Source organism: Erigeron canadensis, chromosome 1, assembly GCF_010389155.1.
Source record: "Erigeron canadensis isolate Cc75 chromosome 1, C_canadensis_v1, whole genome shotgun sequence".
In the NCBI taxonomy this organism is placed as follows: domain Eukaryota; kingdom Viridiplantae; phylum Streptophyta; class Magnoliopsida; order Asterales; family Asteraceae; genus Erigeron; species Erigeron canadensis.
The window spans coordinates 43,870,901-43,942,989 of NC_057761.1; the positions used below are offsets into that span (position 1 = coordinate 43,870,901).

At 33.4% G+C, this 72,089-nt stretch overlaps 5 protein-coding genes and 1 pseudogene across 5 annotated transcripts; 3 read left to right on the forward strand and 3 right to left on the reverse strand.

The window, feature by feature from the left end:
* The first annotated feature begins 13,023 nt into the window (after positions 1-13,023).
* On the forward strand, positions 13,024-14,220 carry LOC122593085 (glutathione S-transferase T3-like). Its single transcript, XM_043765437.1, has 2 exons — positions 13,024-13,326; positions 13,429-14,220. Exons 1-2 carry the CDS (start codon positions 13,024-13,026, stop codon positions 14,218-14,220), a joined length of 1,095 nt encoding a protein of 364 aa, XP_043621372.1.
* Positions 14,221-18,054: 3,834 nt separating this feature from the next.
* Positions 18,055-18,924, forward strand: LOC122585856. The gene is made up of 3 exons (XM_043757975.1): positions 18,055-18,199; positions 18,308-18,396; positions 18,489-18,924. Exons 1-3 carry the CDS (start codon positions 18,170-18,172, stop codon positions 18,658-18,660), a joined length of 291 nt encoding a protein of 96 aa, XP_043613910.1. The 5' UTR covers positions 18,055-18,169; the 3' UTR covers positions 18,661-18,924.
* Positions 18,925-27,212: 8,288 nt separating this feature from the next.
* LOC122582382 lies at positions 27,213-32,922 on the forward strand. The gene is made up of 3 exons (XM_043754769.1): positions 27,213-27,606; positions 30,419-31,461; positions 31,544-32,922. Exons 2-3 carry the CDS (start codon positions 30,419-30,421, stop codon positions 32,715-32,717), a joined length of 2,217 nt encoding a protein of 738 aa, XP_043610704.1. The 5' UTR covers positions 27,213-27,606; the 3' UTR covers positions 32,718-32,922.
* Positions 32,923-33,603: 681 nt separating this feature from the next.
* On the reverse strand, positions 33,604-37,566 carry LOC122593093 (annotated as a pseudogene).
* A 7,172-nt stretch (positions 37,567-44,738) lies between these two features.
* Positions 44,739-46,322, reverse strand: LOC122593118 (probable ubiquitin-conjugating enzyme E2 25; the record flags this gene model as incomplete). The annotated part of the gene is made up of 3 exons (XM_043765479.1): positions 44,739-45,105; positions 45,188-45,496; positions 46,122-46,322. Coding segments are annotated over 3 exons (699 nt in total), but the record flags the coding sequence as incomplete, so codon positions are not given.
* A 376-nt stretch (positions 46,323-46,698) lies between these two features.
* Positions 46,699-48,749, reverse strand: LOC122593128 (putative ubiquitin-conjugating enzyme E2 38). Its single transcript, XM_043765490.1, has 7 exons — positions 48,615-48,749; positions 48,228-48,533; positions 47,923-48,159; positions 47,669-47,716; positions 46,922-47,080; positions 46,765-46,826; positions 46,699-46,720 (listed from the first exon to the last, which is right to left on the reverse strand). The coding sequence occupies exons 1-7, from the start codon at positions 48,747-48,749 to the stop codon at positions 46,699-46,701; spliced, it is 969 nt and encodes a 322-aa protein (XP_043621425.1).
* Between the last annotated feature and the right edge of the window lie 23,340 nt (positions 48,750-72,089).

Genomic DNA, 72,089 nt, shown 5'->3' on the forward strand with positions numbered 1-72,089 from the left:
AAAGTTTGCTCAGGCCGTTGGTTAGTTGAAACTCTCATCGCATTAATCATTAGTGGCAATATTTAAAGTTTATAAGTTTTTTTATCACCACTAAATTATATTCATCTTATATGAGTTTAGAGCTTTGTATAATATCATAACTTTCTGAAAGAGTTATGTTAATTCTTTCGTTCATATCACTATGAAAATTATGTACAATTTTTGGTTTAATTCTTTTATTTTTTTTGAATTTTATGATAATGGTCTATATAATCTATTTTTTCTTTTGTTTTTTAACATTACATTTTTTTCCATTGTGATGATGAGAAAAATATTATGATGGTAGACGAAGAGTTAGTTCAAAACAAGTGTATATAACAATTAGTTTAATGATTGGATAATGAATACATTATTACTAATTTAATTAAGTGAAACTAAATAGATTGTTAGTCCATATGTTTTTTTACGATCATTATTGATCAATTCCATTAACTCATTTGTTCATATATTAAGCGTTTCATTAAATGTTTTTTTAAGCAAGTTTAACTCAAATCTCACTTTATTGAGCACCTTTTTAAAGCAGCCGCACATCGTGCGGGTAAAAAAATCCTAGTATATAATAAAACAAGATTGTTTTTTATAGGTACTATTAGAAAGATTTTGATGTGGCAAATCCATATTTCACTTAAAAATTCTTTTTATTTAATTATGATGTCAAATATATATAATAGAAATACTTCTTTACATGTTTAATTAAAATATCAATCATTTATTTAAAGAATAAAAAATCTCTCTTATATAACATTATTACAAATAAAATGTATTTTTTTTATTTAGTTGATTTATTAACTATATAATTATTGTTTTAATTGAACTATTAGATTTATATCAAGTTATAATGTTTTAAAAACAAATATTACAAAAAGTTTTAATTTATTTTATATTTTAAAACTTTAATTAACATGTTCGGGTTAAACTCGGGTTGATTAACTAGTTATCACAATAGGAATGAATGATTGGTTGACACCTGCCAATATAAACGAGCCTTTTTAATACAAGAAACTAAAACGATTGTACGACTTTGACCCACAATTCCGCTTAAGTCCAATCGATGAAATCAAAAAACTTAAGTTAATCTAAAAATAATTATAAAAGGTAAATTGGCTTATAAAAGTCCAACGAGCAAAAAAAAATGAAATTGCATCTAATATTTTGATGAAGTGATATTCAGACCATCATTTTTGATTAATGTACCACAATATACAAATTGTACAATCGATTATACAAGCTAATAATGCACAATTATAATACATTAATAAAAAAAAAAATACGAATATCACTTTACCAATATTTTGTGATCATCGTTGAAGTGAATTCCATTTTACAGGTGGGCTTTTCTTGTTTTCTAGGGGGGCCCAAGAGCTTGAAATCATCATCATGATGCAAAGAATAAAGGTTCACATAATTGATATCTTTCTTGTGGCCGGTTCCACGTCTTTGTTCCATTTTGAAATTTGTTCACTACTAAAAAGAAAGGAAAAAAATATCTTCGGTGATAAAATCACAACCTCACACATACTATACTATATTAAATGGAAAATGATAAATCTCTCTAACCAATCTTTCTAAAAATTCTCTTAATATATCCACTTGTTAATACATGTATTCCACTAATTCTCTTTCTTAATCTCACCCCTGATTTTCCACATGTCACGATCCTATTAATTAAGAGGATTTTTATGCTAAACAATTAAGAAGATTGATCATTACCTAAATTAAATTGTATAAATTAATGACTCATTAAATAATGAGTCATGGGTAACAAACTTTCTCCCACACATATATTATTAAATAAATTAATGACTTATAAAATAATGAGTCATGGTACTAAACTTTTTCCTATTCATGAAAAAAGACATGTATTCGATCGCTATGATTAACTAGTACTAATACTCGTATAATATACAATAATTATATAAATTGTATCATAAAAAATTCAAATATGCTTTATACAAGATTCGTGAGTATGAAATAAGTTGTGGTTAAAGTAAAATCGACATAGCTAAATTATAATAAAAATTAATGATAAATAAAATATATGTTTAGTTATAGTTTTGAATTTACCTTAAATTTTTAGAACCAAATCAAAATTGGAAGTTATAAGCATAATGGATGATGACAAATAACCTTGTGATTTTGGATCATAAGCTCAAATTTTTGAAGTCTCCATATTTAATAACTTATTATAATTAATATAAACAATATGAGTTGAAGAATTGCAAAAAAAAAAGACAAATTATTAATGAGAAAACGATCAATCAAATAATGTTATAATGTCTTTTGTATCAATTAGCCAAAAGTTATAGTTTAATTCTAAGTCTAATAAGAAATTGAACTTATATACAACTAAAAAAACTAATTTAAAAAAATAAATTAATTAAAAACACACGTATCGACCAAGGATTATGACACGTGTCGTTTTTTAAAAACATGTTAATTTTGTTTTAGTTTATTAGTAGATAACTGACATATAAAGTTATCTAATACTAGCAGTTTTATCGGAGAATTTTTTATTATAGTTCTACACTAACGGATAACAATAACAATGCTCACTAAAGTGTTTATAAACTTGCGATTGCAACAACCGATACTAACATTTTTTAAGACTTTAGAACCACTTAACATTATAAAACTTTGAAAATTTTAACACACTAGTGTGTTGAAAACCTTTGTCACCTAATATACTATGTTAGTACGTTACTTAGTTTAAGTATCTCTATATCTCTTCTCTCTATATATAATATAATCTCCTCTATATATAATATAATAATAATAATATGTTTTTGCTCGCCACATTTCATCAACGGCCATGTGTATAACAGCTATGCTTTCAACTTAAAAAGGTTAAAAATTTCTTGAGCTTCCGGATTCGAACTCACATTCACAGTCGTATATCAAGAGCCCATTACCATTTAGTCTAGCCACATGGTTGTTAATAAATTCTTATCCCACAATATTTGAATTTGATAAAAGTTGGCAAAGGCTTTTCTTTTATTTATTTTTTCTAAACAAAAACATTTATGTTATTATTAGTTTAATGTTATAACTTTGCTACTGAATATAACTTTACTTTCTACTGGTCTAATTATAGTAGTTGAGTTATATTTTTAGAGTTATGTTGTAGATTTATTGAAATTGTACAAATTATTGATTTTATAGACTTTAGTAATTAATCAAATATTATCTACATATGAACTATTGTTATGGGCCATGTGGTATTAATTACAGAAGGTTTTTCACTATATTGATAGTTACAATATATATTTTATAGTTTATAATATTGTAAAAAACTGACAGATTATGATTGATGCAAATAATAAAATTATGATATTTATGAATATATGATATATTTCAAATATGTTAAAACACGACTAATTAAATATAATATTAAATTATATCAAATTTATATTACAAGTAATAATAATAATAACTAATAAAGAAAATAAAAAATAATAATATATTACATAAAGAAAATAAAAATAAAATAATAAGTGACAACTAAGTAAAAATATGACATATCAACTATATTATTTGACATTTATTTATTGTTAATTTAATAATGGGTATGATTAACGTGAGATGAATTAGAATATAATTAATGGGAAAATTAAGTGGGCAAAATATAAGGAGTTGACTCAGATGTAAAAAGTGTCAATATAAAATAATAGATACATAATTCATAATATATTTTCTCTTAATTATATAGATAGAAGCTTGCAACAAAAATAATTAAATTTCATATGGATCAACATTCATTAAGTTTTCCTATCATCACTTTTCTTTTAGCATATTATTTTTCACTTGACAGTAATGAAATAGTTGTAAACTTTCTTTTTACAATCAATCACAGGAGCTAAGTTTTAGTATTTTTTTCAACTCAGATTATATGCCCGTGACTAATATGCGGAGCTTATAACCAATTATTGTAGCTGTTAAATTACTATGGCTTAAAAGTTAGTTTACTATTTATATTATTTAAAATTTGATAAAAGTAAAGGAAGTACTTTTATCAAAGTTTAAATAAATATAAATAGTAAACTAACTTTTAAGCCATAGTAATAATATAAATAGTAATTATTTAAAATTTGATCTATATAATAAAACTTTCAATTTAGATTGAAATATTAATTTAAAAATATGTTCATTGAAGTTATTTGCTGTATGATTAGCAATATTTGCATATTGCAAAATCATAATATGTATTGAAGTTGTAGATTGTGACATACTTAAAGATATTTGAATATTAAAAAAATCCTAATAAAACACTTATCATTTTATTCATTTTATTGTTATACATAGTCACATAGGATATTACATTGTTATTAATGTTTGATTTTCTTTTCCTATATTCAAAGACATATTTGCAATGCTATAGGGTAAGCTTGCTCAAAATCAACAAAAAATTATTAATTAAATTATTTACTTATCTTTGTTGATTTGATCTAATTCAAATTAATAATTAATATCTTCATATCAAGTTTAATGTTTGAACATACTAGTTTATTTATTAGTCCAACCGGATAGTATTTGTTTGTTTAAATAACTATTCTAACTGTTTTTCCCTTTTTTTAATGTCATATCTCATTTTTTATGATCAAATGGTTAACTTAATATCTGACCCAGTGACATTGTAACGGAAATCTCCAATCCATGTGGACATATCCAAGATGAGTTTAAGTAGGTTTTTATATTTGAATCTAGGAGGGAGCAAAACCTGAATCAAAAACCTAAAAAACCATGAAAACCGAAAATTTAGAACAATAAAAACAAAAACCAAGAAAACCAATGGTTTTTGGTTTTGATTTTCTGAAAACTGAAATTATTGTTGTAGTGTTTTTGTTACTAATATCGTTTGAAAAAGTAACTTAAAATGTAGCGTAATCATATGCTAAACTTTAAACTTTTATAGCCTAAGTTGGCTCAAACCCACGAGTGGTTAAACACTAACTAAAACCGAAAAACCGAACAAATTTAGACCAAAACGAAATACAAAGATTTTAGTTTTCAAAAACAAAATTATATCGATTTGGTTTTCGATTTTACTAAAAACCGATTCAAACCAAACCTACTCACCTTGAACCCATATCAACATTTAGTTTATTAATATAATTATTTATCCCAACCTAGAAAGTTGTTTTTACTATGTATAGTTTATGAGGTTTCAATGACGTGCAACGCACGGGGTGTGGTCTATTATCAATATATGTAATGTAAATATGTAATGTAACAATATATGTAATGTAAATATGTAATGTAATGTACGTAATGTGTGTTGAGTAATAACCTAACCCTTTTGTTACATTGTGAATTTGTCACATCTTTTAGGTCAAGATAAAAATCTCGGGTTTTCTAATTCAATAAGATAAAAAGAAAGCTCTTTTCACATCGTATACCTATCTTTTCATCTAAAGAAATACAATAACTTAATTGATAACAACCCATCGACTCTCAAGTCTAACTTTCATATAACACAGTAGTATAAAAAACTTTTTCATATTTGAAACTCAAAAATAATAAAATTCTTTTTGGACAAATATACACATTAAAAGTCAAATGCTCACAAATCAAAGGCAAGTTTCGGGTTGTGGATGAGAATAAAAGAATATAAATAGTGGTTGAGATTGTTCCTATACAAACCAGCGTGAACGTTGACATCATTCGCAAGCAAATAATTTCGTTTAAATATGTAGTTTATAAAGCGGGTCATTAGCTACAATTAACACGGATTCCACTCAAAGACAAAATTTTAAATTTTGGGTAAACCAAGGGGATATGATGTTTTTAAGTCAATAAGACGATAACTCTTTTCTTAATTATTGAGTGATCACATCGATCACAAGACAAATGCGACTTTTTTAGTTTCGTGACATTACAAAATATTCGTGACATGATCTAATGAAAATTTTTAATGTGGATGCATGTATAAAATGTTTGTTTAATCTCCTACAGTTAAAAAAGAAGAAGGTTTTTAATTTAATACATATAAAATGTATGTATGATATGTAATATCTATATATCAGAAACATTAAACGGTTTAAAAGATTCTTTCTCTTTAACCAGTTTAAGTTTTTACTCAGGGACAACCAATTCGTTAATGATCATTCATCGACTGGTTCCGTGAACACAAGTTTTTTAATTATGTACTGTTAGAATATATGAATATAAACACATAACAAATCACGAATACGCAGTGGAAAAGAAACGTTTATACAATCATATTAATTAACAAAGTAATGAATAGAATATGTGTATCTTTGTGCAAAGCTTCCAATAAAGTTGATAATAATAATAATTATTATTATAGGGTCTAAACTAAAACCCCTCTACGATCGAACACTTGACACCCTTATATCGTATGCTAGTACCCGATCACGAACTCACAAACCCGTTGTGTTTTTCCCCTTGATGTCGAACCCCAAAACCCAAAACCCTTTGGGTTTTTGCCCACGGCCGAACGAGAGAGAGAGAGAAGAGAGGCGAGTGTTTAGGGTTTTCAAAACTAATTGTCTTGAATGAATGAATAAAACCCTTAACCCTTGATCTCTATTTAAAGGGATTAATTAGAAGGGTTTTCTAACTTGGTGAACAAGTTAGAATGGGATTAGGAAACTCCCTAAGAAATTTCGACCCCCCCCCCCCTTTTGTACAATTAGGAAACTTCTAATTTACAATTTAATCATTCTTCTTTAATTAATTAAGCACTATTAAACCTTTAACATAGTTTAATTAATAATTCAAGTGATCGTTTAATTAATATATTACTATAATATACTAATTAAATATAAAAAGTTAACGTGTCATTTTGTGTAACCCCGTAGGCTCAAATAAATACTGGACATGCGTTTATTATAACGTGATCATATTCCAACAGCTCCCACTTGAGCATGTTATTATAAAGGCAATAACATTGGTTAGCGTTTAGCAACACGCCAATGCTCCCGGAAATATTTAAGTATAGTTTCTTAAAGTATCATTTGAAATGATTTAGTCTTTAATATATCCCTTTGTTTCAGATACCCTTGTTAGTTATGGATATGGATCAATGTCATTCCAGAATGTAACGATTTTGTTTCTCATTTAGCAATTAACTTAAGATTACCAATTTCCGTCAAGACAACTTCTTGAGTTTATTTGGGTACGACTGTACAAACATCTTAATTAATCAATGAGGGCGCCAAATGGTATCATTCTTCAGTTGCAAATTGAAGGAACAAATCCTATATTGACTACAAGTGTCAAGTCATGCTACTTCTCAACATTTCTGAAATAGCCCTTTATTACTACCTTGTTCAGGATAGCGTAGAACTAAATCAAGAGAATGTGATCCATACATTCTTAACCTACTTGCATCTCAAGTCTAAGGATAACTAAAGCAACCATTTCACGAATTTCACATAATGACGCCGATCCATAAAATGATAATTCGTTAAGTGGGTTAAGTCCGATATGCACCTCTTTGGATATCATGTGAGTTTGGCAGGACCACCTTCATATATTCACCAGAATATTACCAATCTCTTATATATGTCTTAGTTTAACCATACTCCCATATAGTTAATCGACAATGGACATTTAGAATATTTAAAACATTCATGGATTTAAACATGCAAATATAGGACACATTTATTATAAAATGAAAGCACTCATTTATTGAAATAACAATTGTTTAACATCCCTTATCCAAATACCAATCACAGATTTACATGACACAACCTATCAACTTAAGACCAATGCCTTCAGCATGCTTATTAAACTTTCCTTTTGACAATGCCTTCGTAAAAGGATCTGCTAGGTTGCAATCCGTGTGAACTTTGAGTAGATTGATCTCACCCGATTCGATTTGCTCTCGAACATAGTGATATCTTCTCTGGTAATGTCTGGCACCTTTCTGAACACCAGGTTCATTGGCAATGACAATAGCTCCCGTATTGTCACAATACAGATCCATAGGTGAGTTATTTGAGGACATCACATCAAGTCCAGAAATAAACTTCTTGATCCAGACAGCTTTCATAGCGACCTCTGAAGCGGAAATGTACTCAGACTCTGTAGCAGACATAGCAACTGTGGTTTGCTTCTTGCTCTTCCAATCCACCGCGCCTCCATTTAAAATGAAGACGTATCCCGACTGAGACTTTGTATCGTCTTTATCAGTCTGAAACCCCGCATCACAGTATCCAGTCACTTTGAGTTCTGTGTCAAAATTTCCTCTATACACCAAAAATAAATCTTTAGTAGCTCGCATGTACTTAAGAATATTCTTTACAGCAGTCCAATGATCCTCTCCAGGATTTTGATGATAGCGGCTAACAATATTTTGCGCGAATGCAATGTCAGGTCTAGTGCATCTTACCGCATACATAATATATCCCACAGCCGAAGCATAAGGAACTCTTTGCATACGCTCCATCTCTTCAGGCGTTGAAGCACCGTTCTTGCTAGATAAATTAAGTTCTTCTTGCATGGGAACAAGACCGCGCTTAGAATTCTCCATCTTGAATCGCTTCAAGATTTTATCTATATAAGCACTTTAACTTAATCCGATCAACCTTTTGCTTCTATCTCTATAGATCTTGATTCCAAGAATAAATGCTGCTTCTCCAAAGTCTTTCATAGCAAAACACTTTCCAAGATAAGATTTAACGTCTTTCAACATTGGAATGTGATTTCCTATTATCAATATGTCATCTACATATAAGACAAGGAAAGTAACATTACTCCCAATAGCTTTGCGATATACACATGGCTCATCAAGATTTTGAGCAAAACCAAACTTCTTGATTTCCTCATCAAACCTTTTATTCCAACTTCTTGATGCTAGCTTCAATCCATAAATGGACCTTTGAAGTTTGCACACTTTGTTGGGATGATTTGGATCGACAAAACCTTCCGGTTGAACCATATAGACTTCCTCGTCTAGAAAACCGTTTAAGAAGGCGGTTTTGACATCCATTTGCCATATCTCAAAGTCATAGAATGCAGCTATGGCTAAGATGATCCTAATAGCTCTAATGTCCGCAACGGGAGAAAAGGTCTCTTCATAGTCAACTCCGTAAAGTTGAGTATAGCCTTTCGCCACAAGACGAGCTTTATAGGTGTGTACATTTCCATCCATGTCGGTCTTCTTCTTGAAGATCCATTTACACCCAACGGTTCTACCATTTGGTGGAAGATCAACCAAGCTCCAAACTTGATTATCTTTCATGGATTTCATTTCCACATTCGCAGCTTCAAGCCATTTGTCAGACTCCGGATCCGATAATGCAGCATTGAAATTAGGAGGTTCATTTAAGTCTCCTAATATGTGTTCTTCAGATTCAACCATAAGATTTAATCTTTCACGAGCACGTATTGTCCTTGAGGACCTACGAATTGGAATCGCATTATCATTATCTTCAACTTGATATTCATGAGATTCATCTCTTTGAACATTCCCCCCCCCAAGTTGATGATTGCTAGTCTTTTCAGAAGTTGACACATCTTGCTCTTGAACCTCATCAAGTTCTACAATCCTCCCACTGTCTTCTTGAGATATAAGCTTCTTTTCAAGAAACTCAGCATATCGGAAAACTTTGACAGTGTTTTCGGTAGGAAAGTAAAAATAGTAACCCATCGTTTCCTTTGGGTATCCTACAAAGATGCACTTAACGGATCTAGGTTCTAGTTTGTCAGGCGTATCTCTCTTCACAAGAGCCTCACATCCCCAAACCCGTAAGTAAGACAAATTGGGAACACTCCCATGCCACAGTTCATGCGGTGTCTTGTCAACCTTCTTGGTTGGAACCATATTGAGAATGCGTACAGCAGTCTCTAGGGCATAATCCCAAAACGAAAAAGGAAGAGTTGTAAGATTCATCATGGATCGAACCATTTCAAGCAATGTTCGATTCATCCTCTCCAATACACCATTATGCTGTGGAGTATATGGAGGAGTAAGCTGTTGAATGATTCCACAAGCTTTAAGATAATCTTTAAACTCTTGGCTTAAGTACTCACCACCTCGATCCGAACGAAGAATCTTGATGGTTTTACCGAGTTGATTTTCTACTTCACTTTTAAACATTTTGAATGTTTCGAAGACTTCATGTTTATGTTTCAGCAAGTAAACATAACCATAACGACTAAAATCATCCGTAAAAGTGACAAAGTAGCTAGCACCTCTCCTTGACACATGTCTAAATGGGCCACATACATCCGAATGTATTAGTCCAAGTAGCTCTTTAGCCCTCTCCGGTTTATTTGGAAAAGGTTTTCTTGTCATCTTGCCGAAAACACAAGATACGCATTTATCAAATGATTCATCACTTGATTCTAAAATCCCTTCACGTTGAAGTCTCTCAATGCATTTCTTGCCAACATGAGCAAGTCGACAATGCCAAAGATAAGTCGAGTCCAAATTGGGCTTGACTCGTTTGCTAACATTATACATTGAATTATTTGAATCACAACCACGCATATCAATTTCATAAATACCATCACAAGCAATAGCATCAAAATAATGGACATTATTTCTAGAAACTGAAATACCAATATCATTAAAAACATTAATGAATCCGTTGTCTTTCAATAAAGAAACTGAAATTACACCTCTAGTAATAGACGGTACATAGTGACAATTGTCTAAAACAATAACTAAACCAGAAGGTAAAACTAAATGATAGTCGCCTATTTCTTCTACAGCCGCCGGTAGACCATTGCCCACGAACAGTTGTAAAGATCCTGGCTTCAGTTTCTTTTTCCTTCTAAGCTCCTATAAAGAATTACAGATATGAGTACCGCACCCGGTGTCGTAAACCCATGAATAACGCTTAGAAAAGGAATATAATTCAATTGTGAAGATACCTGAAGTACTGGTTGAACCAGCTTGCTTCTTCTTCGCATTCAACTCGGCTAGGTATTTAGGACAATTCCTCTTCCAATGTCCCACTTCATCACGGTGAAAACAAGTTTGGTCCTTAGCCTGTTTATCCTTTTTCGCTGGAGGCATTTTCTTTGGTTTCGGGACTGAAGTACTTTGCTTTCCCTTGCCATCTTTCTTGCCCTTAGATCTTGGTTGCTTTGGTTTCTGGACTCTTCCTCCTTGATCGTGAGAACTTGGGGTGTAGGAGATTACTTTAGAAGCTTCTTTTCAAACTCATTAACCATAGCATGAAGTTCAGCAACGGTTTTACTCATGCTATGCATATTATAATTGCGCACAAACTCCTCAAAATCCTTAGATAAAGACTTAAGAATTATGCCAATCACAACAGCAGGAGGGTAAACATGATTCAACCTTTCCAATTGCTCAAAGTACGTTTTCATCTTTAGTACATGAGGCCCAACTGGTGTTCCTTGCTCGTGCCTTAAGTCATGGAGTACATCAATGAGATCGAATAACTCCACTCCGGCTTGTTTCTCGTACAAAGACTTGAGTTCTTTGATCATATCACATGGGAAATAGTTCTCAAATTGCTTTTGAAGTTCAGCATTCATGCTTCCAAGCATCAAACAAGCAACCTCATTATGTCTATCGTACTGAGCAGCATAATGAGCTAACTGCTCATTAGTAGCATTAGCTCCCGGAACAACGGGTCTCTCCTCTTCAAGGATTTCATATTTCCTTTCAGCTCTTAGAACTATTCTCAGCTGACGAAACCAATCATTGAAGTTTGGTCCAGAAAGTTTTTCTCTTTCTAGCATCGACCTAAAAGTCGATTGGTGTGTGTTTTGAGTAGGATTTGTTGTTGCCATCTACAAAACAGACAAAAGTTCAATTATCGGTATTTTCGATAATTAATCCTTAAGAAATGTAATTTACCCATGTTAAATACTTTTAACAATTAATTTCATTAAGGCTAGGATCCAATTTGACATACCATCACCGCATCAGTTGATCTGCTAGAGATGATGATACTCAAAATGGTAAGTAACGATTAGTAATTGCATATCTAATGCAACTCGTAGAGTTATGGAACTTACAACAACACTAAAGGGGTCTTTAAGTGTTTTGTAAACATGTTTTTGTTCCATCTTATGCCACGGGTCAAGGTCTCACCATCTTAACTCGTTTTAAGTCGTCCAATTAAGAACGTGTAAATAGTCCGCCGCTGGTCTCACAACGGGTCGGTAATCTACCCTCAAGAGATACCATCCGCCTACGGTCTCACGTAGGGTCAAATAGTAACCGGGAGGTGTTCTAAGCGAAGTGGGTGGCAATGACTTAACTTTGAATGGGTAATGCATTTGATGTGAATCAAAAGTTTATGTATGAAGACTCATGCAAATCTTCATAACATAATATTTAATAAAATCACTTGTATAGTCTTAACAACACAAGAGAGCTCGGTAGCTCCATTTGAACGCACAAAGAAGCGCAAGGGCAAAAGTTTGCGATTGACGCAATTAAAAACTCGCCCTTTTAGAAGGCTAGTGCACTTCGACTTATACCTCTCTTAGAGTTTGTTCAAATGGGTGAGCCGGTGTATCTCAAGGTTGCAAGACTCCAATTTTTATTTAAAAAAAAATCTTATTTCGATATTGCTTAGTCAAGTTTATATTTTCTTAAAATTATTTTGCATCACCATTTATACCTCAATAAATACGCAAAACAATAAACTTTACTAATCTATTAACTATTAAGCATGCAACGAGTTATGGTAGGCCACCTAAACATGTCACTATGGTTTCTATTAGGGTGGACGGAGTGGGTATAGGCACGGACCGGTACCGGGCCGGTACCGGATGGCACACCGCCCCGACCCCCCGGTACCGGTTGGGTGGGGAGCGGACTGGGCACCGTGGTGCCGGTTTGGGTGCCGGAGTATTTGACCGTTACAAAAAAAAAAAAAAACGTGGGCCCCCCTACTTTTTCTCTCTCTTTCTCTTCTCTTTCTCTTTTCTTCCTCATTTTTTTTCTTCTTTTCTTTCTGCCGAACTCCTTCCTCCATTCTTTCTTCTTTATTTTATTTTTTTCAAACAATTCATCCATCTAAACCCTCAAAAATGAATAGGGGGAAGAAACCAAAAGAACCCACTTACTCAAATCTACCCAAAAAACGTAGAAACACGCCGCCGCTAAACAATCGCGATATTATGCCACCTCCCCCTTCGCAAAAAAATACGGCTGAAGATGTGTATAGGCCACAACGTGTTGAAGTTTTCTTGAATAGTATGGATCCATTGTTTTTCGATTCTGTCCCGTCAAGTGTGCAACCGAATACCGGGTTTTCGGGTTTTGCGAATGAAACTCAAACCGGGTTTTCGGGTTTCGCGGGTGGTTCATCATCACACTTCGCGACTCAGCAGGTTCAAGAAGAAGAAGAAGAAGAAGAAGAAGAAAAAGAAGAAGAAGAAGACGTGGAGGAGGAAGAGGTGGAAGCAATACGCGAGACCCAAGTCTCGGTTAAGGTAAAGAGAGTGTCGAAATTGGGGGAGGATGAAGAGGCGTGTTTGGCAAAAGCTTGGTTAAACGTTTATGAGGATCCATACGTCGGAAACGCTCAAACGGCGGGTTCGTTTTGGAAGAAGGTGAAGTTTCAGTTGGACTCACACTTGAACCGTGAGTCGGGACGTACCCCTGAAATGTGTCGGTCGAAATGGAAGGATTTGAAGCATAAGGTGTCGGGTTTTTGTGGTATTTACAATGTGAAGAAAAGTAAGATGTCGAGTGGCCAAAGTGAAGAGGATGTGTTTAAGGAGGCCGTGGCATTGTATATGCGGAAATACAATAACAAGTCCGGGTTTCCGCATGTAGAGGCGTGGCAGGTTTTGAGGAGAGGACCGAAATGGTCGGAGGTTCTTACTTTGGAGGAGATTTGTGAGGAGTCGGGTAGCAAAAGGGCAAGAACGGAAGGGTCTGTCCATGTACGTTCATCAGGGGAGCCGTCGGTCCATATTGACTTGAATGACGACCACTTGGAGCAAGAAGAGGAGGGAGGGAATGACATGGATGATGCACTAGTACATCAGGCTAGACCTGTGCCACCCCGCCGTAAAGCTAAGGGTAAGCAGACCACTCCTTCCGCCTCTACTACATCTGAGGAGTTCTTGAAGATGGTCGCGGAGTTGAAATGCGACAATGAGGATAAAAAACGAGCTCGGGAGGAGAAGATGCAGATGCAGAAGGCGATGATGGATAGCTATATGGCGGCGGAGGAGGCTAGGAGGAAACGGGAGGAGGAGATGACACGGATGGTCTAGAGTCAGCAGCGACAGAATGATATGGACTTCGTGATCAGGCCACACGATCACCTCAGCGGGCCGATGTTGGAGATGGTTTTGGCGCAGAAACGCGCCCTTTGTGAGCAGTACGGATGGCCGACGCCTTAGTTGTATGTTTATGTTGATTAAGTTTTATGATTTACTTGTTTTCGTATGTTTGAATAAGATTATGTGTTTTATTTGTGTTTTTAAGTTGTATTAGTTTTAGTTTATTAAATAAAATGTTTTAGTTTTAAAAATAAATAGAAATGAAATTAAATAGAAAAGGGTGGGGAGGGGAGGGGAGAGGTGGTGAAGTGCTCTTAGGTTTCGGGGAGGGGAGGGGAGGAGAAGAAAAATCAGGGAGGGGAGGGGAGGAGTGGGGAAGCCCTCCCCCCACCCTTATGTCTAAGCCGGCTCCCCCTTCAAAGAAGAGGACCACATACATCAAGTTGCCTTGATTGCGTAAGCCTTAAACATATATAAAACAATCAAATATCACATAAGCACATAGTTGCTGACTGGAATTTTCCAGTAGCTTCACGACCTGTTTAGACCTGTTTCTGGTCCGATTCAGATTTCGAGCATATGTGTTGAGCATATACAGTTCAAAACACAGCCTCTAACTCATTACAGATTAAAAGATATGAATTATTTAGTGAACTGTCGCAAAGCAGAAAAATCACACGAAAAATTCACATAGTCACACAATTATCTCATAATAAACCCTAATTATTGGATCATAATGCTATGCCTTTTATATCACTATATCTTAGTAATAATCACAAGGAATTTTGCATGAATCCCTTATGATTTTTACTATTATTTAACAACCTTAAATAAATCAAGTACACAAGCATACAATATATATCAAATAAACATGTCAATTCATAATATACAAACTTGCTTAGAGGGTTTCAATTAACCATTAAATTAGGTTGAACTTAATTAAACAAAACCCTAATTTATTTAATTAAAATTCGATTTTTATAATAAATAAAACAATTAAACCACAACTTTTAATATTTAATTATTAATAAACTCGAACCAACCCTAAACCCCCTTCAAGTTTTGATCTTTGTAACTAATAGATCACATAGGTGGCTCGTGATACCACTGTTAGAATATATGAACATAAACACATAACAAATCACGAGTACGCAGCGGAAAAGAAATGTTTATGCAATCATATTAATTAACAAAGTAATGAATAGAATATGTGTACCTTTGTGCAAAACTTCCAATAAAGTTGATAATAATAATTATTATTATTATAGGGTCTAAACTGAAACCCCTCTACGATCGAACACTTGACACCCTTATATCGTATGCTAGTACCCGATCACAAACTCACAAACTCGTTGTGTTTTTCCCTTGATGTCGAACCCCAAAACCCAAAACCATTTGGGTTTTTGCCCACGGCCGAACGAGAGAGAGAGAGAAGAGAGGAGAGTGTTTAGGGTTTTCAAAACTAATTGTCTTGAATGAATGAATAAAACCCTTAACCCTTGATCTCTATTTAAAGGGATTAATTAGAAGGGTTTTCTAACTTGGTGAACAAGTTAGAATGGGATTAGGAAACTCCCTAAGAAATTTTGACCCCCCCCCTTTTGTACAATTAGGAAACTTCTAATTTACAATTTAATCATTCTTCTTTAATTAATTAAACACTATTAAACCTTTAACATAGCTTAATTAATAATTCAAGTGATCGTTTAATTAATATATTACTATAATATACTAATTAAATATACAAAGTTAACGTGTCATTTTGTGTAACCCCGTAGGCTCAAATAAATACCGGACATGCGTTTATTATAACGTGATCATATTCCAGCATGTACTACAAACGTGTGATGCGTATATGGTTCGTTTTTTAAACTTTCAACCAGGATACAAAGCTGAAAGGTGAATCCATTGTTGGATATTTTAGTGTAATTGTATTAACTTGTTTGACCATTATTGTCATAATAAGAGATCATATAGGCTTGGAGGTGCGAAGTGCACGCATATCTGAATCTATTATGACCTTAGCGGCGAAGGTACGGGGTAATGGGGGCAGAGCCCCTGGGTTTGGTAGTTGTTATAGTAAAATTCCTTCCGAAAATTTTGATTTCAAAAATTGAGGGACACATTTTGCCAATTCTGAAAACTTATATAATTAACTGCCTGATGGGCCTAAACTATATCTACTCGTTTTTGTTGTTAATGGTCGAATAATTCATTCTCTTGTTCATTTATGCTCTTAAACACAATACAAATAAACTTTTGAATTTCTAAATTGTATCTAATTGAATAGTTGAATAGTTTGGGTGTACCGTCAAATTGATTCAATCTGAAAGTGATTACACCTTTTCAGTAAATATTTAATATCCGATTTAATTTGTTTGATTGTCTGATTTCCCCAACATTCATTTGAATCAAATGACCATCAGGAACTCAAGATGATGTTTTTTATTTGTTACAAGTAAAAATAGAAATGATTAAAGATATTAATGGTTTTGTATAGAGTAATATATTGTTTTTTTTTAAGATTATTTCTTTTATTTGGTGGTGTCGACCTTTTAGAGGTGATATTTCAAATATATATATAAACATAAAATGGTCAATAAATGAGTAAATCAATAATGAATAACTTTAATATCTATCTATAATCCTTTATAAAATATATTGAAGCTCTATTTTAAGTAATTTAAGCACTCTTCTTAATATTCCCATATTGTCCTTAATTCACACATTGCCTTTAATTTTATATCACTAAACACAATCAAACAAACACCCTACCAAAATCTAACACACAGTCACTTCTTTCTCTCCTTCCTATCTACACACGCATATCAATTCCTCCTCCACTGTTTTGTATTATCATCAATGTTTAATCACTGCAACGCGCAGACACCAACCTCCGTGTTTAAAAATTCAAAATCTAAAATGAAAAAACTTAGGGGGCGTTTGGTTGTAGAAAATGTTTTCTGATTTTTCATTTTTAGTTTTCTAAAAAATGAGAATGGTTTTTATTTTTTAGAAAACAAATAAAATTTTTGAAAACGTGTTCTAATTAGAAAACTAGAAAACATGTTAAGGATGTGAGAGGAAGACGATGGGGGAGTGGAAAATGGACCAGGAAAATAGAAAACAAGGAAAAGTTGTTTTCAAATTTTTCATTGAAAAGTAAAAAACATTGTTTTCTATTTTCTTGAAAAATATTCTTAGAAAACTATGATGAAAACGCGTTTTTTGTTTTTCATGTTTTTTTGGAAAAAAAATAACGCACCCTTAAAAATTCAGTAGCGATATTACTAAATGGGCTTTTAAATGTGTTTGAAGAATCACAAACATAGTTTGTTGGGTTTCTTGAAGGTCCAATTTCTTTCTTTCTTTTTTTAACGACAAGGCCCAATTTCTTTACTCTTTTAGTTTTCACATCAAATGAATTTATAAAGAACCCAACTTCCATACTGAGTACTCAACTACCATAGCTTAAATTGGAAACCAAATTATTTGCCCATTTGTAGTCTCACAATTAAGGAAAAAAGATTACTATAACGATTAATTATTATATTTTTATTTTATTTTTCTAAAATCAATTAGTATCTTATATATTCGGTTTTCAAATTTCTTTTAGATAATGGCAATACTAGTCAACATGTATATTTTTCTAAATTCTAGATGTGTCTAGATTTTGTCCACTGGTTTCAAAATAAGTAAATAGAACTCTAACTCTATCTTTGACTTTGAATATAATTCGATAGTATCAAATATATTCTTTTATTACGTGCTTGCCAAGTTTTTAATTAGCAACCCCTAATAATAAAAGAATACATAAGAAAAGCAAGAAAACTATTTCCAGATTGAGTTTCATAAATATTTGTGCTGTTTTTCTTTAACTATATAAAACGCTAATCTGCTCAAGACCTCATTCCAGGATTATTATCTTCCAAATCTAACAATGTCGTGGCGCAGGTGGATTAAGCCCGAGGTACATTTTTTTTTTCCCATTAATTATTTGTCGTAGTTTCTTCAAAATAGTTGGATGTTTTATGATACGTATAGATAAATACTTTTATTCGTTTGTTTATGTGTGTAGATCTACCCTTTGATGATTCCAATTGGAGCAGTTATTGGACTAGTTGCAACACAACTTATACGTAACATATCCACAAATCCGGAAGTCAGGTAAAAATTTTTAATCTTTATTAATGTAAGAAACCGCAAGATAACCAATGTTAATAGCAATGTATTAAAATACTTTTGGTAATTTTAATTAGGGTTACAAAAGAAAATAGGACAGCGGGGATCTTGGAGAATCATGAAGAAGGTGAAAAGTATGCCGAACATGGATTAAGAAAGTTCGTTCGTGGTCGTAACTCTCAGATCATGCCGTCAATCAACGAGTACTTCTCGCGAGAGAAACGAAGGGGGAAAATTTATGATGAATAAATTTTAATTATTGATGAAGCCAATGTTTTGTTGTGGGCCAATGATTTTAATCATATTTACTTTTGATCAATATTAATCAACAAAGTCGAGAAATTTCACGCGGAAGATGTCAAGTAGTTCGATCAATTGTATTACGTTGCAGTATAGAAATAGACTTTGGTGGTGTATTGCTATGGTACGTACATTCATTAATATGAACAAATTTATTTTTGTATTAAGATTAATTTGCAATATGAAATAAGTGCACCTTTGTGATTATACTTATATGAGGTGTTTGTATGTATATCACATAAATCTTTTGCTTCCGTTGGCTACACGTTGTCAATTTGATGCTTCATCGCCTGACTTGTGGTAAAGAAGAACACTTTTGATGTGAATGACATTCACCACGCTGAGATTCGGCGTGGTTTATATCTCCTCATCGGCATGGTAGTGGGCTAGTGGCCGACTAGGCGTGATGATTACAGTATTGAACCCGTCCACCTCAACTTTTGTTGCATTCGGTGTCATTTTCCAGTTTTTCCACAAATTTGTAAGGTGTGATCGAGGTGTATTATATACAACGGGTATTAGATTAAATTAGATTATCACCCTTTTACGTTAAATTAGATTATCACCCTTTTATTAGATTAAATTAGATTATCTAAAAGTAATAAACGTAACTGGTAGTGTAGTTATTTTATGATCAAAAGATGTATATTTTATAAATAACTTTATTAAGAATATTATAAAGATATTATGTGAAAATATTTAAATTAATTAATAAAGGAGATAGATAGTTTGGAAAAATATGGGTGTAAAATATTTTAGGATTATATTAGGTAGACTTAGTGTGTGAGTTAGGAATGTGTTGAAAATTAAAGGTATTTTTGGTATTTTAAAGGTATAGAGTTGAAAAGGTGATAATTTATTTATTAATATAATACAGATTCAGGAATAAAGGGTTTGGTAGTAGTGTAAATTAAAAGGGTAAAATATGATTTTTAAAGGTAAAGTGTTTAATTTGGGATTGGGTAGTTTGTTTATATATGGAGTATAGATATGTAAATTTTCCAAAATAAAAAATGTTTCATCTATATTAATAAACAAACTACCCTTCCCCTCTTTTAACTCTCTAGCTACCTTTAAAATACCCATAATACCCTTAATTTTCAACACATTCCTAACTCACATACTAAATCACACACTAATTCTATCCAATATATACCTAAAACATTTTACACCCATATTTATTTAAACTATTTATCTCTTTTATTAATTAATTTAAATATTTTCATCTAATATATTCTTAATAAATTTATATACAAAAGATACATCCCTTAACCATAAAATAACTACACTATCATTTACGTCAATTACTTTTAGATTAATAACGTAATTACCACCGCCGCCACTAGCAACACCCGTTGCCGCCATCGTCTCCGCATTGCGCGGGTACCCATCTCGTTATACATAAGCAGGAGACACCCACCCACTAAATTTCTCATTCCATTTTCGGTTCCTTTAACTTTTGTTGCAGCGAGACGGTTGGAATTATGGTTGATTCGTTCAAGTAAACCAATACTTTGATAATATATATTGAATTTGATACAATAATGTTCCAGTTACATAATTAGGAGGCTTATTCTATACCTTAATTTTTCTTTATCTTCAATTTAGGGACGAAACTCATTTTCCAGGCCAAATAGCATTTGTCAAGTTTATGTTCATTTATAATGTTCTTTTGTGACAAAATTATGTTCGTCTAACTGGTTTGTGGTTGTCTGGTTAACGTTAAACAACATACTCTTAAATTATTTGTTGTATCATATATCCGTTATTTTATTATACACTTCTTCTACTAGAAAGGTACCCGCGTGATGTGGCGGTGTAATGGCGGCAACGGTGGTGACGTTGACGGCATGGATGGAGGCACCATGGGAGCAGTAAGGTCAGCTGTCCCCACTCCAATTTCTGTACAATGTAATTTTTTAAAATTTAAATGATATATTTGTAATTTTTTTCTAAATTAATGTATGAAAAAATAAGTAGGAAATAAATACAAATGTTACTTTCGTTGTCATAAGCTTATTCTTTTGAATTCATTGGTCATTGAAACATTAATTTTGGGATAGATATCTTCATTGTGAGAATAAAAAACTTGAGTTGTTTTGATTTTTAATTAAAGGAATGAAGAAAGGTTTAAGAAAAAACTTTCTTTGTTTGAGTATGTAAATGTGTTATACTATAGCTGTTTGTGGAAAAATTATTTTTCTTTCAAATTCTTATATATATTTATCACAAGCAACTAATTATGTAAGAAAGATATATATATACAAGCTAATTATTTTCTAAAATGTATATTTTTTGGGTTTCTTGGATTATGATTGAATACATTTCTATTCTCGAGCTAGGGACCTTTTTTTTTCCACGTATTCGGATACGACTTTTCTAAGTATGAGAAACAAATTTTAAAATTGCCCCCTTACTAAAAAATTTCTGGCCCCGTCTGTGGTTGATGGGTAGTGCTGGCTTGCGGCGGTAGCGGTGTGGAGGTGGCGGCGGCAGTGGCGATGTAATGGCGGCAGCGGCAATGGTGGTGACAAATGGTGGTGGTGCGGCGACGAGTACTATAGGTAGTTGATGTAACATGGTTTTGATAAATTGTTGAAATTTAAAATTCAATTTTGAACCTTAAAATTTGACAAAATGAAATTTGCTTTATAATATATAGCACTGTACCCGTGCGATGCGGCGGTGGCGGCGTGTGGCAGTGGCGGCTTGTAGGTTATTGATGTAATGTGGTTTTTTATAACATTTGCTTCTGACTTCAAGTATCGATCTTCTCTTAGTTATAACTTGTATTCTACCTTATGATTGTTCAGAACACAAACCTGTTAACCGAGGCTCTCTCTTTTCATGTTACAATTTGCAGCATGTTAAGAAACTGCATGGTGGTCTAGAGCATCGTCATCCTCCGGGGATCTTCACCGCCCCGCTTTCTTGTCACGTGATTGACACTCCAATCAAGGAAGGCACACGACTTATAATGGGCCAACCTATCATGAAAGCTACAATCTCTCCATCTTTGATACCGATTAAAACATTTTCTGAGTCTGAAAAGTCGAAGCATAAGAAGATTCTTGAGACGTACGTCTTTTCTTACTAGTATGCATCCGATGCCAGATGTCTTAGCAGTGGATCATCGCAACGCTACTGATATTAACAGTAGCCCAATGGCAACACTTGATGATGATGAAGTTGTTTTGAGAAGGTATGAAAACTTCAAGAAGTTTGATTTTGCCGCAGACCATTCTGATCATCTTTTTTCAGCATACCCTTCTGTAATTCAGCAGGTAAGGGTTTGTCTCAGTTGGATTATTCACTTGGTCTCAATAATTGTACTTGTAATGATAATGAAACAATTTTTATGTTGTTACCTTTTCATGACTTCAATTTCAATTTTTCAGCCAAACTGGCTTAAGAGGATTAATCAAGATCGAAAGATTATGGAGGAACAGTTGCATGGTATACGGCCTACTTTAATAGAAATAGTAATGAATAGATGTTGCCTTTTTTTTTCTTTATAGTCCGTCTGTATATGCATCTAATTTAAAATTAAATTAATAGACAGTCCGGGTTATATGCAAATGCAAACATAATTTCTTTTATTTGGTACAGATACCATATTTGTAAGGGCTTATGAATCGAGGATGAATCTTTTGAGAGCTGTAATTATTGGACTAGAGGGAACTCCTTATCACGATGGTCTCTTTGTCTTTGATCTGTTGATTCCAGAATATTATCCTAATGGTCCACCTGTATGTCATATTCCTCCTCTTTTATTATCTCACAGGTCGTAATTTCTTATTAATGACCAATCGTTGTTTTGTCCCAGTGCGCTATTACCCTTGTGGTCTTATTAGTGGTATCAATCCAGTTATTAATGGACTTGCCAGTGTTGACTGGAGTGTTTTCAAGATGTATGGCAAAAAAGAAACGTTATGGGTGCCTAGCATGAATGTTCTCCAACTTCTGGCCGGTCTTCATACAACATCTGATTTTGCACACAAAGCCTTACTATAACGGACGTCTATGTGCACATTACAAAAACTCCGTGTTCGCAGAATGGTCATCGTTATTATTTAACGAAAATACCATTATTAAATCGCTCAAAACTATGGCTAATACCATGAACAACCCACCCAAGGTAAGATTTGTGCTCTAAGTTCATGCTTGTTTGGTATAGTTTACTAATCAGATGTTATTGGATGAATGGATGCAGAACTTTGAGGATTTGGTTATATATGGAAGGTCTGCTAGTTGGGTGTCTTGTCACTGATGACTATGAGTCCTGCTCAATCGAATTCAAGAATGATGTGGCTTCATGCATCACGACCCTTATAGACGCATTCAAGAAAATCGGAGCATATGAAGCTCAAGAATTTCATTATCTTATAGAAGAGGCTTCTAAGAAAATCAGACCAAATGTAGCTCAACAGAAAATCAGACCAAATGTAGCTCAAGGATTCCATCGTCTTCTTAACATTAAGAAGGCTATCCATGTCACAGTGAACAAAAAGAGGAAGGTATAAGTTCCTTTATTTCCCTTCCATGAGCCCAACCGGACATTTAATGCTCCTTATGTTGGTCACGGGTTGAAAACCTTTGAAAGGCATATTGGGAAGTCTTTGCCAATAAGATGGAGCATGAGGGTTTTCTCTAGCATTTAGCTAGATTCCTCCCGAACGATAGTGGGACTTCCACCACCCGTCGTGCCCTCGGATTGACTGTGATGGTGACGTGGTTGATCTTTACCGGACGATGAAGAGGCATGCCGCTGAGTCCAATCACCACTGCCGTTCAAAAAAAGAATTAAGAGACAGGTATCACCTCTCAAATTCTGGTATTTGATTTTGTTCCATGCAGCTATGCTAGGCATGCAAGTCAATCTCTTCTGAACCTTTTATAATTTGATGAATTTATCAGCCTTTTCATACTTGCCTGATTGTGAGTGGTTATATGTTGAAAGTATTGCCTGCCATCACCTAATTGCACATTGCAACCCACTTCCTCTTTTACAATGTGGCAGCAGACTCAGCCACACATGGCTTTTTTCAGAATTTGACCCTTTCAGGAAATGGTATGTCTTTTCGAGTAACAAGACTACCAAATACAAAAAAATTTATTCTAGTCGCATTTTTTATACACATAGAGCTTTCCAAAAAGTGAAGGTTCAGCCTTGTAAGACTTATAAAGAATGAGATATGATTTTTACAAAAAACGGTCTCCTAATTCGTTCAGGTGAAGTTTCTATGAGTTTTGCAAGATGACTGAAGTTTCTATGAGCTGAGCCATGTTTGGAGTTTTGCAAGATGACTCCAAACGACGTTTTCGGTACATATACCCAACCTTAGACCGCCATCCCCTACCAACATAACCTGGAAAACACATAACCAAGCATAAAAAAGCATTACCTAATTACTACTGGAGTTAAACTTTTGGATGATTTATAGTCAAAACAAACCATATAATCAACTTCTATATATGCCTTCCAAGAACTCTTAAACTTAGCTTGGATTTAAAGATGATGCTCATTGTTTATTATACGTAGGAGAAGGCAGGGAAAAAAGAGAATAAAGAAATGAGACTGATAAAGAAAACTATATGTATGTGTGTGTTTCACGTATCGATGCAGAAGAAAAGATATTTTGGTTGGTCAACAAAAGGGGGTGGGTGGTGTCATATTGTTCAATAGATATTTTGCAAGATTAAGATAGATAGATTAGGATATAGATGTCGATAGATATTTATTGAAGTTTGGGATATTTAGTACTGTACCTCTAACGCCTATTTATTTGTTACTACTCGTAGTATTTTAGATTAACTAGATAATTAACCCGGGTTTAACCCAGACCTTTTAATTAAATTTGTAAAAAATAAATATAAAAGAATATGTGTAATTTTTGTTATTGATAAATTATAACTTGATATGAAAATAGTAAATTGACTAACACATATGAAAATAGTAAATTGACTAACACAATGATACATAAAATAAAAATACCTATTACGTTAATAAAAAGACATTTCATAATATTATATAAAAGAATTTAACAATTTCTTTGTTTCAAATAAAAAATTAAGAATTTAAATAAGCATTATGTGCGGTTGAGAGCCTACTGCTATATAAAAATGAGAGAAAACTTTTTTTTTTTAAAAAATATGATATCATAAATGAAATAAAAGTTTTTTTAAAAATTATGTGCTTTTAACACATAATAATATTTCTAAAAATACATTTAAAAAACAATCATTCTTTATTATATATAAAGATTACGCAATGTATACATATTATCGTCTCACATATATATATATATATAGAAAATCAAATGACTAACCAAAAATGTATACCTATATATACATATGAAATATGATTATTCATATTAACACATTATAATATTTCATTCATATAATTACATTATAAATAAATTAATTCTTAAAATTAAGTGAACCTAGACGAGTCAAAACATGTTCACCAATTTAGTCAAAATCAACTAAATAAATAAAATAAAGATTTTGAGATGTTAAAATATACTAATAAAAAGTTAAAATTGAAAATTTAAGAAAATAGAAAGATCAGTCATTTATTTGGTATAACAATAATAAAAGGAAATGATGGAGTCTATCCCTACCCCTTTCACACATTCTGACTTACACAATGAGCCATTCTAATAGTTACCAGATGGAGGTTGTAGGTGGCCTAATGCAGGTTGTGCTCGAATTAGGAACGAATTTATAGGCGTGAAAGCTAATTTTGATGCTTTTGACAAATATTATATATTTTAATACAAATCTATATATAAGTTTGGGGTTAGAAGTAAAATGTTTAAAACTAAAACAGTCAATTTGCAAAATATAATAAAGTTCAGTGGTTAAAATGAAAATAAATATTAAATTAGTATTGGCCAATGATAACTAGTCCAACTGGTTAGAGGCATCTCATGTTTCACAAAAGATCTTGAGTTTGATCTTTGGGGATGAAAAGTCTTGTGGTTTTTTCCTCTGAATACTTGTACCATGGTCGACATCTCATTGTCAGGGGTACGTGCAAGGCTTCACCATTATACAGTGAGGTTTTCCTGATGTCACATACCGACTGAATGTTCGAAAAAAAGAGTTAATTGCAAAATTGGTCCATATGGTTTGTTCATTTTAGCAATAGGGTATCTTTTTAAGTTCACTAGCAATGGGTGTCCTTAAAATGAGAATTTTTTGCAAGTTTAGTCCAAAGTTAACAGAAACATTAAAAGGTATCGTCAAGTCCTCATGTGCCTGTCAAGTCCTCACAATACCCTGCATGTGCGTGACACGTGAGGACTTTTACGAACCTTTTAATGGATCCGTTAACTTTGACCAAACCTTGTAAAAAAAATATCATTTTAGAAACCTCATTGCCAATGAATTTAAAAAAGGACCCCATTATTAAAACTAGATAAATGCCCGCACGATGTGGCAGCGATAGTGACGACGATATAATGGTGTCAGATTTGTGTAATAAGGTAAAACTTTGGTGATGAAAGGCATGATAATTTGCAGTTAATTCGTTGTCATTGGATAAGTTATTAGGAATATGACGGAACGAAAGATTCTTAAAAGACTAGGATTTACCAATTGGATCAGAGTCGAAGCTTTGGACGGTGATCAGTGGCGCAAAGTTCGAATTGGTAGTAGTGGTGATATGTGTTTCATGTAATAGGGTTTTACTTTTTTCACAATGTGTGAATTACTGGAAGGTGTAAATTGGTATGATGAAAATGGTTGAAAGACATAGTTGGTATATGACGTGAGAGGGTGCTTAGCACGGAAGATTATTTAAGGGCATTTTGGTCTTATTAAGTTCTTAATTAAGCTAAAGGGAGGAATCCGGTTTCTTTTATAAGGTACTAGACGGATGCCCACGTGATGCGGTGGTGATGGTGGTAGCGACGAAGGTGTGGCGACGACGGCAATGGTGGCGGTGATGTACGGCGGCGGCGGTGGTGGCGTGGTGGTGAATGTAAATTAAGTGATGTAAGAGGGGTTAATATGATATTTTAAGGGTTAGAGGATCTATGTTGTAATTTATTTCATTAAAGGTATTATAGGTAAAGAACTGAAGATATTTAAATTAGTGAATAATGAAGACGGTTATATGGTCATTTTAAAATCTTAATTACTTGAAGGAGATAGTTAACTTGTTTTATAGAGTAGTATATGTAAAGAATTAACTTGAGCTCAATTTAAGGTTTAATGGTGAAATTAGAGTTATGTGTGTTTGAGTATGTGAGGATGGTGAGAGGTTAGAGATGATCTAGAGAGAGAAAATAAATCTTAGAGAGAAGTTGTTATGGATTAATGATTCAAGGCTTATTACAATTTATGTTATGAAAGGATATTTATACAAATTTTCTAAATAACACTAATACCCCTTCCATAAATAAAAAATATTACAATAAACCACCAGGACCATCTTTGAATTAACTCTTAATATTTTAACACGTACTACAGAACATAATGGTTGTACTTGTACCACAACCACCGAATCTACCTTTACCATATAGTCATCACACAAAATCTCGCTCCACCCTTTACCATCACCTTCATTTGGGCCGATCACTATTGGTACCAAATTCAATAAATTCTTGAACTCCATTGTCACCAAAATCGTCAAATTGTTCACCATTACATTTTCATAGGCATCCACTTGAACTCCGCCATGTTGGTACATCCAAACATTAAATCACTAATTTCATCTGGAAAACCCCAAGCCCATATCTCAACTAATTTCTTGGATATCAACTTGATCAACCACACCAACTCCATGTTGTTACATCTGGGCATCAATTTCATTCTCAAACCACGCCAACTCCATGATGATGCCCCCAATCATCAACTTCATCCTCCAACTCCAAGCCGATATCCTAGGTATATTTTGATTTTAAGTATAGTAGTTCCATAAATTTAATAGTTGTATGCACTAATAATTTAATTTAGGCAAACTTCGTATTTTGATTGATTAATTTCTATGTTCGTTGAGCATGCCTATAAATCTATGTCACTGATTTCTAATGGAAAACCTGCAAATGTAAAATAATTTAGTAATTAAATTATCATTTTTTACATATATCAAATTATCATTTGTTACCAAACTCTGAAATCTCCAATGACTGTGGGTGTGTCGATTGTTGTTGCTGGCTCCGTTGCATGAGGTTTTTTTCCGGCTCCACTATCAGTAGTTTTTTCGGCTCAGTTAAATAAAAAAAGTGTGTAATGGGAGTGAAAGTGAAATGTGTAAGGATATAGTTGTATGAGTAAAGAAGATTAAAAAAATAATGTGTGAAGTGTGGATAACAGCTGTGCAAAAAACTTTATTTATCAATTCATTTTGTTTTTACTTTTATTTCAATTTTGTACGTTACAATACTCAATTAATTAAAGAGTAGGGGTTTTGGGTATTTAAAATAGGCAATTCTACTTCGAGGGAGCTTTCTAGCGCGAACCCGATTAAGACAATGTATGTTAGACCTCCCGCTGTCGAATCGCGAAACGAAGTTTTCAGCGAAATTCACCTTTCAAAATAAAATTAAAGAGTAAATTTTTACAAATTAATCACATATAAGTTTGTAAAATTTTGTTTATGATTAATTTGTATATCTAGCATTCCTCTTAAATAAAACGATGTAAGCTTAGCTAATAGGAGTATTAAATTTATTGTCTTAATTAATTATGTTTTGGTTTCCAATTTGTTATAGAAAAATAGGTACCTATAGTATACTAGTATCAATAGTCGTACGATATACAACTTGTTTATACACGTATCGTGAAATAGATTTTATTTTAAAAAACAAATAATTAATCATGATATATCACATGCATTTCGTCTTTCCAAAATTAGTCTAAAAGCGAGCGACATTTTTTCTAAAAATATTAGTTAAGATTTATTATTACGTGTTAATTATTAAGCTAATATCAAGAGGGTAAACAATCATGGCGTTTTAAAATTTTCATCCACGTTTTTTATGTTAGTAGATAATTATAAGTTCGAAAACATCTAGTTTTATTATTTATTAATTAATTTAACATGTTTTATGGATTAGACTAAATAAATTTTTTTACATATATTTTATAAATAACATCATATCATAAATTATAAATTTTTAATATAAATAAATAGGTGATGAAAATTAGTAATTATGGTACAGTAGATATAATTATATTATTAATATAAGGGTTCTAATCTATAATAAAACTCAGAGGGGGTTGAGGGTACATTTGGCATCCCTAATCCCCCTCCTTTACCTTAATACCCTTTTCTCATTAATTTTTTAGTATTTATTCAATAAAAAATGACTAACTTTTAATAAAAAAATCTTATAAAAAAATCTTTATTATTATTATTATTATTATTATTTACACTTTTTGTTTTCTCTTTTTATTTAACTAAAGTTGAAAAAGAAGGGCAAACTTGAATCAATATTATTATGGAGTTAATTTTCATATGTTTCTTCTTTAGCTTTCTTATTAATTAAGTTGTGGTATTGGTTATACACTTTTTGTTTCTCTTTTTAATCAACTAAAGTTGGAAAAAAAAAAAGTAAACTGGAATCAATATTTATATAGTGTTAATTTCATATGTTTCTTCTTTAACTTTCGTATTCATTAAATTATGATATTGGTCATATACTTTTTTTTCACAATTATTATAAGATTTATATATCTTAAAACTAGCCGTCCAATGGACGGGTCTGAGGACTAGTTGTTTTATAAATCTAAGTCTATATATAATTAATTAAAATATTTATTTATGGTATCTAAAAAGTAAGATTATTAAATAAATTTAAAAAGACACGTGTCGCTTTAATAAAGCGTCATATGTCGTGATGTTGATTAAAAGTTGTCACAATCCTGTTTTAGTATATTGGTAGATAATATAGTAATTAATATTATAAAATATCTGATTATTAATGGGAAAATCGATGATTACATGTATATAAAAATTATGATAATATATAGCTATATTTTATTTTATTTATTTTTGAATAAAAAACTTATTTTAAAAATAACTTATGTAACTTTTGAAGGTAAAAAAAGAAGAATAAAAATGGTGTTCTGATAAAATTGTGAATAAGCTGATGTAGTGGTGAGATGACGTTCTCAATGATTTCGTATAAAATTCTCATGAGCTTTAATTATAAAAATAATTCCCAAAAAGAATGCAAAAAGATTTTAGTGGATAAATCGAAGTTCAAGTTAATTTGAATTAGGTTATAGCTTTGAAGTTTGAGGTTTGAATACTATTAACTTTTGCTTTGTATGTGTTACATAGCAAATATAATATAGTAACAAATAGTTTAGGGGTCAAGGTGTTATGTTTGTAACAGTTCAGGGGTTTAATACACTAGTTAGTTAGGTCGGTTATGAGAGACTATATAAGTGTATTTACAGTTCATTTTGAATGATAAGTCTAAATTTGATACCATTCCTCTTCTTCTCTGATTTCTTCTGACAGTTATTTCTCATCTTCTATTTTCTTGATGTATATTTTTCTACTGATGGATTGTATAAAGTTGCTTGTTTATTTTGGGAAGAGTAAATTAAATTGTATTATTCTTATTACGAACATCCCATATATATTATATATAGATATATACTTGGCTTTACAAGTTTATAACTGTATATTTATACTTGAATTGCATATCGAATTGTTTTTAATTAATTTAATTGCATGCAATCTTAGATGGAGCTAATTAAAGATGAGAAACAGGTTTCATATGATTTGATATATGATCGAATACCTCCCTTATCTTCAAAATACCCATGGTTTATTGCTCAGAACCTTGACGCAAAGGATGACGACGACCAGATTTTTTACTCCATACACAGCCCGTTGTCTACTCAATACAGGTGTCGAATCCCTGAACTAATTGGGAGAGAAATACAAGCATGTTACCATGGCTGGTTGATTCTTTGTCGTTATCCAGATCAGGTCATGTGGTCTCTTTGGAACCCGATTACTTGTAGGTTGATCAGTCTTCCGCCGTTGAAGGCTCATGAGGAAGGTGATGTGTATGAATGCTGTTTGTCGTCCCCTCCAGATGATCCAAGTTCGATTTTTCTATTAGCCGTAATGAAAAAACCCATCATCTTTTTTTGTCGGTTAGACTGTAAAAGGAAGAAATTAAGATTGAGATGGACCAGAATGTCATACGCTAAACAGCTCAAGAGCATACACGTTACAGATGATTCCTCTGACGACGATGAATACCTGTATTGTTTAACTTGTTGGAATGACAAAGTATACGGATGCACTTTTCCTAATGATTCTTTTGTCATACAGATTGACATTGTTGTCAAAGTCAAAGAGGTTGTGATAAGTCTAGTGCCAATTGTGAGAACTCCCAGTCCATTTACAAGATGCCCACAATCATATGTTTATATGTTAGGCTGTTCTACAGAACTGTTTTTCATTCATATAGGTTTTGAAGATGTAACGGCACAAACTGTTAGTGAAGTGTTTCTGTTTACACTAGATATGACTAATATGATGTGGGAGGAAATTGAAGATCTCAAAGGTGCTATCTTGTTTTATAATGAGGACTCTGTAACGTATAGGCCGGAATTAGGGTCAGACTTTGGTGGTGGTTATATACATTATCCTAGCGAAATGGGCCAAGTAATAAACTCATACAACGTCAGAAGTAGAACCATCCTCTTATCTCATGTGCCTTTTCTTTTTCAAACAAGGAAAGGGTCACCGTGGACAGTATTGTTCGAATGCAGGTATTATGTTGGTTTTAGTTATTAATTGGTCATTTTTTTTTTAAGCATTTAATATATCGTAATTTCATATGATCTGGTGCAGCCCGGATGATCATCAACAAGGAGAGGACATGAATGATGCAACAGCTGTAAGATCATCAGTAAGAGAGCCTAAGATTGGTTTTTATAGCACGACGGATGAAATACAACTACTCGGTATTCCGTTTGATCTTCTGGAAAGGATTATAAAACTTTGTGTTGGTGTGGACTACATGAACTTTCGTGCTGCAAGCAGATGCTGTCGCTTAGCAGCACCTCCAATACAATGGAGCCAAAAGGCAGAAGTAAGTAGATTGCGGACGTATTCATTAGTTTCACCATGGTTGACCGTGTTTGACAAGGATCAAGGCATTATCACTTTTACAGATTCCATTTCTAGTGACAAGTACTTTATAAAAACACCTACGGAATTGATTGGCGATTTTCAAATATGTTGTTCGAGATACGGTTGGTTGCTGATGCTTAAAGATGATGGGCTGATGGTGCTTTATAACCCCTTCACAAGAGATATTCGCAAGCTTCCAGAAGCACCTTTTGATTCAGTAGAAGACTATTGTTTCTCAGCACCGCCTACTTCCCCAATATGTACTGTTGTGGGATTTGATCAACCAGATGTATGGGCAGTATACCTTGTAAATTCCGAAGAAGAATGGTGTTATTATAAAGTTGACTTTGGCTGTTATGATCAATGTCCTTTCCATTTTCTGACGTTGTATGGCCAGAATATGTATGGCTTGAGTGACGATGGAGGAATCCATGTCATTAGAAAATCGGTTGAAGAATATTTGGTTTGTTTTAGAGCTGAACCACCAAGAAGTACTTGTAAAAGTACTCATGTTATACGCTTCCTAGCCACATGTGATCAACATCTTATTCAGGTCGTGATGGACGAGCTTGGAGAATCCATTGAGTTGTTCAATCTGGACGTATCAAAAATGGAGTGGATGAAGATAGACAATTTAGGAAAACACATGATTTATGTTTGTGGTACAACATGTCTTTGTGTTGAAGCGAGAAAGCCAGAAATGGAAAACAAGGTATACTTTCCAAGATTACGTTCCAAGAAGATTGTGTTCTATTCACTTGAAACATGCAGGTATGACACATTCAATAATGGTGAAAACAACATTGAAGAAGAAAGTTTTTCAGATTTCTTCCAAACTGAATATCATACATATAGAAGCCCTCATGCTTGGATCGAACCACGTTGGTCCTAGCTGATGTCGATCACTTTTAGTATCATCATCAATCGTGTTGTGTTCAAGCCATGCGCGCCTTGTCATTTGCCCTCTCATAGAATTAGACCTCCGGCCTCAACAATGAACTTATATTTTGCACTTAGTTTGTCTGTTTACTGTTTGGGTTGATAATGTATGCTTATTTAACTGCTTTTATATATTAACATTAAGATTAAGATTGTAATAGTAGTTTATACTGGCACCTTTACTTGCAAAAGAAAGAAGAAGGAAAAAAACAAAGGAAAAGAAAGTAAGTATGAAAAGGAATTGGGCCTTCTATATCTAATCGCATTGCACTTTTGTCCATAAATTTGGCCTAACTCGGTTGGTGTCACAAGGGCAGAAGGGTTTTTCCAGAGATCCAACCTTTTAGAAATATGAAGAGAAATAGATAAATTTCCCATTCATAATTGCAATAATGTGTTTCCTTGCAGTCTATATCCCTCTCAAAGGCAACATGTTTTTTATCTTGTTTGTTTCTGTAATAGATCTCTCTCTGATCAAGTTTTTGGTTTTAGGAACAGAAAAATGCTGAGAATATATTTAGGGGCTTTATGTCAAGAGTGGAAATAATTTATATTCATATCAGGTCCCCTGTCGTACAGTTTTATAGACCATGGGCCAAAATACAAATAGGTCCATGTGGTTACGTGATAGCGGCATCAATGAGGTTTCACCCATTGGTATATGGTGCATTATATGACAAGGCTACCCGACATAGGCGGAAACTAGAGGTGCTCAGAGAAGTCAAGTACCAAAACATAAGTTAAACATTCAACATAGCATTAATTTGACAATATTAGTTTCATATACCATACGATAAGATACAGAAACGACATTTTTGCGATATAGAGTGGTGCAGCGGTTGACAAGACCTGGTAGATTGCAATTGCGATTATATACAATACGAATACAATGTATTGACATGATGGAATTACTGCAACTAATTAAGAATGTTATTTTGATCTATCTAGTAACTATTTTACATACAATTTCTCAATTAGAAGCACTCAAAGCCTATTTGTAAACATTGATCAAATCGGGTTGGGCACCACTATTCCCATCTCCAAGCCAGGTCCAACCCGACTATTTTGATCTCTTGCCTAAACTAACATCTAAGCTTAATGGATCCTTGCTATCTTCACTGTACACTCAAATCTAAAATCTAAAACCTTAAGAACCTTTCTACGCCTTCATAACGATCTCCTCAGGAACTCATTCACCAACTTTGAAAATGGCGAGGAACTGTCACTTTGCAATCGTGCAGGAGAATCATACTCAGCAATTTCCCTTGCATTTCCCATAACTCGATTAGAGGTGAATGTGCAGATTAGGTAATAAGTCAGGTCAATTAAATCTGATCGACCAAAACAACATCCTTGCCTGAATATTTAACTTTTATATAACTTATTAACATGCCAAGTGTGATTACAAAATTATATGATCATTTCAGGAAACTCCAAATATTGAATAAAACAATTGAGGTGTTAGCTTTATAAAACTTCACCAACTTTGACCCATTCGAACGACCTGTTAAATGTATAAACATAACATTGTCCAACCCATTACACACATCATTGGAATTCAGCCCTTTTTGTGGTTTAAATGACAATAAAAAGAATTAACATTGTTACCTTGATCAAGAACAAGAATAAGATCGCTGTCAACAATGGTGGGTAATCGATGAGCTATGGTTATAACAGTACATCTACTTGTTTCTGCTCGTATCGTTTTCTGCATCAGATTATCTGTTTCTGTATCAATGGAAGCAGTTGCCTCATCTAGCACTAGTATTTTTCGTTTTTGTAGCAAGGCCCTTGCTAAGCACACAGAGTTGCCGTTGTCCAACACTCCAATTTTCACCATCTTCAGCAACTACAAAGGTTTCTTTAAAAATTTAGTGACTTGAAAATTTCAATATATTTCAATATCAATTGACTGAATTTGGTTATGGCCAGGGCAAAACCAGTAAAATGAATAAAACAAGAAAAAACAATTCAAACTAGTTAAATGGGTCAAACGGGTCATAGGTCGCCCAAACTGTATTTTTAACAGATAAAAGCTCATAAATCATTTCAATCATAGAGCTAAATAATTGTTGAAAAAATTGATTTTGATAAGCATATTTGACACACTAATTATTTACAAGAAACACATTGAAGGTTAGGACAAAACATATTTTGGTCCCACCCGATCTGTTTAACAAATGCAAAAACCTTTCCTGTTATGACCCATTACACAACCCTTCCAACTTGCTCATTCTGCCATCAGGGTACTGAAAATGATTTTCAGAATAACTCCCCAAAACTGTATGGCACAACTTACCTGGTGTATCAAGAAGTCTCTTATCCTGCTTTACTATATCCGCTAGCCGACACTTGTTTAGTACCTCCCAAATTTCTTTATCTGAATGCTGTTCTAGAGAATCAAGGTTAGTTGGATATTGTGGTATGATCCCTAATATGGACCTCGAATCATGTAGTCCGACTTTCGAAATATCAAGCCCATCGATCAAGATTTGACCACTTGTTGGTTCAACCACCCTAAAGAGAGCCTGGATCAGGGTCGACTTCCCGCAACCCCGATTTTCTTTTGAACCGGAAAAGTACAAGTTATTACTCTCAAATCTGTTGGAAGAGCTGGATGGTATTGAACATGTAGATCTTTAAGCTCGATTTGTCCTCTTGTCGGCCAGTTAGGGTCGGGTTTGTGATCTTCAATGACTTCAGGGATTTGTAAAATTTTAGAAAAAGGTGGGTCAGCCCGACTAGACCTGCAAATAGAAATTACTTGTTTCAACCCTGCCCTATTTGACCCGTTACACAGCACAGTCACTCTGCGGCTACATCTAACCAAAACGAGGAATACAAAGTGTAAAGAATCTTACCAGGGTCGATGGTATTAGAACACCTAAACATACATAATCACGAGGACGCGCAACGGAAGAAATCGAAACATATATGCAATCAAATTAATTAACAAAGACTAGAATTGAGTCGTGTACCTTATGCAAGCTCTAATGAAGATAATAATAATAAGATTATTATTAATGCTTAGGGTTTAAAACAAAACCCCTCTACGATCGCACACTAGACACCCCGAATAACGTATGCTAGTACCCAATCACAAACCAAACAAACCTTTGCTTGAACCTTAAACTTCAAAGTCGAAATACCCTAATGAAAGGGAATTTCGGCCACTTCAAAGAGAAAGGAAGAAAAGGAGAGAAAGCTTATGTGAAAAAGTGTGTGTAACAACCAACAAAACCTAGAATTAAGCCCTTTATTTATATGGGATAATTAGGTTTAAACAATCTTGGAAAACAAGTTAGAATCAAAGCTTACAAAGCCCTATTCCAATCGCCCCCCCCTTTGATTTTTAGGGTCCAATTTCATTTTCCATTTTTCACATTTTTAATCCTCCTCTTTAATTAATTAAATACAACTAACCCTTTAATTATGTTTAATTAATCATTTCGTGATCAAACTAATTAATATATTACTTTGATATATCAATTAATATTATCGAGTTACCGTGTCATTTCGTGTGACCCCGTAGGCTTAAATTATTCCCGGACATGCGATTTATAATAAAATGATCACACTCCAACAGCTCCCACTTGAGCATGTTATTATAAAGGCAATAACATTGGTTGGCGTCTAGCAACACTCCAATGCTCCCGGAAATATTTAAGAATAGATTCTTAAATTGCCAAATTGAAATGATTTAGTCTTTAATATCCCTTTGTTCAGATACCCTTGTTAATTATGAATATGGATCAATATCATTTCATAATTTAACGATTATATTTCTCATTTCTATAATTAATTAAGATTACCAAATTAGTCAAGACAACTTCTTGAGTTCATTTGGGTGTGGCCACACAAACATCTTCAATTAATTAATGAGGGCGCCAAATGGTATCATACTTTAGTTGCAAATTGAAGGAACAAATCATGTATTGACTACAAGTGTCTGGCCATGTCGTTTCTTGATATTTCTGAAAATAGCCCTTTATTACTGCCTTGTTCAGGATAGTTAGGAACTATATCAAAAAATGCAATCCACACATGCATAACTCAGTTGTATCTCAAGTCAAAGGATAAATAAAGTAACCATTTCACGAATTTCATTTAATGACGCCGATCCATAAAATGATAATTCGTTTTGTGGGGTAAGTACAATATTCACTTTTTGAATATCATGTGAGTTTGGTACGATCCACTATATTCAAAATATTCCGTAAAATCTTTTCACCAATCTCTCACAATTGTCTTACTTTAATTATATTCCCATATAATTAATAGACAATGGACGTTTAGAATATTCAACTAATATTCATGGATTTAAACATGCAAATATAGGATACAATTATTATAAAAATGAAACCACTTATACCGCGTATAAAAGTTCATTTATTGAAAATAATAATTGTTTAACATCCCATTATCCAAATACCAATTACAGATTTACATGATATAACTTAGCAATAACCTATGCCCACGGCATACTTATTGACCTTTCCTTTTGACAATGCCTTCATAAAAAAGACCCGCTAAGTTATAATATGTATGAACTTTGAGTAATTTTGTTTCACACAATTCGCTTTGCTCACGAACGTAGTGATATCTTCCCAGGTAATGTCTGACACCTTTCTGAACCCCAGGTTCATTGGCAATGATAATTGCTCCCGAATTATCACAGTACAGTTCCATAGGTGTGTTATTTGAGGATTATCATATAAATCCAAAAATAAACTTTCTAATCCAGACAACCTTCATATCATCTTCTCTGAGACGACAATGTACTCAGACTCTGTCACATCCATAGCAACTGTGGTTTCCTTTTAGCTTAAAGCATTCCATCGTGTCTTCATCTAAAATGAAGATGTATCCCGACTGATATTTTTGAAACATCTTCATCAGTCATGAAATCCAACATCACAAATTCTATTACCATTTGAATTTTGATCAGGATTTCAACCATACACCAAGAAAAATTCTTTAGTAGCCCGCATGTACTTAAGAATACTTTTCACAACACTTCACTGATCCACTCCGGGATTTTGCTGATATCGGCTAACAATATTTTGAGCGAAACACAACTTCAGGTCTAGTGCATCTTACCGCATATATGATAGATCCCACAGCCGAAGCATAAGGAACTCTTTGCACACGCTCCACCTTTTCAGGTGTAGAAGCACCGTTCTTACTAGATAAATTAAGTCCTTCTAGCATAGGCAAATTCCCGCACTTAGAATTTTCCATCTTGAATCTCTTCAAGATCTTATCTATATATGCACTTTGACCTAATCCAATCAACCGTTTACTTCTATCTCTATAGATTTAAATTCCAAGTATGAATGCTGCTTCACCCAAGTCTTTCATAGCAAAACACTTTCCAAGATAAGATTTAACGTCTTTCAACATTGGAATGTGATTTCCTATTATCAATATGTCATCGACATACAAGACAAGGAAAGTAACATTACTCCCACTAGCTTTGCGATATACACATGGCTCATCAGGATTCTGAACAAAATCAAACTTTTTGATCTCTTCATCAAACCTTTTATTCCAACTCCTTGATGCTTGCTTCAATCCATAAATGGACCTTTGCATACTTTGTCGAAATTTTTTTGGATCGACAAAACCTTTTGGTCGTACCATATAGACTTCCTTGTCTATAAAACCATTTAAGAACGGTTTTGACATCCATTTGCCATATCTCATAGTCATAGTACGTTGCTATGGCTAAGATGATCCTAATAGCTCTGATGTCAGCAACGGGAGAAAAGGTTTCCTCATAATCAACTCCAAAGAGTTGAGTATAACCTTTCGCCACAAGACAAGCTTTATAGGTGTGTACATTTCCATCCATGTCGGTCTTCTTCTTGAAGATCCACTTACACCCAACGGTTCTACCATTTAGTGGAAGATTAACCAAGCTCCATACTTGATTTTCTTTCATGGATTTCATTTCCACATTCGCAGCTTCGAGCCATTTGTCAGATTCTGGATCTGATAATGCAACATTGAAATTAGGAGGTTCATTCAAATCTCCTACTACGTGTTCTTTAGACTCAATCATAAGATTTAATCTATCACGAGCACGTATTGTCCTTGAGGACCTACGAATTGGAATCGTTTCATCTTCAAATTAAAGTTCATCTAGAGATTCACCTCTTTGAACATTTTCCCCTCTAAGTTGAAGATTTCTAGTGCTTTCAGAAGTTTGACACATCTTCTTGAGCCTCATCAAGTTCAACAATCCTCCCACTGTCTTCTTGACATATGAGTTACCTTTCAAGGAACTCAACAAATCAAAAAAAAAAAAATACTTTGACAGTGTTTCTAGTAGGAAAGTAGAAGTAGTAACCCATCGTTTCCTTTGGGTGTCCTCCAAAGATGCACTTGACAGATCTGGATTCAAGTTTGTCAGGCATGTCTCGTTTCACGAGTGCCTCACATCCCCAGACCTTTAAGTAAGACAACTTAGGAACACTTTCCATGCCACAATTCATGCGGTGTTTTGTCAACCTTCTTGGTTGGAACCATATTGAGAATGCATGCAGCAATCTCTAGAGCATAATCCCAAAATGAAATGGGAGAGTCTTAAGGTTCATCGTTTATCTTACCATGTTCAACAAGGTTCGATTTCTCCTTTCACATAAATGTGAATTTTGGTTACGTGAAGTGCAATTTCTTGGGCATGTGGTTAGTCAAGAAGGCATTAAAGTTGATCCGGCAAAAATTAGTGCCATCATGAAATGGGAATCTCCTAAATCCCCGACGGAAATTCGAAGTTTTCTTGGTTTAGCGGGGTATTATCGTCGTTTTATTCAAGATTTTTCCAAGATTGCCTCGCCTCTTACCAAATTAACTCGGAAAAATGAAAAGTTTGAATGGAAAAGTGAGCAAGAAAGTGCATTTCAAACTTTAAAAGAAAAATTGAGTCAAGCTCCCATTCTTACTTTACCGGATGGAATTGAAGATTTTGTGGTATATTGTGATGCTTCATTTAATGGTCTTGGGTGTGTTCTCATGCAAAGAGGGCGAGTCATAGCTTATGCATCAAGACAATTAAAAATTCATGAGAAGTCTTATCCCGTTCATGATTTGGAGCTTGCGTTGGTTGTTTTTGCATTAAACATTTGGCGTCATTATTTGTATGGCGTTAAATTTTCCATTTATTCCGATCATAAGAGCCTTAAATATTTCTTTGAACAACGTGATCTAAATAACCGTCAACGGAGGTGGTTAGATTTGTTAAAGGACTATGATTGTGAAATTTTATATCATCCCGGAAAGGCTAACGTGGTAGCCGATGCTTTGAGTAGAAAAAGTTCTCATTTTTCAATTCGTGTTTCACCTTTGTGGGTAATGATTACCAATGACTTCATGGAGCGTATAAAAGAAGCACAAGAAGAAGCATTACAACATGACCCTAAAAAAGAGAGAATTAAAGGGCAATTAGAATATTTCTCTAAAGATTCTCGTGGTCTCATGACTTGTTATGGAAGAATTTGGATTCCATTTTCATGTACTTTAAAAGAAACTCTTCTTGATGAAGCACATAAGTCCAAATATTCCATTCATCCCGGTGCAACGAAAATGTATCATGATTTGAAAGTTGATTATTGGTGGTTGGGTATGAAACGATATATAGACAAGTATATGGAAAGATGTTTGACTTGTTTGCAAGTTAAAGCGGAACATCAAAAACCATATGGGAAGCTCCAACCACTTGACATTCCTCAATGGAAATGGGAACACTTGACTATGGATTTTATCACCAAACTTCCCAATACTCCTAAGCATCAATTTGATGCTATATGGGTAATTGTGGATCGATTGACAAAAAGTGCTTTATTTTTACCCATTCGTGAGTCATCATCTTCCGAAGTGCTAGCCGATATATATGTAAAGGAAGTTGTAGCCCGGCATGGCATTCCTATCTCTCAGATAGAGATACAAGATTCACTTCTCATTTTTGGAAGAAATTTCATGAAGATATGGGTACTAAGTTATATTTTAGCATCGCATATCATCCTCAAACGGACGGGCAAAGTGAAAGAACCATTCAAACATTAGAGGACATGTTGCGTGCATGTATTATTGATTTTGGAGGATCAAGGGATGTGCATTTACCTTTAGCCGAATTCTCGTATAATAATAGTTACCATGCTAGCATAAAAATGCCTCCTTATGAAATGCTATATGGTAGAAGATGTCGAACTCCCATTTGTTGGGGAGAAGTAGGACAACGAGAATTAGGTGGAACCGATGTAGTGCTTGAAACTACTCAAAGGATAGATGAAATTCGTGAAAAACTCAAGGCCGCTCAAGATAGACAAAAATCATATGCCGATGTTAGGAGAAGACCTATTGAATTCGCGGTTGGTGATCAAGTCATGTTAAAGGTATCTCAATGGAAGGGTTTGCTAAGATTTTGTAAACGTGGAAAATTAAGTCCACGGTTTATAGGCCCATTTCGAATTATAGCCCGAGTTGGTAAATTAGCATACCAATTGGAGTTACCGGAAGAATTATCCCAAATTCATAATACTTTTCATGTGTCTCAACTCCGAAAATGTCTTATTGATGATGCAACATGTGTTCCTTTGCATGAAATAGAATTAGACAAGAAGTTAACTTATGTGGAGGAACTGGTTGCTATTGTGGAAGAAGAGTTGAGGAAAGTAAATAATAAGACGGTACGGACTTTTAAGGTACAATGGAAACACCATAAGAGCTCGGAGTATACTTGGGAAACCGAGCATGACATGTTGGTGTATTACCCGTCTTTACATATGACTTGGATCACGGGGACATGATCGATTCAAAGTGGGGGAGATTTGTAACACCCCACTATTTTTAAGGTAGTAGAAAATTAACCCTTTTTGTAGTTTTAACATTTAATAAATTTCTTAGTATTTTATTTTAAGATAAGGGGTTAATTTAGTTGGAACTTTAGTGGCTAGTGGGTATAATACCCCTAAAAATTTGAAGAAAACGTGGCTAGTAAGAGGAATAGCCAGCCAACTTTCATCTTATGAATTTCAATCTTATTCTTTTCTTCTAAATCCTTCCAATACTTCTCTTCCATATTCAATTCAAGTAAATCAAAAATTTCTTTTGTAATCAACTCAAAATTTATCAAAGGATTATGCTAGGGAAATAACAATAACAATAATAGTTACTAATAATCTTCAAGAAGCAAAAATCTAAAGTTAGGGTTTTGCATCTTTGGTGGTGGTGGCCGAATTCTTCAAGAAAAAGGGGAAGGAAATTAGATTTCAATTATATTATTGTCCTTGGAGGTAAGTAATCCTTATTAATTATTAAATTATAATTTAAGGTTTTATTGTTGAAAATTAGGGTTCTTGGTTATTGAATTTGGGAATTTTTGATGAACCCTAATGGAAATCAAAAAGAAGGAAGTTGGGATTATTGAAAATTAAATTCTTATGGTAAAACCCCATAGTTGGAACTTCATAAATTGGTGTTTGGCTAGAAAATGAATAAAGAAGTCATATTATGATAATTATAATGAAAAGTTGGTATAGCTAAACACTATAGTGATTTAGTTCATGATGAACTTAGTAAATGGTTGTAGAAGAAATGGGTTTATAAACTCATAGTATATGATTAATGTTGTGTAGGTGGCGGAGAATATAACATTGAGCATAGTAATCAAGTAGAATCTATTAGCCAAAAATCAAGGTGAGTACATATGTTTGTGTTTATATTTGTGTTATGGAGTTCATAGATGAGTAATCACTATGACACTAATTGTGTATGAATTGTGTAAGACTAGTAGATAATGTATCTACTAGCACATTTTGTATGAAAGACTAGTAGATGATGTACCTACTAGCATATGATGATTTAAAGTAAGTCTAGTAGATGATGAGATACCTACTAGCATATGTCCTTGGCCAAGTAAGAAAAGATATGATCATGTTTTGTTTATAGTTGTTGCTTTGAATTATAATTGAATGACTTAATTTGTTATATATTTTGATTATGGTATAATTATTATTGGTTATACCCATATGTATTCACTAAGCCTTTGCTTACTTTTAGTTGTGATTCCTTTTTATAGGTGAAGCTGGTGATAGTGGGAAGAAGAAAGTGTATTAGAAGACTTGCTTGAGGTAGTTGCACTTGAAGTGCATTCTTTTGAACTCTTGGGGTTAGATATGTCTTTCATGAGCTCTTGAACACGCCAACCTGCCCGAGTCATATTTTGTGTAGTAACTATGTTGTTATTTTGGGTCGTTACGTGTCTAAGTGTCTTTCATGTGCATTCGCGTCGTTTAACTTGTGTCATAGTTATAAATGTTATATTTTATGTATTGGAAATGTTTTGTGTAATGGTTTGAAGAAATGATTATGATATGTAAGTATAAAGTGTAGAAACTAGTCATTCGGGTCAATGGCCCGTTTGATAGTATTTTGGGTCGAAAGAGGGTTGGTCAAATTTTATATGTTCATTATGTTTATGTCTTAAAATGTTCAGGTTTGTGAAGTTTGGAATGAGTTTTTGGTTATGAAATGGCTTAGAAGTGTCAAAATGTCAAAAATCTTATGTGCAGGCCTGACCATAAATTTACGGCCCGAGCCATAAATTTACGGTCCCTTATAAAATTTTCGTATGTCAAACAGGAGCAAAATAATCTAGGAGCGAATTACGGTGGTTTTTTACGGCTAGTTATAAATTTGGGCATAAATTTACGGTTGCTTTTTACGGTCAGTTATAATTTAGGCCGTAATTTTACGGCTATCAGCCATAAATTTACGGCCATCTGACTTAAATTTTACGGGCAGTTATAATTTTTCACGTGTTCTTCGTTTTGAGTTCGGGTCTTATTGTGTGTCCTTTATATATGTCTAGAATGTTTTTAATATCCTTAAAAGAGTATATAAATGATATACTTGGGTTGTTATTTTGTAAATGATACTTGAGTTTTTATTATATGAAAGATATTAGAGTATATATATATAAAAAAAAAAAGTCATAATTTTTGGGGCGTTTCAGTTGTCTTCATGAAAATTTTGACCAATTTAAATTGAATTTATGTTTGTACACACTTCATGTTTAATTCTTCAAATCTTTACAACTTTACTTTGTATTAATGTTTAATATCTTTTGTTTAGTTGACATTATTACTAAAATAATATCAATCGTCTATGTTAAAGACATATATTTATTCATTTTAACTTTGTATTTACTATATATAGTTTGATGAATCAATGATAAATAAAATATAAACATGCAATGCACTGGAGTATAACATTTTTAAATTTGACCTTAATAAAAAGGACATGTCTTAATGTTTTATGACCAAATGACTGACTAATTTATTATTTGTCTCGGTTGACATTGTAACGGAAAACTTCAATCATTATGAACATACTTATGATGAGCTTAATCAGGTTTTTACACTTGAACTTATATAAATGTCTATTTTACAATGTAACCATTTATCTTAAGTTCCACGATTTTTTTTATTGTATACAATTTCCGAAGAATCAATATAACAAGTTAAAAATGTGCAACGCACGGGGTCTAATCTAGTACATAAATATAACTATTTATGCACAATTGCACGCAACATTAGCAAGACCCAACCAAAAAAAAAAATCTAATTTTTAATTACCGTAACTAAATAAGTTAACACACCTAATTTACAAGTACCTTATTAATATTCTTATTAATTTAATAAAGCTTCATTCTTAATTTGTGATTGCTTCGTTAAATAGATACGATACAATTTTATTATTATATATGGTTCTAAGCTTCTAATTTCCTTTTTATGATTATAAACCAGTCAATTGTATTGCGAAGGGAATGATAGATCACCTTTATTTTATTTTTTTTGTAAAATATAACTAAAACGAAGAAAAATTGGAATCGTTTTACTAGTAAGAATGTCACAGGCCGGCTAAGCATGTAAGGCAGTAAGCAAACGGGAAATGGAAAGATGTCAAGTGGTTTATCAATACCTGTATTTTGTGAATAGATAGACGGATTGTCTTTCATGTCATTCATACATCAACTTTATACCGAATAGTTCAGTATCCATCCACCCATTCAAGATCTAAAATGTTGCATGATAACATTAACAATTCTGTCACCGACGCCAAAAACACAGATCAATACAAAGGAATTCCTACGGCTTTCTCCAGTTTGATAACTGATTGTCTTTTGCTCCCATTTTCTTGAATGCCATATAAAGAGGATTGAGGCAGGAAAACAAATCATCCTGGTACATGACTGAGCAATTCTTCCTGGCAAATGCCACCCTTACGATCTCACGTGCACCATTACGGAAATGTATTGCAATAAAATCCTCAAAGTTCTGGCATGCATCATTCCACAACATCTCATTATATTTAAACATGCTAAAATAGTAGAAAGGAAAAACAAAAACTGTATCTTACCTTGGGTGGTTTGTTCATTATGTATACCATTGTTTTGAGTGATTTGATGTGGGTATTTTCATTGTAGAGGCGCGAAGACTGTTCTCCGAATGGTGAGCCTTGCGTAATTGCATATGTGAAATCATTGAATAGAGGATTTGCGTTTAAAATCCAATTCTGTATGGAGACCAAAAGTTGGAGCATTGTCGAAGTGCCATGCACCCACATCGGTTCCTGGCCACCACTTGTATTTGGAAGGTTGAAACGAACATGACCACATTTGTACAGATTTGGATTGATACCAAGACCACCAGAATCATAGTGTACAAGCTGAAACAAAAAATATAAAAAAAATTCATTGAACAAGTTACAAGTTAAAGCTAACTGGCATACATGCATGTGGTATGTATACACACACACACACACATTTAGGGGTTAAGATAGTTATTAGACCACTAAACCAAACAACTAAACACCTAGTTATTATACCACCCCAAGACCGTCGGTTACTATTTTTTAGTTTAAGAATCATGCACGGCCTCATTCAGTGATTACTGTTACTATCATTTATGATAATTACAATCACAGCAATACGAAAAAGACAACATGTTTTGAATTGTAAAGAAGTTGGTGTATCCATTTCTATGAAAACCAATTGTAACCCCACACCTCTGTTTTTACAGTATTTGTTCCATTAAATGAGTATAAGATTCCACTTCAATTTCTGTCAAACAGACTAGATTAACATTCAAAAGCAAAATGCTGCATACAAAGCTTTGGATTTGCTAGTTATGAGATCGCCTTTTTATATAACTCAAGTATAGGCTGTTTATGTTTAGATGGTGCAGTCACTTAGTTACCTGTTGGTGCAGGGAATTTATCCCATACACACACATACACATACATATATATAAATATAATACAAGTAGATAGAAAAAAGACGAGAATTACATACTGGAGGGCTATTAGGATAGTCGCTTGGGAAACACACATCAAAGAAGAAAAGACCACCATGGTAAGGAGTCCCCTGCTGTCCGATAACTACAGCTCTCATAAGATCAATCCTCGATTCATAAACCCTCACAGATATAGTCTCTGTAATATAATAGTAGAAACTTGTGTTTACATATATCCCATAAATCGACGAGTAAGCTTGGTTTACATGTGTAGACACAGAACGTACAAAATAAAAAGTTAATAACTATTAGTCACTATATCTAATAACTGGAATACCAGGCAATTGTTACTCAAGCATCCTCCACTCTTCATGTATCTTGTTAGCCCAATCTTTTGGCTGCTGAACCATATCATATGTATGCTTATCAAAGTTATGAAAAGTAACGACAACATATTATTACGAATATTATTAGAGGTATTAGGTGAATGAGCACATGCTTACCTGGTTCACTGTAGAATTTTGTGCTGAAAAAAAATGATCTGAATGGTCCATGACAAACTCAAACTTCTTGAAACTTTTGTACCAGTTCAGAACATCTTCATTATCAAGCCCTGCCGTTGGGCTACTTTCACCATCATCCTGGCTCACTAACACATCTTCCATAGAAAAGATACCAACACGTGACCTACGATTCTCATACAGAACCTTTTTAAATGCTGATTGTGACAAAATCGCACTACCAGAGGTGGGGATAAGAACCTCCTACAGAAACATAGACCATACACAAAGATACACAGGTGAGAAGTGAAATTCTATAACAAGGGTAACAGAGAACTAGAGACGGTTAGATTTCTAACATTTAGTTTCTCTGTATCACTGATATACAAAGGCTGCCCTCTCTCGACCCACATTCCCTCCTTGACCAAAACCTTTCCCACTACAGAACCCCGGTAGGCAAAGATGTTCCATGGCACATAACAATGGTCAGAATCACGACGTATCTCAATGTCCTGCAACTTTTTACATGAAGAGTCTCAGTTAAAACACTTATAAGGTATCCCCTTTTCCTGAAAAGAGGGATATCTGTGAGTGCACGCGTGCTTGCGTGTGTGTAATTTTATCTTACTAAGATTCATCTCCAAAGAGCTACATACATGTATGTTCTATAAACAAAATCAAATGGCCAAGGGGATTGATGAGAATGAAATGCTGTGAAAACACTCATGGTTTAGCTTTTGAGCCAAACTTGATTTAGTCAAATGCAGTTGGATAGCTAGTTAAAACAAGACAGGTCGGGTAGACTCGATACATCATTTGTATATATAACTCGATTGCAAGTTTGCATTCTTAATAAACTTTGGATTACTCTCAACCCAAGACCCAGTTTCCTATGTAGCTGATTATGACACATTGTTAAAGGTAGTGGGTTGATAACGCGCATTTTGGAGACGTCGGAGAACTAAACCTTTAACAATCATGAACACACAAGTGACAAGAATTCAATACTTCGAGTAAATTGAACAAGATGCAGGTTAAAAGAGTTTCAATAACCATGTTTTTAAGATTAAGACATCAAAGGGAAACATAGAGGAGAAAAATTATACCTTCCCCTTTTTGTCCACTACATCATTCAGATCTTCATCAACGACAACCTGATAAATTTCAATGATTAAATAACATGCCAAAACAGAGAAGCAAACTTATGACAGGCACGGCATCCAACTCAATGCAGACAGTCAATTTGTGTAAGTTATAGATGTAAATAGATTGAAATAAAAAGTGCATTCTTTATTGAAGAAAGCGTAAAGTTTATAAGAAGATAAAACGTGAACAAAAAATCACTTTGAGAAACTAACACCTTCCGCTTTTTGATTAGATAAAGGAATTCTTCAGCTTCCTTAGCTCCTATTCTCTTAAATGCATCGATTAGGGACTTGATACATGAAGCCACATCATTCTTGAACACAATTGAGCAGGTATCATTGTTATCAGAAACAAGACAACCAGCTTGCAGACCTTCCATATAAGCTTTACATGTAGTTAGAATATCCCGTACATGCTTGTGAAAGTGCCCAACCACCAAATCCTCAAAGTTCTACATGCATTGAACATCTAATTAGTTTACCACAAAAAGGGTGGCCTAACAAATATTACCAACCTTACCTTGGGTGGTTTGTTGATAGTATACACCATTGTTTTGAGTGATTTTATAATGGTATTCTCATTGTATAGTAGAGATAACCATTCTCCAGCCACTGAGCCTCTAAAACTTGCACTTATTAATCCATTAAAATAAGGCTTTGTATTCATGAGCAGATCCTGTATGTAGACCAGTATTTGGAGCATATTTCTGTGAGGGCCCCACAATCTTTCCGGTCTGCCAGTTGGAGTGTAAAGGTTCAAACAAACTTCACCACACTTTTTCATACTTGGATTTATAGCAAGTCCACCAGAATGATAGCGCACGCGCTGAAATAAAAAGAAACACCTCAATAAATAAGTTAACCTAAATGAGCAAATAGATAATAGAACAGGACAAGGATGACATACAGCGGGGCTATTAGGGTAATCGTCAGGAAATAACACATCAAAGACGAAAACACCGTCTTGATAAGGAGTCCCCTCCGGTCCGATGATTACAGCTCTTAAAAGATCCATCCTCGATAAATAAACCCTCACAAACATAGTCTCTGTGCCAAACAAAAGAAACTAGTGTTTGCATACAACCCCTAAGGTCGCTTTTTAAGTTTGTAATCGTGCTTAAATGATAATTAGTGATTCTAATGAGTTTGGCATACCAGGCAGGTGTTGCTCAAGAATCCTCCACTCTTCCTTAATCGTGTTAGCCCAGTCTGGCTGAAATATATCACATGTAATATGAGTAGGAAACAACAACATCAGCAACAAGTTGAAACAGAAAGTTTTATTAAGTGAACAATACTGTAAATATCCAGTGAAAAGACACAGTTACCTGCTGCATTGAGGAGGAACAGTTTGCTGAAAAGAGATGATCAGAATGGTCCACAACGACATCAAACTTCTTGAAGTTGCCATACCTTTGCAGAACGATATCATCATCAAGAGTTTCCATTATTGGGCTGGTACTGGTAAGGTCAACCAAGACGTCTTCCATTGGATATATACCAGCACATGACCGGCCCTCCACAACTTGCTTATACGTTGACTTAGCGAACTCAGAAGATGTTTGAAATGGGACCATACTTGAAGGGACTAGAGCTTTGATGATAGATTGCCCTGGTAGGAGTTGCACATCATCCCTAACCATGACCTTAAGCACCTTACATCTAAAGGGGGCAGTGACGATGGGCCCGTCATTATTACGGATAAATAAACCATGCAGCGTGTCAACGTACTGCGAACGTTTGTAACAATATAGATAATAGCCGTTACGACTACTAATTATTTTTTCACTCAATCAGCAAGTAGTTTCGCTAATAAAGATGGATAAAAAAGTAAGCAACAAGAGAAATGGGATACCGGCATCATTGTACATGTATAATGTGCATTAAAGATAGAATAATGTTCCCTGGTCTTTGCATCCATCTCAAAGACGACCTGAGCATCATAAATGATATTTTTTTCCTAAAATTAGATAACCTGAGCAGCATAAAATTTAAATTTAAATAATTGCTTAAACACCCTTGATTTCCAATTTTATTTTCCAAGAAAACATTTTTTAATTATTCCCCACATTTTCCATTTTCTGAATTTTAGAACCCTCAAATTATTTTAACTCTCCCCTCAGCCCCAGCCCCACCCCACTAAGTAGATTTGAACATGTTTTATAATATGAAAAATGAAAATACGTTGGTTTCAAAATTTTACTAGTATTTGTTTTCTAGAGATGAAAAGGCCCTTTCATTTTCTAAATTTTAAAAATGAAAGAATTAGAAAATATTTTTCAACACTAAAAGGGCCCATAAGTTTGCTGTTTTCAGTGGAACTTTTTCTTGATCACTTATATATTCAAACAGGTTTATGTTTTTCATTTTCCCAATTTCCCTTATAATAATATTGTTTAGAAAACATCCTCTAGTTTTCTACAACTAAAAACACCTTGAGGTCCCTGCTATAAAAAGTTTCCATCTCATATATTCGTATCAAACAATAAAATAAAACTGGTAAAAAAAAAAAAAGCACAAAATAAGAGATAAAATTATGCCGTTCAAAAAATAAAAATAAAAAAGACTAAATTATACATACATTGTAAGTAAGTGAAGAAGGTGGTGGGTTTTTATTTATCTACCTGAAAAGAAGACAACACGCAGTAACAACCGTATTTGTCGATCCTTTGTTTCTTCCACAAATTCTTTTTAGGGGATGTCTCTACTTCTCTCTGTCTGTCTATAGGGTTAGGAGTATAAATTACTGCCTTGAGCCCTTGAGGAACCAACCAGTGAAAATCCCTAAGAATTAATTATACAATCAAAATTGGAATTTTGGGCATCTAAGTAAAATCCTTGGGCCCATGTGTGTATGGAATAAATTACTGTAATACTTAAGAATTTTGGGCATAGGTAAAACTTATGGGCCCATCTATGTATAGAAAGATTTAAAATCCGAATTATAATTTTTGGACTATATAGTGTAACTTCTTATTCTCATGTTAAAAGCAGCATGGTTGGATCAGTGGTAAACACTCTTGCTTCTGAAGACAGAGATCATGGGTTCGATCCTCATCCCATGCAAAGGTTGGAGGGTCTTTTCTACCATTTAGGTAGAAACTGGAAGCAGCCTCTCTACTTAGGTAGAGGTAAGGTCTGCCTACATCTTAACCTCCCTCATACACCGTCGAGGTATTGGGCTCAAAACCCGCGGAAGGCGGCACTGAGCAGTTACTTACTTTTTTTTATTCTCATGTTTGTCGAGTGTTGTAAAACTCGGCTGAGAATTGAGAATCGGATTCAGGATCGGACCCTCCACGAGTTGGCTTCGGCTGGGTCGGACTAAAAATCGGTCAACATTAAAAACTCGGGTCAATTTTGGTCACATTTAGCTGACTCGGTCAAGACTCCACCGACTCGGGTCAAAACTTTGGTCAATATCTTTTAAATATTTTTTTTAATAAAATTATAAATTATGAAATCTATATATGTCATGGTTGCATCATTGTTTACCGAAGTAGCTCCATTTGAGACATTGAACAAACGATCATCAGGTTTTGACATTGGTATTGTTTGTCCAAATGCTTAAAAAGTGATTATTTTTTTTTTTTCGATTAAGGATGTGGAAAACTTTTTTTGAGGGAGAGCAAGTAACAGTAGTGTAACACTCACCGTTTGAAAACGTACTTATGATTTTTTGTTTAGATTGACCAGAATACCCATTGTTACTGTTTTACCACAGACCAATATGCTTGATTACCTTCCATTTTTGCCCACGCTGGCCAGAAAGCTGAGTAATATAAATAAGGGCTAATAGTGAGCATTTTTGTAAATCCCCAAAATTGTATTTTGTAAAGGTTTTATATATTTTGGTTGATTACCGATCGATTATTTAAAAACTTCATAAAAGGGTATGACTCTCTTAATTATAGAAGATGGTATAAATCTCACTTAAAAATTCCAATCAAATAAATGACAGTATTTTTTTAGAATGACATAAATTCCAACGATGACGATTCAATGTTTTGACCATATTTCAGCTACATATATGTAACTCTCCATTTTAACTGTATTTTTATCTAAATACTAATTTAAGATCGGAGATTTAGCATGATAAAGATAAATTTATATTCACAATTTAGGATAAAGATAAATCGTTATCTTATTTGTTTTGTATATGTTAAATGCATTTATGTTGAATGATTGAATTTACTTGTTGGATTAAAGTTTTTCCTGGTTTATATGCCTTTCTATGTGATGATTGTAACTACCTAGAATATATAGTGGCTATGTTAGAACCACGTTAGTGTGACCGTCAATGATTATGTATCATTCCTGATATGATAATTGACGATAACTGAAATTCCTATGTCTAAGTAAATATATGATGGACGTATTTATTCTTAGAGACGTAGTATAGGATTTCCCATTAGGTGATTGTAACTAAGAGGACTAATGGTACACACATTAAACACCAGAAGGGTTGAATGTATAAATACTAAAGGGTTGAATGTGTAATTACTCTCATTATAAATAGAGGGTAATTAACCCTAAGTTAAGGTTAATCCCTACACACATAATACCCTAATTTTTGTGTGTGTATTCCTCTCTAATTCTTGCATCATGTTCCAGCCGAATTTATCATCCCATTATTACTCAATCACCTTGTTATGGGAACCTGAAATCAATAGCAATTATGTTTTATTCTCTTACAGGTTTTACATGACGATTGGAGATATTTTATCACTCGAATCGAATCATGTTTATTCCAACAGGTTATACTAATTTAATTAGTCGCTTCATCCATTGCTTAATAGTCAATAGTCATGCACTATAGACAAATTATCTTGGTTTGTTATCAAATTTTATGGATATAAGGATATTGATGTCTTCCGTGTTTAATTTGTAATTTCAAATTACAAATGGGCAATGGCAAATACAATATCTTGAAATATCAAAACGTTTTATATATGGGTCATATGTGATCCGAAAACATATTTAGCTCTAGCAAAGCTATCTACGGAGATGAATGATTCACTTGGTACTAATACCAGCAATATTCCTTGCAATTATTAGGAGTAAATGCATGTGTGGCACCATGTCTAGTTTCTTTAATAGATCGAGGGCTTTGTAATAGACCATATAACCCTAATATTGGGTATGCAATAATGCAATTAACAAAAAATGACATTCAATTAAATCCATATGAGAATTGTATGGATTTGATGGACGGCGATCCATGAAATTGTTACGAGTGTTACCCTCATCTCTTCTAAATGGGTTGTTACCGGATGCATATGAGAATTGTATGGATTTGATGGACGGCGATCCATGAAATTGTAGCGGTTTGATACGGTACGGGCGTAGCCCTTAACTTTAAGGGCTAAGTCTTTAAAGATGTTTTTTTATTTTTTATTTTTTTTGAAACGTGAATTTCGCTGAAAACTTCGTGTCGCGATTCGACAGCGAGAGGTCTAGCAAATGTTGTCTTAACCGGGTTCATGTTAGAGAGTTTTCTCGAAGTAGAAATGCCTATTTCAAATATCCGATAGGGAGACCCCCTACTAATTAAGTCGTCCGAAGGCACGACGATTAATTAATAAGGATAAACTTTGTCTTTTCAAATTTGAATCTGGGTATAACCAAACCAAATTCTCATAAAATAATTTAATTTTTATATCTTTCCAAAAACTTGTACACAGGGTATGCCTTGATATTTTTTTATTTTATTTTTTTGTTAGTATATTCCATAATCATAATCATGATAGAGAATGGTACGGCTGTACGTGTTGGTGCGGGAAAAGAGACAACAATATATAATATATTAATAATATTAATAATTCCATATATAATAATATGTGGTCCACATTTCATCAACGATTATGTACTGCCTCCGCCTCATGAATCAGAATATATTTTGACAGTTGTTGTCTCCTCCACCCCTTCAACACATATGGCCAAACTTGGAGAGTAAGTTATAAATTGTTTTATTAAAACATAAAAGTTGTTAAATACATACTCTCTCTAAATAATCTCTTTTCTTTTTTAACAGACTGAATTTGGGTTGTCTCACTATATATGGCTATCAGGGTATGTACCAAGTTTACATTCAAGTTTCACCGAGTAAATATATATACTCATAGTAGTAAAATTAAATTAAATTAAATTCTATTATATTATATTAAGTTAAAACTAATTAATTAATACTCTTCATATATCTCAGTCCGGATTAATGAGGATAATCCTTTAATTCAAAACTAACCAACCATTAACTGTCATCCTAACTAGTGTCATCTTATATTATTAGTGATCAGTACGTAGTAGTAGTTTAATTAATTAAGCATCTGCCTGTACGTACGTACGTATGTCTTCTAGCGAGTGTAAACATTTGAACCAACAGTACCACTACCCTCTCCACCTTAATCTGGAACACCACCCACACCATCCACATCACTACTACTACTGGTCCCACAAACACCCCTGCTCGAACCAGCCACAACAGTAGTAGTAGACCCCACAACTATAACAGACCCAGCACTACTACTCGAACCAACGTCAACATTAACCGAGCCGCTAGAACCAGACCCAACAACAGTACCGCTATCCACAACACCTTCTTCCAAACCGCCAACAACATGATGATGACCATGCACAATATCTCCATGTTCATTATACTGCCAACTACCACTACTACTACTGCTGCTGCTACTACTACTACTACTACTACTGATGCTTGGCGATGATGGATTAACATCCTCCGCATCACGTTCTACACCAACATGGCGGCGGCCTACATTGAGTGCATCACCACCAACCACCTCATCATGATCATCAAAACCCTCTAAAAAATTCCCTTCCAGTACTCGGGGAAAAACACCTTCACCAATATTGTTCTCATAAAGATTTATTTTTTCCCTTAGCTGTCTGTAATATTCTTGCCGGTTCAAGTAATGCCCATACATCCCATTTACCGGATCCAATCTCCACCAGTGATCTTCCCTTTCCCAACTTTCAATCAAATCCAACATATTTCTTTTAATTTCAGGATTATAATCATATCGACCCGACGACTACGTACCCTCATCACCCACTAATTCAATCACAATTTGCATCCTAAATCTAATATAAGCAGGCTCAAACCACGCTTTGATAAACCCAATCCTTTCTGTTATATATTCCTCATTCTCGATAGTTATACTAGGACACCACATCGCGTTCATTCCCGAATACCCACACAAAACACATTGCGTCGTACAAAGGACGTCATACAAAAAACCAAGCGAAACCATACTCACATCTATTTCTTCAAGTGGTGCAAGTGCCGGCGGCGCAGCTGGTAAGACGCCCAGGACCAGCGGCCCACGAGCTTCTCAGTATGACGTAACTTGACCTTTGTAGAAAAATACGAATAGATATGTAAAATAGACACTCTTGAACACAGCTCATAACGAAGGAACAAATTAACATTAAACAAGGTTTTGATTACAGACAGAAAACAGAGAAATAATAAACGATTACATCGAAAATAGATTTAGGGTTTTCAAACGGTAAAGAAGGCTGCAACAAGAGGTGATTGCTACAGTGGTGAGGGTTTCTTTATATACACGAACCCTATGAGAATTTACATATTCAGTCCCTCTAAAAACTTCTTTTTCATTCTGGTTCTTTCTTCAAACTTCATCCATTTGTACAGCTTCAGTCCCTCTTGTATCTTGATATATCACCATAAGTCCTAACCCTACAAAACAAAAGAACTTAACCAACAATTAGTTTGATAATTTTAACACCCTCCCACAAACTAACTGTGGAAGATATCAATTAGTCAAATTCCTTTTGAATGTTTTTCATGAAGAACAAAATTCATTCCTTTAGTGAAAATATCTGCAAGATTTTTCTCAGAAGTAATTTTAACAGTCTCTATCACACCTAGCTCAATTTTTTCCCTTACAAAGTACAAATCAACTTCAAAATGTTTGGTTTTTTCATGAAAAACTAGGTTGACACTGATTTGTATGGCATCTTTGCTATCACAAAAGATGGGAACAGGTCCATCTTGCCTAATTCCAAATTCATTTAGAACCTTAAGTACCCAGATTACTTCACAGGTGATAGATGCCAAGGCTCTAAATTCTGCTTCTGCAGATGATCTAGAGATGGTGGACTGTTTCTTACTTTTCTAAGCAATGGGTGAACCACCAAGGAATAAAGTGTATCAAGTGATACTCTTCCTGGCAGTTACCTTCTTGGCCCAATCTGAATCAACATATGCAGATAAGGAGAAAGTAGAATTACCTTTAATATGTATGCCTTTACCTGGTGAGCCCTTTAAGTATCTCAATACTCTAAGAGCAAGCTTGAAATGAGAAAGATAGGGTTTATGCATAAACTGGCTTAGCACATGAACAAAGTAAGAAATATTAGGTCTGGTAAGAGTCAAGTAGATTAATTTACCCACAAGCTTCTGATATTCAGTAATATTTTCTAAAGGTGTGTCATTTGGATCAGTACAGGAAGGATTCAGATTAGAATCAATAGGTGTTTGACAAGGTTTGCATCCAAGTAATCCATATTCTGTAATAATATCAAGACAATACTTTCTTTGGGTCATACAAACCCCATCATCAGTGTCATGAATTTCTATACCTAAGAAGTATCTAAGTTTGCCAAGATCTTTTATAGAGAACTTTGATTGTAAAAACTCTTTACAGTTTTTAATCTTACTAACAGAATTTCCAGTTATAACCATATCATCCACATAGACAAGAAGAGCCACAAATATACCATTTGAAGACTTTATAAAAAGAGAATAGTCACTTTTGATTTGGCAAAAGCCAAAGTCAATAAGAGCAGAAGACAGCTTTTCATACCACTTTCTTGGTGCCTGCTTAAAGCCATAAAGAGATTTCATAAGCTTACAAACCCTAGTGTCATTAGGAGAGAAATATCCAGGTGGAGGTGTCATATAAACATCTTCTACAATTTCACCATACAAAAAGGCATTATTAATATCAAGTTGAAAGATAGGCCAATTATTATTTATAGCTATGGTGATTAAACATCTAATGGTCACAATCTTAACCACAGGAGAGAAAGTCTCTTCATAGTCAATCCCATCCCTTTGACTGCAGCCCTTGGCCACAAGTCTGGCTTTATACCTATCAATGTCCCCATTGGACTTGTATTTGATCTTGTAAACCCATTTAGAACCAATGGGTTTCCTATTAGGGGGAAGATCAGTCAAAATCCAAGTTCCATTTTTATTCAAGACCTCCATTTCAGCATTCATAGCATCCACCCATAGAGGGTCTTTAAAAGCATCAAAGAAACAAGTAGGTTCACATTGTTTATTCAAGTTAGACACAAAGCACATGCTATCAGAATTCAACTTGCAGTAATTCACATAATTTGAGATATTGTGTTTAGTTTTATTGTTTAAGATAAAATCTGCATACTTTCTAGGAGTTTTGACAACCCTACTTGACCTTCTAGGGTTGTCAGGATTGTCTGCCAATTGAACAGTTTGATCTAAAACAGAATTGCCCTCAGAAACATTTAGGTTATCATCAAGTGTGGCATCTATATCATTCTCATTAGTTGTCCTAGAAGGACTACCAATAAGAGATGAAACCCTCTGCTCACCAGTAGCCAAAGGATAGCTGCCAGGGTGATGGGGTGATCCACCAACAGTGGTAACCCATGGGCTGCCAGACTGGGCAGATCCATTGCCAAAACTAGGATTAAGGTCTCTCCATTCATCATTGGACACAGATGCATTTGGATGCTCATTATTATCATAAAGCAGATTATCAAAGAAATTAAGATGAGTAACTTCATTTTCAGAAAAATGATTATTGTTCTGCTGATTATTTTTAAAAGGAAAGATATTCTCATAAAAGATTACATCCCTTGAGTAAAGGATGGTTTTATTCTCAATATTAAACAACTTGTATCCCTTTTTGGCATCAGCATAGCCAATAAGGATACATTTAGTAGATATGCTACTAAACTTATCTAGGTTATTCAAAACAGTTGCAAAACACAAACATCCAAATGCTCTCAAGTGAGACAAGTTAGGAGAGTTTTTAAAAATTTGTTCAAAAGGAGACTTTCCACAGAGGACAGAAGTAGGTATACACTCATTCCACATATTAAGGGGTATCCCCCCTTGAAACATAAGGGCTCTTGCAACATTAAGCAAGTGCCTATGTTTCCTCTCAACAATACCATTTTGTTGTGGTGTGTAGACACAAGAAGTTTGGTGTATTATTCCATTTTGTTTCATGAAATTATTCATTTTATGGTTTACAAACTCACTTCCATTATCACTTCTGAAAATCTTAATTTTCTTGTTACATTGATTGTGCACAAAACTGTGAAAATTGATAATATTTTCAAACACTTCTTCTTTGTTTTTTAAAAGATATACCCACACAGCTCTAGAGTAATCATCAACAATAGTAAGGAAGTATCTAAAACCTTCCTTACTTTGAACCTTATAAGGGCCCCAAAGATCCAAGTGAACCAAATCACCAAGGTTGGTGGATTTATGATCACTTAAAGGGAAGGGTTACCTAGTCTGCTTGGCCTTATGACAAACTTCACAATAAGAACTGTGAGTGATATTATCAAGTTTAAGTTTGTCTTTCAAAACAGTAAGGACTTGGTCAGCAGGGTGACCAAGTCTGCAATGCCAAGTAAACTTAGATATGTTGCAAATAAAAGAAGAGTTTAAGCATGTCATATTACTCTTACCACACTGAAATTCATCAAACAAGTAAGTCCATCATATTCGTTACCAATCCCCACAGTTATCTTGGTTCCCAAGTCCTGAACATAGCAATGATACTCATCAAATCCTATAAAAAGTTTGCTATCTCTAGCCAAATTGTGCACAGAAAGAAGATTAACACAGTATTCTGGAACAACAAGAACTATAAATAGAACAATGTATTCAGTCAACTTTAAATCTCCAATTTTAACAACTTTGGCTTTAGTGCCATTAGGATGACCAACAGTAAGACCAAGACTGGAAACATCAACAACATTGAACATGTTATTATCAGACTTGGTCATGTGCTGATTAGCACCAGAGTCAGAGATCCAGCCTTTGGCTGGTTTTTGTGAAGCATTAGCATGATTAGAGCAGAAAAATTGTTCAAATTTAGAGTTAAAAAGAACATTTGAGTTGAAGAAAGTAAAGCAACCTGACATATTAGCCTAGGCAGGATTATGCAAAGTATTTTCATTAATCATTTTTATCAACTGATTAATCTGCTCAGGAGTGAAAGTAGAGGGTAAAGGGCTGGCTGGAACAGAACTGGAGGATGAAGGATGAGCTGCAGTGTTTTGAATCTCTGCAGCATGATTACTAGCAAGATTTTTCACAAAAGGAGAGAAAGAATTTCTCTTAACAACACTACCATTAGGTCTAAAAGTACTGCCACCATAACCAGGAGGATAACCAACCACTTCATAACATCTTTCAATAGTATGCCCAATTCTGTGACACTTAGAACATTTCAGGTTAGGATTTTGTCCCCTTCTAGTGTCAAAGTTTTTGTTGTCAAAAGTTCTTCTTCTAGTTTCAAAAGATTTAGCAATGAAAGCAGAATTTTGAGGTTTAGGATGAACCTCAACAGGTGAAGACCTATGAGATTCCTCCCTAGATATAATTGCAAAAGCTGTTTTGACACTAGGAAGAGGATCTCTAGTCAAAATATTACTTCTAATAGGCAAATAGATTTCATCTAAGCCCATTAGAAACTGCATAAGTTTAATTAACTGGTGATGTTCTTGAATAGCTTTAGCAACATTGCAAGTACAGACAGGTAACTGAATTAAAGAATCAAATTGTCTCCACAAAGCATTCAACTTATGATAATAATCAGCAAGTGTGCTACCATTTTGAGTAAGAGAGTTGATTTTATGATGAAGATTAAATGTTATAGAGCCATCAACTTTATCATATGTTTCTTTAAGTTCTTCCCAAACCACAAAAGCTTCTTTAGAAAAGACTTGACCCAAGTAAACATCATCAGACAGAGAACCAAGAATCCATGAAAGCACAACAGGATTACACCTATCCCATTGCTTAGCAAGAATATCATTATCAACAGGTTTTTCACAACTTCCATCAATAAAACCAAGTTTGTTTTTAGTTTCCAAAGCAAGTTGCATAGCACAAGCCCAAATTTTATAATTTTCAGTGCCTTTTAATTTTAAACTAATTAAAGGAACACCAGATGTGTCACTAGCATGCAAATATAGAGGATCACCAAAGTCAAGACTGCTAATAAGAGTACCAAGAACATTGGTACCATTTTCAGGTTCAGTATCAAGAGGTCTGAGATTGTTATCCACATTTACATCCATTATAACAATCAAACAGAGAACACAACAGCAAGTAGATGAAAAATAAAGAACCAAGATGCAGAAAGAAGAGCAGGAACACCAACAAAACCTAAAGGATTGCAAGAACAGAGGCCAGATTCAAGAACACTCAAGTGTCTTGACAGGTATACTCAAGAACCCTTTCTTCTACCAAGAGAAAGTTAGACAAATATATATATTAATCAAAAATCACATAAAACTCAACTTCAACACAAACAGATTCAATAACACTCTCACACTAAAAGAAAATACTCATCTTGCAAACAAATAACACAGACAAAAAAGGAAACATCAATAAGAGATCCCAACTGATAGGCCAAGCCTTTCTCACTCAGAGCACTCCAAGTGAGAAACAGTTTGCTACTAGAAGGGTAGGAGAGAAGGCTTACAGCGGGGTCGCCAACAGTAATTCCAATAATCACAAGAGGGACATAAATAAATAATGTACTCCAATGATATCAAGTATCCATCTAGCAAGAATGGATATAAGATGTAGGAGAGATATGTCAAACAAACAAACCCTAATCTAAATAGATTAGATCTGTTTTTGACAAAGGACAACAACGAGTGTCAAGATCCAAGATCTACAAAGATCTGAACCCTAACACAATAAAAAAAATAAATAATAAATAATAATATTTTAGAAAGATTTCTATATAATTTATATATAGATATATGTATATAGCGATCAAAAAATTGTATATATATATATATATAAAATGATTGAAATATATATATAAATACGAGCCTAAGCTCTGATACCATGTAGAAAAATACGAATAGATATGTAAAATAGACACTCTTGAACACAGCTCATAACGAAGGAACAGATTAACATTAAACAAGGTTTTGATTACAGACAGAAAACAGAGAAATAATAAACGATTACATCAAAGATAGATTTAGGGTTTTCAAACGGTAAAGAAGGCTGCAACAAGAGTTGATTGCTACAGTGGTGAGGGTCTGTTTATATACACGAACCCTATGAGAATTTACATATTCAGTCCCTCTAAAAACTTCTTTTTCATTCTGGTTCTTTCTTCAAACTTCATCAATTTGTATTGCTTCAGTCCCTCTTGTATCTTAATATATCACCATAAGTCCTAACCCTACAAAACAAAAGAACTTAACCAACAATTAGTTTGATAATTTTAACAACCTTCGGCTAATGCGATGTCTTCTTCAAGGGATGTCAAAAAGCCATTCCACCCATGAACCGGACTTTGTTGCCTGAAATATTCTTCCATTTTTAAATTTCTTATAAACCTCATCACAAAATCACCATTATTATTATTAGAAATATCGCCTGCTGCTGCCATAGCTCCTGAAATTTTATCTTCCAACTTTTCATATCGAAATTTGGTTTTTAGTATGTCAAGTGTTTGTGGATAATGTGTGTTTGGACAGTGAGGCTAGTGGGAGCAAGGGGTTCTTAGAACTCCCCTTTTGTTTCTTTTTGTGACATGTGGAGTTCCTTTGATTTTGGGGGGTTCTCCTTGGAGTGAGGGGTTCCTCCTTTCTCTTGTTCCTTTTTTTTTATTATTTATTTGTTTAATTTCTCTTATTTTAGTAAGTATTATTTATTTATTTATTAATAACATACTACTAAAACATAATATTCTTACATAATTCTTAAACACAAATACAAACTACACATCAAATAAAAGTTTTAAACCATACAAAATACTAATACGTAAACATTAAACATAAAACTACTCATCGTCAAAACTACTCATCGTCGGAACTAACGTAATCACCAAAGTCTGCAAACGGATCGGCAACGGGCTCGAAGTCACGTGGTATCGTCGACCATATATGGTCAACCAAGTCCGCCGTATATAAAGAACAAAACCTGAACAAAAATGTGCAAGTGACTCCCTCGAAGTCCTCTCCGACATATGCAAGTATTCGTCAAGTAAGTCACTGTTAACACCGTAAGCAAGTTGTCGAATCGCAGACGTACACTTTTGAATTGCATTAAAACCAAGTTTCCCGGCACCGTCATATCTTTGTTGAAAATACCTATACTCCCTCTCCAAATCACCACAAATCCTCAAAAACAACCCCTTTTGCATACGAAAACGGCGCCTAAAAATTCTCGGGTTGTAAATTGGTTCGTCAACAAAGTAGCCACGCATCAACCGTTGTTGCGCCTCAGCACGGTTACGTACAAGCGTGACGCGCGTCCGAAATCGCTGTCGCGGTTCGGCATCACCATCTCTTACCGCGGCTCGCATCGCTAGATTAACGGACATAGCAACCGCACACTCGACGGCATCATCATAATCGTCGGACCCATAAGACACATCACTTGGTGACGAATCTGATAAAAAACGAAATTATCCATATGTATATATGTATATAAGTGTGTTTGTATGTGTGTTTATATGTATTTTATGTATAAAATGTGTGTAGTATGTATATATATATATATGGAGTAAAGGAATTAAAAAAAAAGAAAGGAAAGAGACGTTGGGCAACGGCTAGTTGCCTAGAAAGCATCAAAATTTCATCCGTTCCATTTCGAACGAGGGGGAGAAGTTTTTGCCCTGGAATGCCCCTCGGGGCGATGTACACGGCGTTCCATTACCTTTTTGGGCGTGCCAAGGAAAGAGGACGCTTCATTCCTCATAGTCTGAGGTAAACATTGTGTTAATTTACAAAATAAGCAGGGGTGGTTCATTATTGTGGGAAATTAAGTGGAGTAGTACGTAGTATTTTTGGTAGTTTCCGAAAACATAGGCTGTCTATCTATATAGGTAACCTGTAACCCTACTTTTTTTTTTCCATGTCATTTATTGGGCCCATGGCCCAAAACCCCATTAATAAATACATGAGACCTAATCCAGATATATTCCATATAAGTAAAGTGTCAAGGTGTGGACCGCGGACGTGGGTCTTGTTTGTTTTAAGACACAAATTAAAACATGTGTGATAGTGTGATACTAATTCCCATCCCATATTTATTCTTATTACGAGTATTATATTTGATTTTCTTAAACTAATAGTCTTTCTTTTTTTAAAAAAATAAATTATGTTCGGTATATTTATAATGACTTAATGACTTATCACTATCTTAATAATCTATTGAGAGTTAAGTTTATAATAAACGTAAACTTAGAAATGACATGTAATATTTAACAATATTATTACTTTCTCAAACTATATATATGTATCTGGTACATACATTCATAAAAGTTATAATTTACGGTTTCTGTAATGAATGAACTTTTTCTCTAAAAAACTTCAATTTAACCCTAGTAGTATTTAAGGTTCAATTGAATTACAAAGTTTTGTAATATAATAACTAATCAAGACACATTTAATAAATAAGAAAACACGTAACAAAATGAATAACACATAAAGAGTATAACCATCATCAAATGATCTACCGACGAAATTTTTTGTCTTTTCACAACAAGTCGCCGGTTTGAGTCATATCCTACTCATTATTGAAGGTGAACACACGTATTTAGTTTTCACTTATGTTCGGTCCGCTTGAGTTTTCCTTCTACAAGTCTGGGTGATAGGTGTTTTTTATTAAAGGGTTTAAATAAAATATCTATTCTATAAGTGGTTTTCTTGCACGCACCTAGTTAAAAAAACGTACGATTGATTTATCGATACTCACAAGTAAATTTATTTTTTTTCTTATAAAAAACACACATATATTGGGAGTATATTTTTAAGGAAAATGCTAAATGAATCTTTTAGAGCTTCACTTGACGTGCATAAAAAAAAAGTTGTACATTTCCATATCAAAAGTCCACCCCTAAATTTTATGGTAAATGTACAACTATTTAATGTATGTTAATGAAAGCCCTTAAGACTTCGTTTAGCAAAACCCTGGATATTATAAACGACGACCAAAGTGAATCTATTTGCTCTTATCCGTTTTTGATCATTTATTGTTATTAAATGATGTGTATAGATATCAACTTGTAAATTAGGAAATCTACACAACATTAGAACATCAAATTTTTTGAACTATATCAGAAAATCTTGATATCAAACTAGTAAAATTAATAAGTTAAATACATCCGATTTGTCGCATGTGTATGTATACTAGATTGGTGCCCGCACAATGCAGCGGCGGTAACAACGACGGTGATGGTGTGGTTATGTGATTAATTGTTGTGTGGGATATGAAAGGGGGGAAGACGGAGACGAATTTTGAGTTAGGGTTTCTGCTACGTGTTTCTGCGTGACGGAGAGATAGAGGTTGAATTTTTTTAAGGGTATTTTAGTCACAGTCTATAAAATATTAAAGATGTATTAAGATGAAAGGTAAATGTGTCATTTCAGGTTCTTAAATTGAGGAGGGTGATAGAGAGTTTGTTTTATAAAAGAGTATAGATATAATAAAGGCACAAAAAAAGAAGAAACAATTGCATATATACCCAAATTATATACCCAAATACACCATCTAAATTACATATATCTCCAAGTAAAAACTTAAATATATATATATATATATATATATACTAGGTACTTTACCCGCACGATGTGCGACAATTAAAAAATTTATTTAATACATACATAAAAAAGGTTATCCTGAGAAAAAAAATATATACATATACAGGTTCCAAGAACTATTTAACGTATTAGTAATTACTCTATAAGTTTATTATGTAAAAATTGATATGTTATAGTTATTGGTCAATCCTCATATCACTAATATTTTGAATTACATAACATTACGATTTATTAGGGGTAAGCACAAAACGAATTGGAAAATCAAAATTTAAAAAATCTGAACTGAACAAATTGAAAACCAAACTAACCCGATTGAAGAAATTTAAAAAATCACAATATTTACACACTTATAAATGTGTAAACAAAATACTAACACTTAAAAATGTAATTGTCAAATATTTTCACACTTAAAAGTGCGAAAATCAATTTGTAACACATGCTTTCTTCGCACTCCCCATGTGTGGAGAAAATAGGTGTTACAAATTAACTTTCACAGTTTTAAGTATGACAATTGACATATTTTTACACACTTGAAAGTGTTTTTCCACATGTATAAGTATGTAAATATTGTGATTTTTTAAATTTCTTCACACTTTTAAATGTAAATTATTTCTATACACTTAAAAATGTGATTAAATAACAAAAAAATTCACATTTTTTAAAAGTATTAAAAAATAATTGTAAGAAAATGACATTTGTTGTAGTGTTGTAAGTATATGTTTGTTAGCAACTTTTTTAAGTTCATGCTCTATTACGTTAAATTATATAAATTAGTTATAAATATATGGCCACCTTAATTTGTAAAATAGTCATTCGTCAGCTTGGACAATTGAAAGAAAATCAAACTCAATTGTAAATTTTTAAAGTAAATAAATAATTATTGTGTTATTGTTTAAGAAAGATTTAAATTAAGATGATAAATTATGAAAGTAAATCTTTTAGGAGTATTAGATTTTTGTATTCTATATATATAAGAGAAATATTAACAAAAAAAAAAATAGGAGAATGACACATAGGATAAATCCTATGTGGCAATTTTTTAAAATAGGTTTCATTTTGAAGAGGGTTTCAAAAAGCTCGGTCAACTACTGTTTTAATATCTATATAATTATTAAAACAGTAGGAATCCGAACGATTCTAAAACCCTCCTCAATCTTAAACCTATGTTAAAACATTGCCACATAGGATTTATCCTATGTGGCATCTCTATATTTATTTGACAATTTATATACCCAAAAAAAGTTTTAAAAAATTTAAACATAAAACTTTAATAAATATTTTATTATGTACGTGACATTAAATTTTTAAAATTAATAAAATTGATTTTTTTTTCTTAAAAAAAAACATTAACTTTGGTATAATATATTGTTTAGTTTTATATATCCTCATCATTCCAAATCAAAGTTTATGATCTACACTATCTTTATATGCAAATTGATACATAAATTTTTTTAAAATAGTTAACCATCTATTTTATTAATCTTTTTTAAATGGTTACCCATCAATATGCAAGTTATGTGAATTTGATACTGTGTATGTCTACATCAAAACATTTAAATCAACACTAATTGAACAATAACTTATAATAATACGCGCATCGCGCGGGGTAAAAGACCTTGTATATATATAGACAGATATAGATATATATATCCAATTTTATTTGTTATTATGGTTATGATAATTATACCCTCGAATTATACCAAAAATCTCCAACAATCATCTTCTTTTATGATAATTATCTACATACTACTACCATCACCAACAATCATCACCATTTGTCTTTATCATGTAAGTATATACTTTCAAATAACAAAGAAGTTTGTGCATCTAAAAATGCGTATATCATTATCAATATATATATATATATATATATATATAGATTCATTCATACATTCATCTATATAGATCTATCTCGCATTGCTCACCAACCAGACCTGGCCGCCATCACTTTTCTCGCCGTCTAGATGTTCCAAATGCAGTCACCCAGAGATTAATTAATGGGTTTTATAAAAGAAAAAAATGTTTATAAAACTTGATTATGATGATGATGATGAGATTGGGGGGAATTAAACTAGATTGTTTTTGTTGTTGATTATGAGATTGAAGGAAATTAATCTCAGATTGTTTTGTTATTGTTGATTATAATTATGATGAGTGAAGGAATTAAATGAATCAAAATTTGATAAATTCAGTTTTAACCTTTTAAGAAGTTTGTGAGTTTTTATTTTGACATGAGAGAGTTAAAGTGTTAGGGATTGAGATAAAATTTATTTGATGGAATAGATCATAAAAATGAGTAAATATGTATATTTGTAGAAAAATATTGGGTACAATTGTAGTTTAAATTTTTGGTTGGGTATATATGTAACTTAGATGGTGTATTTGGGTATACGAGAGCAAGTATCCGCGCGTTGCGGTGGTGAGATGGTTGGGGTGATAGGTCATGGAGTGTGATAACCAAATGCCTTAGTCGTACGGGCTCCGTCCTCGGATTTAAAAATTCGTCAAAAGTATATCGAATGAGATCTCTAATTAAAGAGCATGAAATTTTAAGAGCACTCATATAATTTTTATAATTTATCGATATACGGTTTTTGAGATAAAGATTTTGAATGAATTGGAGGAATAAATGATTTATGGAGAAAAGAGAAAAAAATGATTGATTGAGATTTAAGGAGAGAGAAAGGGTGGTAGGTAAATATAGAATTGATATATGGGCATTTTGAGAAAGTAAATGTTGAAACTTAAAATGTAAACAGGGAAAATCTGCTTTATAATATAGTATAGATATAGATATGCAATTATCTAAGAAAAGAACAAATTAAGGAATTAGAATTAGAAGTTTCAGAAAGTAAACAGATCGATCAGCATTAATGAAGAAGTCTTGTTTTATAGTTATTTTTAAGATAAGGATTGTATTTAAAATTTATTAAATTGTTGTATATTTAACATAAAATTTAGAAGGTGAATTTTTGATATTATAAATATAAATTTTTTTATGCACGTTAAATATAGTCATTAAGGATACATTTAACATTTTTTTAAAAATAAATCATTTAATTTGGACACAGTTCATGAAAAATATAAGTATATAACCAATGTTTTAAAAACCGGTATTTTAGTTATACCGGCGTAGAAAAAATTTCCGGTATTACCGGTATTATCGGTAATACCGAAAATACCGGCCGGTACGACTATTTTTAATTTATTATATTTTTTGTGTAAAAATCCTACAAAACTTGTTACAGTTTAACAAAAATAGTCAAAATGCAATTATAATTTACTCAAAAATAATACCAAATATGTATTTCATAACAAAATATAGGTTTTAAAGTTCACAAATAACAAAAAATAACATTAAAGTATCATAAAAATAATTTTTTAAAAAAATCAAAATTTATTTTTTGAAAATACCGGAAATACCGATATGGTAATACCGGAAAATATCGGAAATACCGACCGGTATTGAATAGTGAAAATACCGGAAAAATACCGGACTTAAAATACCGGCTTAGTCTCCGGTACTGGTAATACTGACCGGTATTTACCGGTATTTAAAACATTGTATATAACATGTTAACTTTGACTACATTTAACTTTTCTCTTAAAATAAATCATTTCGACATGAAATGCAACATGTTAATTAAATATGGCCACATGTTAAAATTTCGATTGGTACGTTTTGACAGTTTTCTACTTTTTTTTTATAGTAAATATTTGTTATTACTTATCTTAATTAGACCAATACCCGGTTGTTGATCGGGTTATGAAATTGACCTAAAAACAACTGATTTGACATACTTAATCAAAACCAATCCACTTAAAAGCATACTTGACTAACCAACTTATCTTACTTATCAATCCGCTAACCTATAATTTAATCAACTTATTTTACTTATCAACCCGCTAACCTCTAACTTGGCCAACTCTGTAAAACCGGGTCGATCATGAGTTGAACTTTTGAACATGAAACTTTTAATGTTTAGAGTTAGATCAGAGAGTGCAACATGTCAACATAACTGGGTCGTGCTTATATATTATATATTATATATTATCGTAATTAAAAAGTCAATATAACAACAAATGGTAATGTAAAAACAATACAAATAAAAATTCAACTTTGTAGTAAAAAAAGGTAATTGGATGGAAATCATCTAATGTACCATTTGGTATCCACTAATCCTCCAGTCAGGCTAGTGTCTAGATGATTCTCAGTCACTTAATAATCATTTGATTATCTCAAATTTGACCTCCCCTGTAAAGTGGTGACTAGTGGCTACTGGACTATTACCCAAAGGTTTTCAACTTTGTAGTATGATACACCTTAAACTCTCTATGTTACACAACCCTCACGGATGCCAGCATCCAGAAACCGTCACTTACTTTTTAACTTCATGTCCTTACGATAACATTTAAAAAATATTTGGATGCCATGTATTACACGAGCACACTTCTAATCTATGTAAAAACTCTAACATCTAGTTATTTTTGAATCTATGATTACAAAATTTTGCATGTAATGGGCTCCCTTTGGGGGTACCAGCGGTGTAAGGTGTTTCGAACCCTAAACATACTGCCCGTTTGGATGTCACTGCTCAACTCGATGGAACGACCTTCCCATCCGCCGTTCAAAAAAAAATCTATCATATTCTTTCTTATAGTATTTTTTTTTCTTAGAAATTATAAACTTGGTGTGAGAGTTTATAAGTTTACCATTTACCAAATTAACTAAAATAGAAAACTTCCATTAATTTGAAACTAATCGATCAAAAATGTGAAAATATCAAACATTATTCATCATATATAATTCAAAACTAATTAAATTTTCCCCCCCATTGGGTATTTGAAATAGACATTTCTACTTCGAGTGAGCTCTCTAGCGCGGACACGGTTAAGACAACGTATGCTAGACCTCTCGCTGTCGAATCATGACACGAAATATTTAAGAGAAATTCACCTTTCAAAAAAAAAAAATTTATCTACTGTAGTGTAAGAATACCTAATTAAAGTATGTTGTTATACATAAACACTCTTATCATTGTCGTATGATTTGTTTTTTTAGGTGGACTATGTACTTAAATTTTTTAAAGCAATTAGTTAGTATGTTTAATACAATTGAAAATTTACCATGTTTATATATTTTGACTTTTATAATTTTAGAAATTTGACTTTGAATTTTAAAGGCCAAAATTTAAAGGATTGTGAATTTTAATGGTTAAGATTAAAAGTTAGCTTAATTTTTTTCTCTATGTTATGATAGCCATATATATATATAGTTTAATTTTCTATAATTAAATGCCAAAATTTGTTCAAGATTGGATCCCGGCCATAGCTCTAAAATTAATACCAAATCATTCTCGTTTCTCTTTTAAACCACCAGATAAAAAGCTCTATTTGTTTTGACATTTTGTTAAGTTATCTGAGAATGAAAATGATATATATATGTGCTTTCTACGAGATAAAGCTCACACTGACAATAATTTCATGAAAGAAAAAAAGTGTTCAGTGTCGTCTTCTGCGGGTTTTGAGCCCCAATGCCTCGACGGTATATGGGAGAAGTTAAGTTGTAGGCAAAGCTTACCACAATAATTTCATATACATATATATTTTGGTTATAATTTTATTTAGTTTTAGTTCTTTTAACATGCAATCATTGGCCCTTTTGTCAAAGCTCGACAATTAGGATGTGACTCGAAACCAATTGAAATGAGAAATTCGAAAACAGCGTTAACCTTGTCTTTTAACGTGTTTCTCTATGTTGGTTTCATTTTGGCTTTAATTGAGCCAGACTTCAACAACTTGGGTCAAAGATGTAAACAAGACGATATATAGCTAAATCAGCTAGAAGAATACTCAAGATCGGTTTTAATAAGAGTTGGGTGTTCGAGGTTAAAACTCAAGTTATTTGTGTAAACAATCAAGTCGATTGAGTATCATTATATCCCGCTTGTAAAGTTCACATGCCTTTTTAAACTTGTAAATTATATAAAGGGTTAAGTGGAAAAATTGTTCATAAGGTTTGTCAATTTTGCAGTTTGTATTCACCCGTTAAGTTTTTGGCATTGCAAAATTGATAAATCACATGGACGATTTTTGCTTTTAATCCTAATATAAATATACCCTTTATAAATATGCATTAACAAATTATATGTGGAGTTGAGTTGAACTATAATATGTAAAATCAAACTGGAAATATCGAGTCGTGCAAGTTATACCAATATCATAGTTGTATTTATTTCATTGATTCTAATTAATTTGATTTATACGAAAAAAAGGTACATGCACGTTGCGGCGGTGATTGAGGTGGCGACGGTGACGAGTTGTGGTGGTGAGTGGCGGTAGCGGCAGATATTGGTGGGGGTGGTGGTGGTGGAAGTTATTGATGTAATGTGACTATGATGTATAGTACATTATGCATTAGAATATGTATATTGTTGAAACTTATTATAAATATTAAAATTTTAAGTTCAATGTTGAAAATCAAAAATAGATTTGTTTATAATATACGAGTAGTATAGATATATTTTAATATTGATATTGATATATTATTAAGTTTGGGACAATCTGAAACTGTGAAATACTTAATCAAGCTCGAAAATGTATGCTAGCTCGATGGAGCCCGATCTTTAAAATGAAGGTTCGAGTAATCAAGTTATGAGCTCCAAATTAACTTGGTAATTGACTAATTCGAGTTCGTGTGTGGGAAGTGATTATATGAAAATGTAAAAAAATAAGAATGTTTGTATGCGTTTAACAATAAAATAATTTTTTTTAAAGATATTTAATTAAGAACATGAGTTAACAACTAGCTAGACTATTCTAATTAATTTTGGAGATAAGATCAAGTTTATTTCTACAAATTATTAATTAGCTATTAAAATTAAAACATATGCATATGCATGTATGGAAGTGGGACATGTATATTCATGTACCAGGGGCCAAAAAATGGCAGGGCTATAGAGGGTGTGAAGATGCTGGCAAATAGGACGTGGGTACATCGAAAAGGAAGATTCTCACAAAAGCAAAATAGTTGAAACTGAAAAAGCAGTAATTATCAAAAATTTTGATTTGTATGTTCCTTTCATCTAAAATATGACAAAATAAAATAGGCATTGGGTAACACCACCAGGTCAACGGTCAACCCCACCAGGTATTAACGGCGACGTCGCCGCTAATAGTGGGACCCCCGACCACCTGCCTAGCTGCCTGACAGATGTCTGACAGACCACTACGCTGAATGCCACGTCACCACTATTAGCGGCGACGTCGCCGCAAATAGTGGGGCCCCCACCGACTGACATCTCGGGAATGGTTATTTGCCATACTGTGCGATATCGGGAATGATTATTTGCCATAATGTGCGATACTTGTCATACTTCGATAGGATAAAATGATGGCAGCCCATTATTTTCAAACACTATATATGTAGTCGTTTTCATTCTGAATCAATGTATCTTTCGGAAAAAAATTTCAAACATAGGAATCATCGTTTTCATTATAATCATTGTTTTCAAACAATATTTTTAGTTGCTGC

Bases quoted from the DNA above. Each gene is read 5' to 3' on its own strand.
- LOC122593085 (XM_043765437.1), top strand. From the start codon at position 13,024: ATGAATAGGGGGAAGAAACCAAAAGAACCCACTTACTCAAATCTACCC. The intron at 13,327-13,428 runs GTTCAAGAAGAA...GTCTCGGTTAAG, and splicing joins CACACTTCGCGACTCAGCAG to GTAAAGAGAGTGTCGAAATT.
- LOC122585856 (XM_043757975.1), top strand. From the start codon at position 18,170: ATGTCGTGGCGCAGGTGGATTAAGCCCGAG. The intron at 18,200-18,307 runs GTACATTTTTTT...TTATGTGTGTAG, and splicing joins GCAGGTGGATTAAGCCCGAG to ATCTACCCTTTGATGATTCC. The intron at 18,397-18,488 runs GTAAAAATTTTT...AATTTTAATTAG, and splicing joins TCCACAAATCCGGAAGTCAG to GGTTACAAAAGAAAATAGGA.
- LOC122582382 (XM_043754769.1), top strand. From the start codon at position 30,419: ATGGAGCTAATTAAAGATGAGAAACAGGTTTCATATGATTTGATATAT. The intron at 31,462-31,543 runs GTATTATGTTGG...GATCTGGTGCAG, and splicing joins ACAGTATTGTTCGAATGCAG to CCCGGATGATCATCAACAAG.
- LOC122593128 (XM_043765490.1), bottom strand. From the start codon at position 48,749: ATGTTTGTGAGGGTTTATTTATCGAGGATGGATCTTTTAAGAGCTGTA. The intron at 46,827-46,921 runs GTTAGAAATCTA...ATGTTTCTGTAG, and splicing joins GTGATACAGAGAAACTAAAT to GAGGTTCTTATCCCCACCTC. The intron at 46,721-46,764 runs GTATGAGAATCG...TTTCTATGGAAG, and splicing joins TCAGCATTTAAAAAGGTTCT to ATGTGTTAGTGAGCCAGGAT.